This window comes from Candoia aspera, chromosome 1 (assembly GCF_035149785.1).
Source record: "Candoia aspera isolate rCanAsp1 chromosome 1, rCanAsp1.hap2, whole genome shotgun sequence".
In the NCBI taxonomy this organism is placed as follows: domain Eukaryota; kingdom Metazoa; phylum Chordata; class Lepidosauria; order Squamata; family Boidae; genus Candoia; species Candoia aspera.
The window spans coordinates 343392117-343460756 of NC_086153.1; the positions used below are offsets into that span (position 1 = coordinate 343392117).

A 68640-nucleotide genomic window follows, 5' to 3' on the forward strand; every position below is an offset into this window, starting at 1 on the left:
AACCCAGCACCGCTTGTGCCTGGGGACTGGCACCACGCCTGTGTCTGACGCCCGTGCAGAGGCTTGTCCTGGCTGGCTGACCGGCAGCCGTTCAGCCCCTCTCCAGTGCAGGCTTAGTGCCCTCAGGTCTCTGCAGTCCTTTGCAGACCGCAACCTTCTTCACTTGGGCGGCTGGCCCCTGACCCTCCTGGGGTCCCTCCCATCCTCCCCGCCTGACCAGGTGCCGGCTCCTCCGGAGGGGCCCAGGTCCTACCTGCAGGGTGCTGTCCCCAAAAAGCATCAGGAGGGCTCCGTCGGACTTTGCAAAATGCAGGAGAGGCGGGTCCCACCCTGGCCTGCAGGGGCCGGTTTGCCGGGGGCCGCCCTGGCAAAAGAGGCAGTTCGGCAAGGGGCAGAGGCCTGGCCCACAGAAGCACCCACAGAGTTTAGTGCAGCTTCTCCGGCCCTTTCTCCCTGCCGGCCAGCGTTCTGCCCCCCCCTTCTCACCTCCAGCAGCCGCTGCTGCATGTACTGGGCAAAGAAGCGAAGGACGCTCCTCTTCGAGGCCAGGGAGGAGGGCACCTCTCCCCACCCAAAGGACTCAGCCCTATGGACCTCACTGTGGTAGCATAGGCGCCTGCAGGGGAGACCAAAGGGGCACTGCCAAGCGGCAGGGCAGGGGCCCCAAAGGACCCCCCTGGAGCAGCTGCAGCTGCTGAGCAGAGGGACAGGCCGGGACGATTCTCCTAAGCCCCCCGGGTCCCTTCCTCTCCAGGACCATGGCTGGGTCCGTCTTGCTCCCCTGGCCTTGGGCCTCCTCGCCCTCATGCCACTCCAAAGGCAGCAGGGTTGTGCCTGGCTCACAAGGGGGCACTCACTGTCGTTGGGGGCAGAAAGCCAGGTGGGTCCCATCGGGGAGCAGCACTGCGGTTGATCCACTGGAGAGCTGGTAGCCGAACCCATACCTATTGGAGTAGTCCACCCACTTGGTGGCCATCTGGGCAGGACTGGCTCTGCGCAGGCCTTTGGGCAGCTCTTCCACTGCAGGGGGAGATGTCCTGCTCAGCCCAAGTGGCGGTGCGGCGCAGCACCCCCACTCCCCCCCGCCCCGGCCACCATCACATTTCCAGTCCTCCAGGATCTGGTGCACCTCTGCTCTGACGTGAGAAAATAACCATGGAGGTTCTGTGCCAAGAACGGAGCTCCGCACCTGGCAGGGTGCCCAGCCACCCCTTGCTTCATGGGCAGGATTTATTTAATTTATTTACCTGAAAGATTTCTATGGCCACCCTTGTTATATACAATAACCGTGGCGGCTAACAACAGACGAACGTACAGCAGTACCAAAACTTAACATGCTCTCACACCACCCAGCACTCCTAGAAAATCCAGGTCGTAAGGGACTTCTGGACGGCAAGGGGCCTCAGGGCAGGAGGCGGGGGGAGCTGATCCACAAGAGAAGGCGCACCTCCTAAGGCCGCCAGATGACAGCCTTTGGGGAGGGGAGCTGGCACAGGCCCACCTGTCCAACAGTGGGAGGGGAAGAAGTCCTCAGGGGAGGCACCCCGTCTCTGGGTCGCACCAGGCCCCTCGAGCTCAGAGAGAGACCAGCAGCAGCAGAGGGTCTGCGAGGCAGAAGAGGGGCTGAAGCCCCCAGGGAGAAGACAAGGCAGACCAAGAAGCAGACCTGCCCCAGCAACCTCACCCAGGGGGGTGGTCCTCAAGCACTCGCGCAGCCTTTCGTCCACCCTCTCCAGCATGCCTCCAGGGCCCCAGTCAGGACCTGCCAGGGAGGGAGGGAGGAGGGGCTGCAGAAGGACAGAGAGCAAGCAGAACTGGGGGGGGGGGTTGCTGGCCAAGTCCCGCTCTCCGTCCCCAGCCCCCTTTGCCCACACTTGCGTGCCTGCTCCCTGCAGCTCCACTCACCTTCAGACTGCCCGCTGCGCAGGGAGCCCCTCCTGAGCAGTGGGGGAGAAAAGCAGCTGGGCTCCTCCACGGGGTCTGTGCTCCCCTCTTTGACTTCCTTTGGGGGAGCAACGCGAAACCAACCCGTGAGTCCCACAAAGCAGGGACACTGAAGCTGGAAGTCCCCCAACCAACTGTTCCACGGCTGTGAACGTGGCGGCCCCCAACCCTCCAGACCCTCAGGGCAAAGGCCAGGGCCACTGGGGGCCCCGGGGCCCTGCTTGCAGAGCCAGCAGGGCCTTGCAAGGCCCCAGCGAAGCAGCCCTCAAGAGGCAACCTGGGCAAAGGGGGTCCAATAAAAGCCACAATGAAAAGGAAAGGAAAGCGTGTTCCTATTCCCATTTTGCAGATGGGAAGACTGAAGAAAAAAGGCTGCAGCTTAAGGCCACTGACTGTTCCCCACATGGATCACAGAGGAGAGCACCTAGCAGAATGGAGGGGTGGAGAAATTCCAGTCAGTAAATCGAATTAAGAAATGCACAGTCAGAGAAGGAAATGGGGGCAAATGGGACTGAACCAGGATCCCAGGAAGTGCTAGTTAAAACCGGGAAAGGTGCCATCTCTCTCCCTCTCTATCCCCGACAGCCCCAAGATTCCTAGGCTCTTGGATGGAACCCAGACCACTGGAAACACCGGGATGGTGATAGTCACCCGAATAATCACAATCACAGTATCGTAATGGTTGAAGCATTTGCCTTTTAATCAGCTCCACAAAATGCCAGCAACCTCTTAACTGCAAAGTGATGCTTGAGAAGACGGTAATCCAAGCATAATGCTTTCTTACCAAACAGGGAGGCGCAACAAGTCTCACCCCTTGTGGCTGTGATGGCTCCTCCTGTTCTTGGGGTGCAGGACTCACTGGGGGGGGGGCAGCAGTGGAGAGACATGGTTAGATGGTAAGGCTACCTTCTACGGCCTTACAGCTTCTGGGTACGCTGAGGACTAGAAACCCAATTTATTAGCTGCAAGGCCAAATTCATATTCCTCATTGGGAGAAGGACAGGAGGTGTCAAATTAGAAGGCCTGTTTTAGAAAAGGGCCCCCCTCGCCACTGTCCTCTCCTGCTGCCACCACCCACCCCCCGCCATTCCGTCCAAGAGCACTCACCAGTTTGGGGGTCCTGGCAAGGGGAGCCCCGGAAAAGGAACACGGCCATTTTCTGGAAGAATTTTTGAAGCGGGTTCGCAAAAAGGAAAACGGGGGCAGAACGGCAAGTGCGAGAGGAGAGCCTGGCAGGGGTGAAGTGCTGGGGAGAGATGCAAAATGGGGAAAGAAGCAGAATTACCCTGTCCTGGAACCTTAAGGGGCCCCCAGCTGCTCACCCAGGAGAAGATGGTGCCTGGCCTGAGTGTCTCGGTTGGGGAGGGGAGCAGGGCTCCCGAGTCCTTTTGAGGAGGGTGGCCGGGCAGGCGGGCAGGCAAGATCAGGGGCAGCGAACAGGAGGCAGAATCTGGACAATGAGGGAAGGGTGAGGGGGATGGCCATGCCCATCAGGGCTGCAAAAATCAAGAAGTGAATGGCATGACCCAGAACATGCCAACCCTTTGCAGCCTCCTGGAGCTTTGCTGCCCAGAGCTGGCAAGCTTCAGGGGAAAGTGCAGGGAAGGGAGGGGGCAAAAAAACATTCTCCCAGGAAAGGCATCCTGGCCTTTGCATAGGCCTCGGGCGTTTCACAGATCTCCCTGATTGCAACCATGCAGGACAAAGCCCTGGAATGAAGTCAGGCAGACCAGCAGGGAGGGGAACGTTGCTGGCCCAGAGGCCTGTGCTCCCCCCGCCGCCCAATGACCAGGTCAGCCTTCCCAGAGCCTCGGGCCCTGGCATGAAGAGGGGCTCCTTTCTTGCATGTTTGAGTCCATGATGGGCCGTGGGGCTGTGGGGGTTACTGTGGTGGTGACTTGCTCGGCGATCTGGATTCTTCCTGTTTTGTGGACTGGGAGGATGTGGCTGCAGGAGTTTGGCTGCTGTGGGCTGAGAGCATGGGCAGGCGGCCCCATGAGTGTGCTGCACGTCGCTTTCCCCTCTAGAATGGATTATTACCGTATGGCCTACCTGAGGAACCCCCGAAGACTAACTGGGGACTGCAGTTAGGGTTAAGGTAAAGGTAAGAATGCAGCCACTTACTTGCTGGGGGGCATTACGGGCACTGCATTGGTGACTGACAGGCTCCCATAAATCAAGCTACAGGAATTGACCCAGAAAGCCCCCCGGCTACCTGCAGGACCCTCTGCCTTGGCCGAACATTGCACACCCCTCAGCCAGGGACGGGATGCTGCAAGGTCACCTGCCTTGTGTGGTTAGGGGACCAGAAGGCCAGGAACAGACTCTCAGGGGCAGGCCTGGTCTCTGGATCAAGCTTCCCCCAAGCTCCAGCTGCCTGCCATGTTTTCAGGAGAGCAGTTAAGACATGGCTCTTCTGGCGAGCTTTCGGAGCTTGAAATCTATGTGGAATTTTATGTTAGTTCTGTCTTAATTCTGCTGGCTGGCTTGGTTGATTTAAAGTTGCTTTAATATGGGGTTTAGCAATGATTTTACATTTATTATTATTATTATTAACGAGCAAATTCTATGGAGCACCTCGGGCCTTCCTACTTGAGAGGCTCAAGCCTTTGCCAACTCAAGTGTACCCAAAGAAGGAGCAAAGGGGGTCTCTGCTGGGATAGAATTCCTTTCTGCCCCAGGAGCACCCGCCAATCCAGCAGCAGGCCTGCCTCCCAAGTGCCTCCCTGGAGCTTCAGAGCAGCCACGTCCTTTGCAGGGGAGGTGGCTGCAGCTGGGGGCCCACCATTGCCCCCCTTCCTTTGGACCTTAAATCATGGGGCATCCACACAGCCCCTGCTCGAGCCGGCACACACCTGGGTGAAAAAGGGATGCTGGAGCACCTCCTCCAGGCTGGGGCGGGCAGACGGGTCAGGGGCCAGCAGCTTCCCAATCAGACTGTGGGCGGCCAGGGAGAGGTGGCCAGGAAGGGGGTAGTGGCCCTCTTGGATCCTCTCATACAGCTCCTGCTTGCACGTGATCTCAAAGGGGGTGAAGCCGGCGAGGACCGTATACCTGGGGAAGAAGAGGGAGAGGCGCACACCCCGTGACCCACATCCTATTGTCAGTGGACCACGGAGCGTTGCCCATGTCTGGCCTCCTCCCAGAGCTCCAAGGGGGGCAGAGCGAAATGAAATCTCCCCCTTGCTGTGGGAATTACTTACATTATGCAGCCTAATGCCCATATGTCTGATTTGAAGGAGTGCCCCCTCTTAGCAATGACTTCAGGGGCCAGATAATTGGGGGTCCCACAGACCACCCTGTGGAGAGGAAAGTTGAATTCAGCGCTCAGACAAGCACACGTCCCTGCAGGGGCTTCCGGTTCCATAAGAAAGTGCCAACTACATCAAATGCACGAGGGGTGTCGTTGGAGGAGGAGGGAGCGAAGGGGAAAGCGCAGTGGGTCGCACAACCCAGTTCAGGGAAGAGCTCAACTAGTTTGGGGCATGGGAACCCCCATCTGGTGGAAAGCCCCTCTGTCTCCCCTCAGGCATCAAGAGACCACAGGGCTGCTCCTGACTGGAGGGACTCTTTGGCGGGTGTCCCAGGTAGAGTCTGCAGAGTAACCCCCCATTCTGGGACCGGATCCCCTGATAAAGCTGGGCACTGTCGCCAGGTTGAAGGAGGCTGCCCGACTGACTCTGGCCCACTGAGGATGGTCCCAGGCTCCCACCCCACTGGCACCTGGCCTGCTTCATCCATGACATGTCACCCGTGGTGTGGTGACATGCCACCCGTGCCCCATGGCTCCCATGCCTCATCCCTGCCATCTCAGCACTCACCCTCTCCTCCGGCAGGCTTGCTGTTCTTGTGTGGCCAGCCCCAGGTCCCCAATTTTCACCTGCATGCTCTTTGTGATGAAGATGTTACCTGCAAGGGACAGCGCGGGGTGCAAAGCGTCTGGGGGTCTGGTCCTAGCTAGCTAAGCCTGCAAAGATTGTCCTGCCAGCCCAGACCTTCCCTGGCCCTGAGAGATCCTGGATGAGTTTCCAGTGCCCCTCACCCGCAGAGGTGGGCCTCCCGAAAAGAGCCATCTTCCCCCATTGCCCTGCGAAGGCACGCAACCCCAGGCTGCAGGCACAGTTATGTGTCCTGCAATCTGACCTTCACTCCCCCTTCTGTGGGTGTCTTCCTGTCCCAGGAGGAGGGGGAGGGGGAGAAGAATGTGACCATGGCGGGGGCACAACGCTGTTGCCAGAGCTCAGGCCTGGGAACCAGCAGAGAGGGTCCCCTTGCGCACTGGGTGATGGAGCTGCCTGCCTCTTTTGCTAGCACCCAGGAAAGCAAGCTGGCAGCCAGGCCCAACCAGCCTGGGGAAATCAGCCAGGTTCTGCACTGACTCATACCCGGAGAGGGAATTTCTCTTTCCCACATGCCACCCCCTCAAAACTGCTGGGTAGTGGATTTCCCAGCAGCTAAAGAAAGTCCTTCTCCATTCATGACTGCCGCAAGAGGCTCTCAGGACCCTTAGCAGAGAGATTCACCCCATTCATGAGGCAGCAAAGACAATGGCTGCACTGCTGGGGATGATGGGAATGCCAGTCCAGATGATCTGGAGGACTCCCGAGTGAGGAAGGCAGGTCTAACCTCCCATCCAGGAGCCCAGAACAGAGGCAGTGTGCTGCCTTTTCAAGAAGCCATTGCAGGACCCAATAGTTTTGGACCAGTGGTGGCAGCTTCAGAGGGCCTCAGATGAAGAGGATTATCTGGACCCTTTTCAGTTGGGTTTCGGGCCTGGGCATAATATAGAGATGGTGTTGACTGCACCTGTTGGTGCCCTTGGCAGGGCCAGGGCAGGGGCCGTCCATCTGTTCAACATCTATGTGAGGATGAGGTCATCTGTGATATGGGGCCAGGCACTGGTGTTTGACATGGCTGTATATCTTGCCATCTGCTCAACAAGTAAAGTTGGCAAAGTCTTGCCCCGGTGCTTGGAGACTGTGAGGGTCTGGATGGGGAGGGACACGATCAGGCTTAACTCTGACAAGACCAAATGGTTCTGGGTCAGAGACTGCCCATTCCTGGGGATTTTCCTCCATTTGTTCTGAATGGTGCAGCACTCCACCAGATGGAACTGGTGCACAATTTGGGGGTCTTCCTGGACGCACAGCTCCTGCTTTAGGAGAGGTGGCAGCTGTAACACAGGTCTCTGCATAGATCTGTCTTGGGTTCTAGTTACACCCATTCCAAGACAGGAGAAGGCTGCTCACAGTCACTCGTGCCTTAGTCATGCCTGTCTGGATTACTGCAAGACATTCCACATGGGGCTGCCCTTGAAGACTATGCAGAAGCTTCCGCTGGTTCTGAATGTTGTGGCATTAGCAATGATGGGCGTGCCACGGTAGGTAAAGGTAAAGGTAAAGGTTTCCCTTGACGTTAAGTCCAGTCGAGTCCGACTCTAGGGGGCGGTGCTCATCTCCGTTTCAAAGCCTTGGAGCCGGCGTTGTCCGTAAGGACCTGTCCGTGGTCATGTGGCCGGCATGACTCATGGAATGCCGTTACCTTCCCGCCGAAGCGGTACCTATTGATCTACTCACATTGGCATGTTTTCGAACTGCTTGGTGTGCAGGAGCTGGGACTAGCAACGGGAGCTCACCCTGCCCCGCGGATTCGAACCGCCGACCTTTCGATTGGCAAGCTCAGCAGCTCAGCGGTTTAACCCGCAGCGCCACCGTGTCCCTTGCCCTCCTATGCCCTCCTAAACAAGCAAACCTTGATTGCAAGCGGCACCCGATGGCAGTTTCCCGGGGAGAAGCCCACTGGAATCTAGGCAAGATTGTGGGCCACTTGCCTGCATGGGCCCTCCTCCCAACCCCCCTCCCTCCCTCCCCCCCCGGGTCTCTGCCACCTACTCAGTTTGAGGTCACGGTGGATGATGCCCTGCTGGTGGAGGTACTGCAGGCCACTAATCATTTGCTTCAGGTAGAATCGCACCTCTGGCTCTGTGAGCGTCCCCCGGACCTTCAGGATGTGGGCCAAGGACTAGGGAGGAAGAGACGGGGCTGAGCCTGAGCAGCTGTCGGGCTGTGGTGAAGGCTCCCTCCAGGGGATGGGTGGGCATTTTCACAGAAGGGAGGGCACGTCTGCACCCTGGGCTGACTTCTTGGCGTACCCTAAGCTTGGCCAACTCGCTCCTGTTATGGCTGGGCTTTTAGCACACGCAAGGTGTGTTTGCCGCGGCTTCTTCCCCAGGTGCAACTGCAGGAGAACCTGATCTCAGACCATGCTCTGCTTTCAAGCTCCCTGAGTACTTCCTTATCCCTGCGAGGATATAAAACACCACTGGGAAACCCGGTAGGGAAGTTTGAGTACCGCACTGCCCGGGTCGGCAGGCCTGCTCCTCACTGCTTCCTCACGTATGGGAACTTTTGCTTTGCTTAGCGTAGCTTCCACGCTGAATATCCCATTGGGACAGGAAAAAAATGCTTCTTGCTCCAACTCAGCAGCTCCCTCCCTCCCTCCCTCCGTTGCTCACTCTCTCACCTTCCTGCTACAGTATTCGAGCACCATGTAGATGTTCTCCTGGTCAGCAAAATGTCGGTGAAAACCCACAATGTTCCTGTGCTGAAGCTGGCTATGCAGTTCAATCTCACTTAGAACCTGCAAAGAGTTAAGCAAAGTCATGAGACTTTTGGAGAAATTCAAGCACATGTGTGCACGTGAGGCAGAGGGGGAGACCAGGGTCTGGGTGCTGCAATCAGCTGAAACTTGCACACCTGGCGAGGAGACCTACAGAAGAAATCCAAGGTCGGTGCCTGAAGCAGGAAAGGAACCAGGCCACACAGTGCCCGGGAAGAGGGAGGGGATGCAGAGGCCGGCCCCCTGCTTCCGAGCCCCCATCCCCTCTCCCCTGATGCTGCAGATTGCCTGTCTGCCCCAGGGGGAGCAGGGCTTCGCCACCCTCCTAAAGGGGATGGAGGAAGCTGGTGCTGTGGGACCCGCTCTCAGCTTCTCGGCGTAGCTCCTCCGTTGGAGCTGGGGGGCGGCCCTGCCCATCCCTCTATCACAGAGGCTTGCCCCATCCAGGAAAGCATGCTGGGCTGCGTCCCACCTCCGATCTACACCCTCCTCCAGAACTTTTACTACAGTGCTGGTGGGCTTTAATAGGACACGGATGGGTGTGGGAGCATCCATCAGTGAATTGAAGTTCACATCCCTGGAGTGGGTTGTGCCAAGCTGAAGGAGGCTGAAGAGGGTGTGGATTTAGGCTGGCAGGCCTCACCTGCCACTGTGCCATGGGGCAGAAGGCAGTGGGGCAGGCAGGCAGCGCTTAGCCTCTTGGCTGGTCAGCCTTCGGTTCCCAGCTGAGCCCTCCACTTTTGCTGGCCCCCCCTCTGGAGAGAGAGCGCAGCCCACGGAGCTTGCAGCCAGGGGCAGGGAAGGCAGGAGGGGGTCCCTTCTGTGCCATGGGAGCTGATCTCCAGGCAGAGGCATTTGGCAGAAGACCACCGAGCCCTCCCCTCAATCCCACTTACCCTTCCTCGGTTGCCCAGCCTTGAGACTCGCTGTTGAGAGACCACCTTCACGGCATAGACTCTGTTGGCGGAAGTGTCGGTAAACGTGTAGCATTGTCCAAATGCTCCCTGGCCGGTGGTTGGGGAAGGCAGAGAGAAGGGGTGGGGGTCAGTCAGAAGCAACCTGTCTGTTTGAAAGTCTACTTCTCACTTGCTGTCTTAGTTGGATGTGAAGACAAGCCCTTGGCTGCCCTCCTCCCCCAATCGCCAGCTTTTCTCCCATGGCAGTGTTGAATTGGCCTCTCCGTTTTTTTGGAAAGTGTACGTCAGCCTTGCTGGCTGCTTGGAAAGGGAAGGAAAGACATGCAGGCCGGTGACTATTCACCGGTCAGCGGCAGGCTCAGAAGAGTCGCTGTGCCACCCCGCCCCCCGAAGGAGCCCCTCTGCCCCCCTTAGGGAGGCCTGGAGCAAGACCGGGCAAACTTCGAAGGGAAGTGCCTCGCGGCAGGGACCTCGGCCCTCCCGCCTGGCCAAGGCTTCAGGCTCCCTGCTCCGGAGAAGAACCACCGATATTTGCGCAGGCTTTCAGGGGGAAAAAAGATGACAGCGACTGCGGAGCGAGGCAAGCAAACCCCCGGGCTACCGGCGGCGGTGACCTAAAGGCGAGTAGGAAGGCGCACTGGCCGGAGGAACCGGGCGGCTCCGGACTGCCTCCGGCCACTCCTGGTCGCCCGTGGCTCCCGCCTGTGACCTTGACTCGCTCGTCGCCTCGGGACTTGGAAGGGGAGGTCAGCAACCTCTCCTCCCGCGCCGCCAGCCCAGCAGTAGCCCCGTTCCCCGCCGTCCCGGGGCGAAACTTCGGGAGGCTGCGGTACGCTTGGCGGCACCTGGTTGAGCCCCGCTCCGGCAGCTTGCCGGGGTCTCCCTCGCTCCGGCGCGGCCCTCGGGAGAAGCGCGACCGCCCGGCGCCCCGCGCAGCCTTCAAGGGGAAGGCGAGAGCAGGTTACCTGTCCCAAAAGCTGTCCCCGCTTGTAAATCGTCCCGGTACCGGGATCCTCGACGAAGTATTTCAAGGTATCCCCCTCGGCTTTCCTCCGGGCAGCGACAGCGGCGGCCATCCGACCCATCCCGGCCTCCGCCCCGCAGCCTTCGGCCAGCTGGCCGGAGATATGAGCCCTCCCCCTCCCTCCCCCTCCCTCCTTCCCCTCCCCTCCCCTCCCCTTCCACTTCCCGCTCCCTCCAGCTGCTGCCCGAGAGTCTGGCCACTCAGGAGCACGTGCCGGAGCTCTTATAAGCGGCGGGGTGGGGGGCGGCGGGGGAGTCAGGCAAGAAAGGAGACGCCTCTGCCGCCCCGGCCTTTTGCCATTTGGAAAGACTTGTCCCGACGTCCCCGGGGCGTCTGCCCGAAGGAAAGCGCCGCTCTGGGGGTCTTCCGTTGACCTTCTGACGTAGGGGGATTCGAGCTGCAAGGGGACCTTTACTCCGACGTGCAAGTCCTGCCGGGCTGCAGGGGTCTTGCTCCCAAGGAAGCGCCCCTCTCCTGCTCCGCCGAGTTTTGCAAAGGTCAATCGAGTTCGAATCAAAAGCTGCTTTCGGCTCCGCTGCGGGAGGTCCGGCGGCGGCCTGTTCGTTCCCCGCCGGGTGCCCATTAGCCTATTCCGGGCGGACAGCCCCGTGGCTCGCCTTCACGGGGGTGGGGTGGGCAGTGGGCTAGCATGACCCTGCACCATCCCAGGGGAAAAGGAGCTGCCTTCCTGCCCGGGTCTCTGACCAACCAGAGGCTCGGACAGGACCGGTTCTGCTCACAAGGCCGGCGCCGCCGCGGGGTATTGGGAGTGTCGGCCCAGGGCGGAGGCGCCCAGCTGGGCTCCTCAGCCTTAAAACTTTCGGGGAAGCCAGGAACCGGCACTTGCAGCTGGCGGCAACATTTCCTGCAGGTTCGGTGCAGAACAGACGCAACCGCCCTCTTGAGCTTAAATCCCCCAGGAAGGATAGGGTGGGGGGAGCGGGTGCAGCTGCACAGCCCTTGCAGCTTGGAGGTCCACCACCGCACGCCCAGAGGCGGCCGTCCATTTGGGGCGATTTTCTGCTGGGTCTCCACGAGCAGCAGCCCTTCCCTTCGGCTGCCCACGGAGGGGGCCTGCTGCCAGCACCTCCTCCTCGCTTGGGGGAGGGGGGCACTGCTTGCTCTCCAAGCCAGGCCCATCTGCAGCCACCGCTGCCCTCCCCTCCCAATCCTCAGCCTTCCCATTTAGACAGGTGACCCTTTCTGGCAACGGGGGAAAAAAACAAAACAGAAAGGTATCCCCCGTGGCTGCTTGAGCAACCCAATCATTCCTTCTGTGTTGGCTGGGCTTGCCTGGGCAGAAAAGTGGCCACCAAAGGCTTGAAAGCAACAGCAACGACCCACTTGCTCCAGGGCAGGAGAAAAGCAGAATGATTCATCTCAGCCCCCCCACACAACCCCCCCCCCCAGCTATTCCCAGCTCACAATACTTTGTGCACCCCTAGTGTCACCTGCCTAATGGACGGAGGGGTACCAGCCATGTGCCAGAGTGATAGTGGGCTCTGGGCTACAAGCCCATTGTCCACAATTCTCCAGCACATCCAATCTGCCTGAGCGTGGGCGAGCATGAGAAAGCTTCCTGCACCATTCCACAAGAGTCCAGATAAAAATGCAAAACATTTATTTGAGTGTTGTACAAAAGGTTTCCAGTCAAAAAAATGTATTACAAATTGCTGAAAAAGACAGACATTGAGCATGCATATCCATAAGAACACAAAAATGACATTGAAATGCGACCGTCTAGGTCAGTTTCCTCCCAAGGATGTGCCTCTGCCAACATTAAGTGCCCCATCACGCTTGTCTGAAGCTGGGAGGTGCAGATCCTTTCGCGCAAACACAGCTGCTCCCGCTTTTTAGAAACAAAACTTCGAAGTAAAAAAAACCACGCTGCTACAAAAATAGAGTTCTAATAAGGAAATGGGTTTGTACAAAGTCAAAGCTTGTCTCTCTGCTGCACGATGGGTGCCAGAAAGCATTGCTTGCAAAACGTAGTGTAGTTCTGCAGGGCTAGCCAAGCGCTCTCGGTATTCCTTCCTGGGAATATCTTCTGGATTTAGACTGGTGAGAAAAGGACTCCACAAAACGCTTGAACGGAACGCTGGAACAGGTTATTTTCTTCCAGGGTAGAGGTCATCAGGAGGAAGCCAGGGGATAGGCTGAGGAAAGCTGACATGGCTGGGGTGGTCAATGGACAGATGAAATGGAGGGGGCCCTAAATGCCCACCCCACGAATAACCAGTGTTCTGTACTCCAATTGTTCACTGAACTTTGTGGTGTTAAGATTTAGCAATAGTCATGTGTAAACATGGATTTAAAACATACAAGAAATGACATTTTGTCTCAAGTACAAAGCAAGGCATATTTCCAGATCAAAAAAACACTGTCTCACACCACCACCAAATACCAATCAGGCGCTAAATGGCTCTGCCCACTAACCTGGTTGCCCTCCATTTACTCTTGGACACTCAGCGAGAATGGCCTTCCACGGAGCAAAGCAAGACACGGACAGAAAGATCAAGGCAGTCAAAATACTGCCCTAACAAAATTGCACCTCATGTCCAGCATTAGCTCCTACAAACTCTGGGGAAGGGGCCTGTGTGTGTGTGTGTGTGTGAAGAAAGGAAGGTGGGTGGGTGGGTGTCTGAAGGATAGCGCACTTACAACCTGGGAACACCACCGTCCTCCGCTTTCTCCTGCAGACAGAACAGTGGATTCACCTGAAAATCGCTGCAGCCTTTATGCCCCGAGACTTTTGAGGCAGGCACGGTGGAGGTCCTGTTCCCAACAAAGGGCCTGTGTGTGTGAAGAGGGGCGATCTGGCTGGCGGTTTCAGATGCGCAAGAGGAGATGCGTCAGAAGGCCTGAGGGATCCACAGGGGCAGTCCCATGGCAGCCAAGGCACTGGGAGGAGGGCCAACCAAGCCCCGAGCCCAGCTGGCAGCGGAGCAAGGGACTCGGGCTGGGCGGCTTGACTCTCTGTGTGCACCAGAGTGTTGGGAATGCTCCTCGGTGGCCTCCTACCACAAGCAGCAGGCCAGCCTTAACTCCAGAAGCTAAGAGGGAAAAGGCACCGGAGGCCCAGTGGTTCTCCCTCCCCACTGGGGAGTTGCACGGCCTCCGCTCCTGACCCGTCCGTGTTCTGCGATGGCAGGACCCCTCTTCTGCAGGTTCTCCTTGGGAACCTCCTTCTGCAAAGATGCTGCCTGCCGTCAAGACAAATTACCAAACAAGGCTGAGGGGGCGGCAAGCCATCACCTGCTGGTTGTGGCTGAGAAGCAGAAGACCCTGGCAAAGAGGTCTCAGTGCACCTGGAATGACTGGACTAGCAAACCTTCCAGCCTCCTCTGCCCCAGCCCTGGGCCAGCGAAAAACAGAACAGGGTGGCCCCTAGCCATGCAAAAAGCCACGCTTTTGCTATGAAAAAGCGCCAGATGGGTTCCGGAGTGAAGCTGTGATGAACGAGAGCGCAGCTGAAAAGGAGAGCTGCGGCCGCAGCCCCGAGTGGCGCTGCCAGAATCCAGCACAAAGCCTGGACCATGGGGGGGGGGGGGGGGGGGGCTGCGCCAAGGGTCCCTGGCTCAACTGTGGCGGTTTCACCCCCAGGATTCTTCTGCCGAGGCGCCTGCGCACCAGTCACGTCTCTGCTTTCCATGGGGAAGTGGGCACTGGCTGGCCCAGAGAGGCAGCTGCCAGTGAGCCTGGTGAGCAGAGGAGCAGGCAGTGAGGTAGCGTGACTCAGGCAAGCGACCCCCGAGACTGGGCCCTGGGCACCACCCGGGCGCCCTCCAGCCTCCCTCCTTCAAGCCGGGCAGGAGTATTATTGGAGGGGGAGAGCAACTGGTTTAACTCTATCCAGCATCAGGCCCCCTTTTCAGGGTTTACCACTAGTGGATGGATCCATAAAACGTGGATCAGAGCTTCTAAACCTAAAACACGTTCACATTAATTCACATTGGTCGTTAACACACTACGTAGCATTAAAACATCTCTGAAATGTTTGCTCCTTAAGGATTATTTTCATATTAAGTTTGATTTCTCCTTCTCAATTCTGCTACAGCTAAGTGCTCTCTCAGACAGATATCCAACCCATTCCTTTGTTACATATTTTCTGACAGCATGTCTTACTGCTGTCAAAACGTCCACACACCCTTGAGCTAAAGCCACAGAGATGTCATAAAAGTTGCGAGTGGACCCAGGGTCAGAAGTCCTGTTTGCACTGTGTGAATCTGGGGATCTTCCCCGTTTTGGAGACTCCCAAGGCCCTTGCAAGCCCTTCAGACTTCAGAGCGAGCGAGACTTTTGACGGCTGGCCCGCCCGAAGGGGACTGGTTAGGGAGATGTGCATTTCACAGTGTGGTGATCGGAGGCGGCTCTCGCAGGACAGGGCCCGCAAAGGGACACCCGGCCGTTCAGATGCTCAGTGTGGCACAGTCTCAGGTGATGGACTATCTACCAGCCCTCGGGAATGTAGCTCACTGAAATTCTCAAGGATATTTTCATTAAGACGCCAATTTTTTATGCTCTTTTAAAAAAATAAAACAACAAAGAACCAAGGCAGAGTTTCAAGGCTAGCATTTGAAGAGGAAGATCAGATCAGAGCTAAACACAAATGTCACATAACTTTTAGGGTTTCATTTTTGGACAATGAGCGCTAATCTAAGTTGGGACATTCATTTGAGGGCAAACACTTAGTGGTAAGAACTCCAGCTGGAATGCATTTCAAAATACCTTAGAATCCCAAAATACAAAATGTTGACAAGATCAGATTTCTTGGGTATTTCTACAATCTTCCAGCAGATAACTGGCTACCGAAGGCTTCTTTTTTTCACAACACTTAAATAAGGAAGATTATGCCAAGGTACTGACAGAGATGCAGACAGCTGGCGGGTCAGCGTTCTTACGCAGTGCACCCTCCTTATTCAACACTGTCCTGAGAAGCAGCATGGCACGTGTCCCATCTCAACAGGGGTCTCATGTGGTCTCAAATCCCAGCATGTTATTTGCTGCCAACCACGTGACAGACGGAGATACTCTGCTGCCCCACTCACCTTTGTCAAATCCTTTTGCAGTGGCTTCCAAGGGGTGGCCCCGTCCAGCCACAAATCTGATTCACAACAGAGTGCTAACTTTGGTGGGATCTCTTTGTCAGAGACGTTCAAGCAGACTGGCAGACTTCCTGTAACAGAGGGGACGAGTCTAGATAATCCTTGGGTGCCATTTCCAATTCTGTGATTTTTTAGTCTGACCTGAGGCAAGTTCCAAATTCCAGGAAGCCCAAGGGAGCAGAAGAGCACAGAAGCACTCCTCAAGCTGCAACCCCTTCAATTTGGAGTCCAAAGCCCCATTCCAACTCTTACTCCTTGCAAGTAGCAGGAGACTCCCTGCCCTTCAGCTCATGGCTAAAAAGCAACAGTGGGAACGCAGCAGGCAACTGGTGGGGCTCTGGCTGATTCACTTCTTGCTTTTTAAAAGGGCCTGAAAACTCACTTTCACTCAAAGTAAAAATAAGCCATAGAAGACTTAGAAAAATAGTTTTCCATAGACATAGGTAAAAGAAAGAAAAGGGAGGGAGGAAAACATAAAGCCAAGTGGGTTCCTTCCTTTCACATGATGGCGCATCCTCTGGATGTTGTCCTCGGATCCCCCTAGAAGAGGAAAGGGAGCTTTTGAAGTTGGTCCCCCCGATGTCCCTCCCTCCCCCCCCTGCTCTGGGGGACAGCAGAGCGCCAAGGCTCCGCTACAGGCCTGGCACGCAGCCCTGTTAAAGCCGGGCCTTGCTTGGGGACAATTCTGAAGTTCTTTTGCCAAAGGCCCCTGTGGAGTTCTCCTGATTTAAAGGGAAGTCCCACTCCAGGCAAGGGAGGCCACCTCTGTGGGCACCATGATGCCTAGGAAGCGGCTCTTGACTTGCCCCTCCCGCTGCCAAAGGGCAAGGGAAACACGGAGGGAGCCACAGAGCAGCTTTTCTTCTTTTCCCCTTCCAGCCCGACTCCAGAGCCACCCTCCGCGGCTACCTGCTGGTGGAAGAGGTCCTCCTCCCCAAACTCAGCCTCGTCCTCCTCGTCCTCCTCATTCTCCTGCAGCACAGTGGACAGCTGGGTCAGGCTTCTCACAGCCACTTCCTGGGGGGAGAGGAGAAGCACTCCTTGTGCCCGTGCATCCAGAGCTCTGGAGAAGCCTCAGGATGCTTATTTAGCCAAGTGCTCATTAAGCAAACTTGTTTGGCCACCCATATCCCAGAAGGAACTGAGCAGCAAATAAGAATAAATGTACAACGCAATTAGGGCAAAAAAGCTAAAACAAAAAACACCGAGGCCCCAATAAAACTCGCATCCGTAGATCAGCCACCCCCTGTGCCTGATGGAAAAGCCCGGCCTTCGCTGTCTTCCTGAAGGCCAACGGGGCGGGACCGTCTGTATAGCCGGGGAGGCCATTTTGCAAGGCAGGTGCCATGACAGGTCCAGCACTGAGGGGACGCCAAGCAAGAAGGGACATTTTCAGCCAGTCCTTCAAACCCCCCTCCGCTGAGCAGGCCAACCTCCTTCTGCGAGTTCAAAGGGAGTAAGAGAGTTTTACACCGAGGGATTTAAGTTTGCAGTTTCAGAATGAGGACGGTGGATAACCCGAGTCAACCACCACCTGGGACAAAAGCAAGAGGGTGCCTTCTTGGGGACGAGCCCAACGCTTCCCCTCTTGTTCCCCAGGCTGGTACCTGCAAAGTTCTGTGCCTGTCTCTGCTGGCAGGTTGGACACCTTGAGTCAGAAGCCAGAGGGGCCAGCCCTGTGTGCCGGGCAAGGGCTCAAACCGAGGCACCCCAGGCTGAAGGATGCCTTCCGTGTTCTGAAATCCCCACTTCTTTTGCGCAAGCCCATTGTGCTGCTGACCGACGGACACCACGTGAGCCAGCACCGAGTTTGGGACCCGGGAGGACCGAGGCGGCGGCACCACCGCCCTGTGCCTCTGACGTCACGGAGCAGCCTCCCCGTAGAGGTCAGACCGGCTCCCCCTTTCCTGCTCTTCTGGGAGACCAAACGGTTTTGGAGAGCTTTCCCCTGATGTGAATGCTGCCATCTTTGTTTTTATTTATTTGTAATTTATGCTGTATGGTTATTTTTATGGCTTTTGTAGTTGTTTTATCACTATTGTGACTGTTTTAATCTGTATCTGTACTAAATAAACCACCAAAGGTTTATCTTGATTGTGATGGCACAGAAGTAGCTTTTAACAGATAATTTTGAAAGTCTCCTTCCTTCTGCTCCCCCCACCTCAGAGCCCCCTTTCCTATACCCACTCCACGCCCCACTCCAAACACACCTCTCCATCGGCGTTCACCAGGTACGTGTGGATATGGTCTCCAGTGCCCCAGCTGCCCTGGTTCTTCCAGACTAGGACCAAGGGTGGGCTATGTGCCACCCCAGCCTCAGCAGCCCAGATCTAGGAAGACAACCAAGGCTGGTCATGCACAGCTCCCTTGGGCCTGCTTCTCCCAGTCCTGACAAACTGGAGCCCAGCCCGCTGCCCTCCTGCCTGCCCACAGCCCCGGCCCATGCAGAGGCCGGGCACAATGCACCTCCCAGCAGAGGGGGCCATTCTAGGGTAGCAGCAGAACTGCGATCCCGAAAGAGCTGGGGGAAAGGGCCCTGAAGAAAAGAGAACTATGGGGTGCCTTGACCACTGGGGGACGGACATTCCCAACACTCGGACACGGGGGGGGGGGGGGGGGGGGCGCTCCAGGACTTACCGTCACAGTCTGCCCAGCCCGGAGAACGTACTTCGGAGTAAACTTGTATGCAATCTCCTCTCCCTCGCCAACCTTCCTCTTCAGTCTCCAGTTTCCAAGAGACTGATCCTGTTAAGGGAGGTTGATTTTTAGCCCCTGCCTAACTGGCAGAACCACGTGGCACAAAACAGCCCTGTGGGAATCAAACGGGTATGAGAAATGCTCAACAGCTTCTCGGAGTTCAGGTCAGCCTACCTTGTCAGAATGGTTCTTCAGCTGAACAAACTTCCCCTCTGGGTCCACCTCCTCAATGCTGACGCTCCCTTTAGCTGAGGCTTGCTGGCTGGCCTGGAGGCTGCTGGTGCCGGTCCTGCCTCCAACCCCACCAGACACGCTGCCCGGCAGCTCTTCGGCCTCCGCCCGCTTCCGCTTCCCCCGTGAGCAGCGAGTGGCTGAGGCGCCAGAGGAGGTGGCTCGGGAGACAGTGATGCGGGGTGGGGGGCCAGGAGACAGCTTGAGCCTGGCAGGGAAACGAGGGGGAGCCTGGCAATGCCTCGCACGGAGCAGGCACAGGGGCCTGCCCGCAGCAGAAGAGGGAGGCCTTCCCCCGACTCCATTTGGACCCATTCCTTCCTTGCCATTCTGGAACTGCCCCCCAGACGCCCCTATGCCAACGATCGCCTTCTTGGGCACCCCATCGGGTCTCTCCCTGCTGGAGGCGGCCACCGGTCCTCGGGGCTCAGGGAGGGTGGCGTCCAGGGAGCGGCTGCTGGCTTGTTCCCTGAGCCTGCCTGCCAACCAAAGTGGGCCTGGGGCTCCTACCTCTCCTCTTCCCCTTCCAGAAGCTTCCGGTAAGCACTGATCTCCATGTCCAGGGCCAGCTTGACATCCAGGAGCTCCTGGTATTCCATCAGCTGCTGCTGCATCTGCTCCCGCATCTCCATCATTTCCCGCTCTTTGGCATCCAGCATCTTCCGCAGCTTCTCCTGCTCTCCGGCCATCAGCTCCTCCAGGTCCCGCATCCGCTCTTCCGCGGTGCTCACCTGCAAAGGGGAGGGAGGAGCGGTTGGGCCCCCAAGTTTCCTCCGCCCCCTGAAAAAGTCGAATCCGAGGCTCCTTCTCCAGGAAGCCCCGAAGCCGCCCTTTCCGACTCCCTGCAGAGGCCTCTTCCTGGAGTGAGCTCCCTTCTCTGGGTGCCGCGGGCTGGAGCTGAACGGTCAGGGGTCAAGGGTAGCTTACGCCACTGGCTGAGACCAGAGGCGGCTCCATCATCGGTTGGGCCCCCCAAGCATATCTGTTGAGATTGGAGGGGCCGTGGCAGAGAGGCAGGCAGACCCACCCTCAGCAACGTCCCCAGGCTGGATGGAGGTCTGCGAATCTGGGACCAGACGCAGAGGGGCCCCTCACACCTCACCTGCTTTTGCAGTCCGGAGAGCTGATAGCTAAGCGCCTCGATCCGGATGCGGGCCTCGTTCAGTTCTTCCCGAGCGGCGCTGGCCGCCCGTTCATTCTGATCCGAGCAGAGCCTGGCACTCTCCAGCTGGGAAAGAGAGCGTGTTGTTCGGACCGGCCAGGGAGTCTCCAGCCCTGCCCGCTGCGTGGACGGTGTGTGCTCCGAGGCGGGCAAGGAGCCCCATGGGCACAGCCCAGCACGGTGCTTCAAGCCCCCCGCTGACCTCAAGATGCCCCCCAGACCAGGCCACATACCGCCCACTGACCCACCCCTCCAGAAGATGCCGCGACTCACCTTGGCTTGATAGGTCTGCTCCAATTCCAGCTTGTAGAGACGGACCTGGTCGTCGTGCTGCCTCCGCAGCTCCTCCAGGGCGTGGGCAACTCTCGATTTGTACTCCCTCTGGCGACCACTGTCGGTCTCTACCAGGTGGCGCTCATGCCACTTCTGCGTCTCCCTCACCTCCTGGGGGGACCGTTGCGGCTCAGAAGGGGTGGCCTTCCCCGGTCCCCCACACAGGCAGGCAGGCAGGCAGGCCCCATTCCTATGGGGCGCCCCCACCCCCCCTCCAGCCAGAGGCCCTCCAGAAAGAGGCATGACCCCCCTGGCCGAGGGCCGCACACCCACCTCCTCAAAGATGCTCTTCCTGAAGTCGAGCTCCTCCTGGAGGCTCTGGCAGCGGTTCTCCAGGTCCACCCGCAGGAGGGTCTCCTTCTCCAGCTGCCTCTTGGCCACGGCGTGGGCATCCTCTGCCTGCGAAGGGGCCAGACAGGAGTGCTGGAGGGCTGCGCCAGCAGTAGTAGTGATGCTGGCCAGGTCTCTGCGGGTTGCCCCCGCCAGCCTGCCGCCTCGCTCCTTCCTCAAGGGCCGGAACAGCAGCCTTGGATCCCCGGAGCCTTTGGGGCCTCAGGGGACCAGTCCTTGGCAGGCAGGCCAAGCGCCCCAGTCACTCGGTTAAGACCTTCTGCTCAGGCAGGACAGAGACGCCCTCCATGCCTGCCCGCCTTGCCCGGGAGCACTGCCACCCCGTGTGAGAGCCAGTTTGGTTTAGTGGTTAAGGTACTGGGCTAGAAACCAGGAGTCTGTGAGTTGTAGTCCTGCCTTAGGCATGAAAGCCAGCTGGGTGACCTTGGGCCAGTTATTCTCTCTCAGCCCAGCTCACCTCACAGGGTTGCTGTTGTGGGGAAAATAGGATGCGGAAGGAGTATTTGGTATGCTCGCTGCCTTGAGTTATTTATAAAAGTAATAAAGGCGGGATATAAAACAAACAAACAAATAAATGTGGTGCCACTTCCATGGCCTAGCTGCAAACCTGGTGAAGGCCTTCCTTGGCCTGCCCAAACATCACCCCCGTGGCCGACTTTCTCCACGCTAGGCACAATTCAGACCCTTCCCAAGCAGAGCCCAGAGCCCGCCCCATCTTCTTTCCAGCCCCCCAATGGTCTGTCCAGGACAGCTTCTCTGAGGCCACTTAAACTGACTGGGAACATTGGGAAGTGGGCTGGCCTATGGCTGACTGCCACCACTGCCGGGCTCTGTGAGCCCCCCCCCCCAAGGCACAACCCACTGGCTCCCCCACTCCTTAGGAAATCCCCCCCCTGCTATTCAGCAGGCTGAGTAGCAGGAGACCCCTTGGCCAGAGGGGAGGCTGCTGTCCTAACAGTGAGACACACGCTGAGACGAGGAGTACTCCTCTAATGTTTATTACTGCTACTTTAACAGAATCCTAACAAACTGAATAAGCGTGGGAAAACCCCAGAAAGATGAACCCCAATGGCCAAGGTGGGCCTGATCTGTGTCTCTTTGAATGGCTGCTTAATTCCTCAGTACTACGCATGCGCTTTACAGCCTGGATGGGAGCCCCCTGCTCACCATCCTTACTCATGACATCTGCATTATGAACCCCATGCATCACAAACGCCTGTACGCCAAGTGGGGAAACTCAGTCAGTCAGTGCATCCCTGCTGTGGAACGTGAGTTGGGGTGGAGCTCCTCCCGAGGAGAACCAAGGACTTCCCTTGCAATGTTTGAGGGAAAGACGGGCTCCAAAGAGGCCCCCTAGCTGTGCTTCCCCAGGAGTTTGGTGCAGCCCAGGGTTTTGCTTCATAGGCCTCTCCCCTCTGCGCCAGCTCAGTAAACTGGGCAAAAGTGTGAGGCCAACACTGCCAGGAAGCTCCGGGGCCAAAGCTTTTGGATGCCTCCAGACGCCTCCTCCGGACTCATACGAGGGTACCAGTCACTGGGTGAGAGAAAGCCTGCAAATCCTTTAGAACGCCCCTGCAACCCTTCAGTGTCAACACAGCTCCATCCAATCACAGAACCAGAGCTGAAAGGGACCTTCGAGGTTATCTAGCCCAACCCTGCTCCGCACAGAGTCCATTACAGCATCTTTGATGGACAGCCATCCAGCCACTACAAGAAGACCCCTACGGAAGGAAAACTCACCAACCTTCCCCCCCCCCCCCCCTGCCCTGCCTTCCTGGCAACAGAAGATGAGTCCTCTCTTCTGCAGGACAACCCTTCAGGCCTCCCTCGAATCCCCCCCCCGTCCCCACTTCCTCAGAACAAGCGTATCCTGGTCTCTTAACAATTCCAACCCTTCACCCCGACGGTGGCCTTCCTCTGAACTTCCTCCAATCTCTCACCGTGCTTTCTGAACTGCAGCTCCTAGAACTTGCCCAAGGACTCCAAACGGGGTCTGACCAGGGCAGGAGAGGGGAGGCTTCCGGGATCAGGTTCTATTTTCACTTCTGGCTCACGCCTTCCAACCCATCTGTGATGAAGACGCCTAGATCCCTTAGACGTGTACTACTGCCAAGACAGGTTGCCTCCACCCTAGATTTACACCTTTCATTTTTCCTACCAAGATCCAGTTCTTGACATCTCTCCCTATTCGATTCCACGCTACTCCCTTCAGCCCACCAGTCAAACCAGTCTAGGCCTTTTGGGATTAGCTCCCTTTTGTAAAGTGTACGCCGTTGTTTCCAGCTCTGACTCTGCTTTCATCTCGCCTGTCCCAGAATACCACCCCAAAAGCCTACTGGGTTGTCCAGGAACCCTCTGGCAACCTGAGACGGGCAGCAATGAGCCGCTGGGACGTTCCTCGTGGTGGACCCAGGAACCCTGAGACCGGACCACGTGAGAGGGGCCCGCAGATCCTTTGCCATCTCTCTGAGGCTCTCTCTGGCCTCCCAGGGCCCTGCACACCTTGCCTTGGCAGTGAGTTTTCCCTTTGTATCTCCTTTTGGGTAATCCCTGCCCAACTGCATTGATCGAGGCCAAGGCTTTTGGCACAGCTTTACAGCCCTTCTCTCCTCATGAGCTTCGCTAATTTTTTTCCCTGAAGTCCGGAGAGAGCGCTTTCCACAAGGGTTCCTCCAGAGTCAAAGGTCAAGAAAGGCTGTTCTAAAGGCTTCACAAACTTCTCTCACCACTGCCCAGCCTACGCTCAGCACAGGTGGCAGCATCTTTTTCTTGAGGTTACCAAGCGGAAACAAGCAACGTTGTGGAGGCCGTTTCAGCTCCTCCCTCAGCTGCTGGACTGCTACAAGAACTCACTCTGGTTCTCTGCCACATTCTCACCCAGCAGCTGCACTCTGGCCTCCCATCCCTTTACCTTTGCCAGCTGGGCACGCGCATCAGCCACTTCGGCCTCCAGGCTCTGCTTCTCACTCAGAGTGGCAGTGAGCTCTGCTTCGCTTCGATGGAAGAGGACTTCCAACTCCTTGATGCGACCCTGAGATGTGGACCACTCCCCATCCTTCTTTTTGTAGCTGAGGAAAGACGCAAGACGGCTCAGCTCAGGGAGCACCGCCCGCCCCCAAAGGCTGGTTCCCACAGCCGTTTCCAAGCACCCAAAACAGGGACAACCACCTGATGCTTCTTGCCCTTCTGAGATCAAGCAGGCCTGTTTCTATGGGCCGAGCATAGGGAAGACCCGTGTGAAAGATGCTTCATGAGGCAGGCCTTTTGCTATCTAGCTTGCAGAATTCCGGCACCCCCAAAGGGGACCTTCCCAATTTGGAAAACAATCAAATCCTGGAATTGGAAGGGGCCTCCTAATCCAACTCCTGCTTGGGGCAACCCCCCCCCCGGCTGCCTAGCTCCTATGAAGAGAGGGGCCTACCCCCACTTGTGGAAAAAAACCCGGAGTGGTACCGATTGCTAACTGGATGTGATCAGGAGGGGGCAGGTAACAGAAGGAGCTCAAGGAAGCGTCTGCCTCTTAATAACGTTTGCAAGTCGGAAAAGATGCTGCCAGACTCCTGATTTCTTCTGCCACCTTACTAGCACAGCTTTCCTCTTACGACATCTTTAATTGCGTGAGTCCACGTGTTGTGGCAACATAAATAAAGAGAGCTTTAGGCTGTACCAAGAGAAAGACCATTTGCAACAGATGTTTGTGTCTGGTCTTTAGGCACTACTTAGACAATCTAGAACAGCAGGTGAAAAGGATGATCTGGCCAGAAACAGTCCCGTGAAGAGAACTTTGCAAAGAGAGGACAATGACTACGTCTGAAAGACAGCCTGGAGGGAGGACCAGACTTGGTTCCTCTCATTTCAGAGTGCAGGATAGCAAATTGTCAATATAAGTCGCACGAAGACAGATCCCAACTCAATGTCAGCATGCCATTTCTGAGAGTAAGACCACCTTAAGAATGGAAACCATGACTTGGAAAAATATTGGGCTGTCCTTCAAGCATAAACAGGCATTTCCCTGGGATGTTTAATTTGGAAATGCCCATGACCAACTTTCAAGTGGGCGTAAAACATTAAACAATTCAGTTAGAAAATACATAAAAGTGACTTTGTGCAGGATGCACTCATTCTGAGTTGTGAGTTTCAGACCTCGCAAGAATATTTTTATTGTTGTAAGCCGCCCAGAGTCACTCGCTGAGATGGGCGGCTATAAAAATGAGATGAGATGAGATGAGATGAAATAAATTTGCACTATCATTAGAAGCTCTTTGATAAGGCTTGATGATGCAAGAACATGGCAGGGGCCTATCAGGTGAACACTGGAACATGTTAACAGACTATTTTAATCTCCTGAAGTGAAGGGCAGAAAGACGTGTCCTGCCTCAGAAGAGCAGAAGCCTTGTGCATTGAGACCTCTGAGGTCGTTTGCCCTGAAAGAGTCCAACAGCGCCTTCCAAAGTCACCTCTGGGCGTGCCTAAGGGACCCGACTGACCTGCACGGGGGCCTGTGTGGGCTTGCAAAACTTGTCCTTCAGGCTCCTGGCTTTCAGCTGTCTGCAGGGGCAGCGCACTTGCATCCCTGGGATGGCTTTGGTCAAGTGGCCCCTGCATTAGCAGGTGGGCAGGACCTGGGCTCAAAGAACACTGCTGGCAGAGAGCCAGGGCCCAACTCTGCTGTTGCGCCTCCTTCTGAGCTCCCACAGCTCACCTGTCCCCCAGGCTGGAGATGCCAGCCGCAGGGGACTCGGTCCCCAAACAGCAGCTGCTGGCCAAAGAGCCCCTGCCACTGCTGCTGGCGGGCTTCCAGGGCCTTTGCAACAGGGCAGAGAGGGAGGGGAGGGCTGTCTTCGCCTCCAGGAGTGTCCAGAGAATGACCAACACCACGGGACTCGCAAGCCAAAAGGCCCTCACAGCGGTCAGCACAAACAGGCCCATGAGGCCCAAGGCAGGGCTGCCTCTTCCCCTCCGGCTGCCAAAGCAGGGAGCAAGCGGCCTCTGGGTCCCTCAGCCTGTACCCCTTTCCTGGCCACATGGGGGTGGGACAGGGCCAAAGGCTCCCCACCGCCACCCTGCTGAGGTGGGGCTATCCCAGGGGCAACATGGTGCTTTGCAGGAAGAAGAGTTTCTAGAATATAAACATGGGCACAGGGTGGGAGTGAGTTGCGTGGCCGCCGGGGAGACAAAAAGGCAGAACACACAGTGACACTTGTTTGGGAGTGGAATCTGAGCCGGAGCTCCCTGGGGGAGCCCAGAGCCACCGTGCCTGCCCAGCAGAATAAACACAGGCGCAACGCACATTCCCCTCCTCTCCAAAATCTGGCCCAAGTGCGTGCGCACACACACGCACACACACACGCACACCCGTTTCCGTGCAAGGCAGAGGCAAGCAGCTGTCCTGGTTCATTCCAGGCCCAGAGAACTGGTATGCCAAGAATCTAGCCTCCCGTCCAAGAAGGTTTATGCTGACCAGTCCCAGTGCAAATGCTTAACACAAGGGAGCACGAGATGTTCTTGCCCTGGGCTCAAAAACAGATCCGGGAAGGACGTTCCAGGTGTGCCAGGAGTCGGACCTGCCTTTCCAAAGGCTTCACGTCTCGCTCAGTCTGAGAAAGCCCGGCAAAGCTGAATTCCCCAGTGGTGCGGTCACATTCAGCCGGGGCCCCCGGAGGAAGCCGGTCCTCTCAGGGGCAGCGTCGTCCTCCGCGCCAGCTTCCGGCCCTGCTCTTCCCCACGGCTCGGGGACCAAGGAAGCCTTGCCTGGGGCGGGAGCCGGGGGCAGAGGAAGAGCCGCCGTTGCCCCACCCACCCCCGCCCGCCCCGCCCTCTCCCCCCCACTCTGGACCCCGCCGGCGAAGGCCTCGGACGGGCGCCGCCGCAGCCTCCCGGCCTACCTCCTCCGGAGCTCCTCGAACTCGGCCCGCAGCTTCCCGATCTCGATCTGGAGCTTGGCCCGCTCCCTGGCCGTCTCGTCCAGCACCCGCCGGGTGTCGGCCAGCTCGGACTCGTAGAGCGCCTTGATGCCCGTCACCTGCGGGAAGAGAAGCGGAGCCGTGACGCCCGGGCAGCCTCGGCGCGGCTCTGGGGGTCTCGGGGGGTTCCTCGGCCCCGGGGGGCCCGGGCGGAGGGCCCGCGAGGCCACCTAGCCCACCTCGCGCGTGACGACCTCCTCCTTCTCGGAGACGCGCAGCAGCAGCCGGTCGTTCTCCAGCTCGAGGGCGCGCACCCGCTCGATGTAGTGCGCCAGGCGGTCATTCAGCTGCCGCAGCTCCTCCTTCTCCTGCAGCCGCGAGAGCCGCGTGGGCGACAGGGGCGTCGCGAGGCCGGCGGCGGCGCGGGGGGGTGCCCGCGGCGGGCGGCGGCGGCGCTGGGGCGGCAGCGGACATGGCGAGCGGAGGCCGCCGGCGAGCGCCGCTCATTCAATCGCACAAAATGGCGGCGCGCGCCAACGGACGGCGAAAGGCGACGCCCCTCGCTGGGCACCTCGGGAAACGGAGCCTCTGGGCGCGGCGCGCGGCCAATCGGAGGAGGCGCGGCGCGCCCGACGCCTGCCGGGGGATGTAGTGCGGCGCGGGGCGCCATTTTGAACACTTGCGGCCGGCGCCCGTTCTCTACCACCGGACCCGAGAGGCCGCTTCCGAAGGCGGCGCTCCTCTCTGGAACCGCAGTGCTCCCCTGCGTGTGGTGGCCGTGCGCCTCTCTCCGCTGGGAGGCGGGCCGAGGAGGAGACCGAGCGGTGGGCCGAAGAGCCGCTGGGTCGTCGCGTGAAGCGGCTGCGTGGGAGAGGTCTGTCCGGGCGGGTCAGACTGGATGATCTCTGGGGCGAGTCCCGGCCCCTCGGTGCCCGCTTTGCCCGGGGAGGGATGGGCAGCTCCTCAGAGCTGGGTTCCCCGCGACACGGGGAATGGCCGTGTTCCTTTCGGGGCTCCAGCGGAGCCTGTGCGTGTTGTTCCTGCACGTGGGAACGGGCCGTCAGAAACGGCTCGCAGGCGCCTTTCGCGGTTGTTTGCAAACCTTCAGTGGGAGGGAGCGAGCGAGCGAGCGGTGTGTGCAGCGCAGATGAGGAGGAGGATGATGAACAATAAATTGTTCTTACTATTATGAAATGCGAAGTTCTTTTGGGTTTATTACCCCTCACTGGGACGCCCGGAGCCCGAATGAACAGAGAGACTGATTTCAGGTTCTGGTTATCTTTATTAACTTCAGCAAGGAAACAGAGACGTGCTTGGGGGGGCTCCCTCCCTCCCTCCCTCCCGCTGCCCGGCTGGGGCTCGGGGCCCCTTCCGGGGGGGGCTCCCAAAGCGAGGGAGCATGCTCGGCGGTCCCCTGCCCCCTCACCGCAGGACGCCCCCCTTCTTCGAGCCTTTGCCGCCGGCCGCCCCCACCCTCTTGGGTCAAAGGTGACTTCATGGCGCGGGGGAGGGGGCTGGCGGACGCGGGCCAGGGCGAAGTCGCACCGTGGAGGCGCCTCGGGGCAACAGGCTGAGCCGGCAGGGCGGCTCGGGATCGCTCACAGCCCGGAGAGCTTAGCAAGAGCCCCTCTTTCTCGGCCAGCGGTCTTCCTGCACACAGTGCAGCCCGTGCAATGGGTAGCCTGGGTGGGCTCTAGGAGGAGGAGTCCGGCAGAGGGTTTTGCTAATGGTCGAACTGTCAGCCCTTCTTGAGTTCATCTTGGCTTACACGGCCTTCTTTTGTACAACAGTCCTACAAGGTAGGCTTGACTGAGAAGCACCGACTGACCCAAGGCCACCCAGGGAGGTCCCATGGCTGAAAGCAGGTTGGAACTCAGGTCTGACCAGTCCTAGCCCAGCACCTCCACTGGCTGTCGAGCTGGGTTCACACAACACCCTGAGCCAGAAAACTAAGCGACTGATGTAGGCATTGACCCAGCTCCTCGTGCATTGCAGCAGTCCTCCTGAAAGAGACCGGCTGGCTGATTGCAGCTGGGTGCTTCAGAGATGGCACTGCATTCCTAAGATGGCCCCTGGCTTTTCCCTGGCCCCGCAGGATGGAGATTAGCCATCTTGAGCTCTTCCCCATCAGTCTTGGAGCAGGAGGCTGTGGGAGTGGGGGTCGGGGGTGGGGGTAACGGGTGGATAGGGAGAGGGGCAGGGGGAATGGTGGGGAGGGCAGCTAGCAGGATTGCTGGGGAACAAGAAAGCCCCTCCCAGGCAGGGGGCACAGGCTAAGAGCTCTCATTTATGGGCCACCATCAGGACCTGTATGGGGGGAGGGGCTGGCAAGTGCCTTTGGCTGCAAAGGGTGGGAGGCTCGCCTGGCTCAGAGGGACTGGTGAAGCCTTCAGGTGTGGAGCATCCTGGGGCCTGCCCCTTCCTAAATCAGCCCCATTTTGAAGGCAGACTTCCGTGGCTTTGCCTGGATGCACATCTGTTTACATGTGGGAGGGGATCAGCAGGAAGGGGGTCTCCGTTCCTCCCTCTGTGCCATCTCTCCCCCTCCCTGAGTGGGGCACTCCCACCTGCGACCTCCTCCCCTCCCCCATGGCTTCCTCTTGTTCCTCCGCAGTGTGCCAAGCCTCCCTTGGGGAGCCCCATCTGGCCTGGCAGTTGGTGTTCGCCCTGGGAAGCATAAATGCTCAAGGTGGCCCTCCTCAGCTTAGCCCAGCCTCCCCACCCCTCCCTGGAGGGATGCCTGGTCTCCCCTCTGCCTTGTGCCCAGGCCGTGCCTCAGGGCTCCTCTGCAGGGAGGCCCCATGCGGAAAGGGGGAGTCTCCTTGCTCCGACCCTTCCCACGCTTTGCAAGCGGGAGCTGCCAGGGCTGCCAGCCGCAAGGCCGGGCTGCTATTCTGCTCCTGAAGGGCTTTCTTGGCAGCCAGAAGAAAGTGGTGGTGGGGTGGGGGGAGAATCCAGAAGGAAAACGGCCACAGTACAGTTAGGGGACATGGAGACTCACTGGCCACAGACACACACAGGTGCGCGCATACACACATGCTGGACTCAGCATCATGCTAAGCAGTTGTTGCTTTAACTATGGCTTGTTGATTAAGCCTTCACTGGCATGGTTCAGGCATCTTGCTCAGCCAAGACCAAGCACATTGTGGCTAATTGCAATGTGTGAACTGCCCTCAGCTGCAAAGGAGACAGCCGGGGCCCTCGACCCCAAAGGTGTCTGGGGGGGTGGTATGTATGGAGGCCTTGTTCTCTATCCCAGGGAGGCCCTTGGAATCCACATCCAGCCTGGCATGCTCGGCGCCCCTACCCCCACCCGCACCCCGGGCCTGGACCTGGACCTGGACCTGGACCTGGGCAGGGAAGCGGGGCTTTTCATGTGGTGGCAGACCATGGCTCAACAGCGCCCCACTCGGGACACAACGGGAGCCCTGTGCAGCCAGAGAGGCTTTTGGAAAACCTCCCAAATTCTTGTGGTGTGCTGGGACACTTGCTCTTGGTCAGCCCGCTGGGTCCTGGGAGGGGAGAGGGGCTCCATACCCAGGGCTGCAGCTCCCCTCTGACCCTCCCATCAGAAATGCGAGGAAGGGCTTCAAGGTGCTGTGTCTCCCAGCAAAACCTGCCGGTGCCCAGCTTTGCTTGGGTGGGCCGAAGGGGGAAGGAAGGGGCTGCCCCCCAGGCTGCCGTGGCTACCTTGCAGCCCTGCCACCCAGGAAGACGGTGAACACACATATAAAACTGTTTAAAAACGAACCCATCAACTAAACCTGGGTTTTCAAAATTGTTGCTAGAAAAGAGAGACAGATGAGGCTCCTCAGAGCCCAAAAGGAATGCTCTCGGTCCTTGAAAAATGCATAGTTGAGATACAAAGCCCTCGTGTCAGCTGTAACAGGAGGATTTCCTAAACCACAGGTCGGGTCCCCCCCACCGACTATGTGGGGGAAATGATGGAAGCACAGTGATAGCGGACTCTGGGGAGAGCAGCTGATGTTCGTAGCAGGGACAAATGCCCTCCCAGCCAAAGCTGCCCGTAAGAGGCTCTGACTTGGAAGGTTTGCTTGGGCCATCTGCCGCGGGGGCGGGGAGGGCTACGCTTGCTGGATTGGCTACATGCTTGCCAACCGAGCACCCCTGCTGGGCAAGCATCAGGGCCGGCTGCTGTCAGGAGAGCAGCCCAACCCCTTGGCCCCCATCCCAGGCGGTGGAAGTGTGAGAGGCTGCGGCAATGGGTCCTTCTGGAGCTGAGGACTGTGCCTGGCCTGCCGGGAGCTAACTCAGGGAACGTGCCCTGCAGATCACAAGCCCTTGATCCTGGCATTACTGACCCCCTCCCAGCTTGCAGCTGAGCTGACCATAGGCAGGGGAGTGACAGCATCCCTCTCTGGTGCCCATCGACTACTGTTCCCAGGCTCCATTGAAGAGGGAGTGGGCCTTGTACCACCTGCCTTATTGGCAGCAGTGACAGGAGCCCCCTTCCACCACGGACAGAGCTTCACCCGCCAGGTGTTCAAATCATCTTCATGTTGAACTTCCTGGCTCCGCCCTGCCCGGAGGCTGCTGTTGGGCCATCCACCTTGCGGAAGGAGTATTCCCCAGAGAAAGTTATTCTTGTGCTGCCCACGGCCCCGACTCCAAACAAAGAGGAGGAGGAAGCAGAAGAGGACCACGCCCAGGAAGGTGATGCATCCCATGGCCGTGGACACCAGGATGGTCTTGAGGTCTAACGTGAACTTTATGGAGACCTGGGTGTCGTTGTGGGAAGTGCCATTGAACTCGCTGAGAATCAAGGTCCGGTTTGCGTCAAGGACGCTATCAACAGAGTGCCCTTTGACAGTCAGCGTGGCAAAGTAGGTGTCGTTGCCAGCAGCATTGCTAGCGATGCAAATGTAGGTCCCGCTGTCCTGGGCCCGGGCGTAGTAGATCTCCAGCGTTCCACTGGATGAGACGGTGGCCCGACCCGAGCTTTTGGAGGTGATCATCCTATGCTGAGGAGACACCCAGCTGATGGAGGGCACCGGCTCCCCCTCCGCCCCGACACTGGAAGGACACCGCCTGCCCCTCGTAAGCCGTCACGCGCTGGAGGTTGCGGTTCCTGATTTTGGGCTTCTGGCAGGTGAAATACTCAAAGAGGACGGAGTCTGGAAAGTCGCGCAGGGCATTGCCCTGAATTTCGAGCGGCGAGAAGCATGTGGGTGGCTGCCCATCAAAGTTCAATGTCTTTCGGCGCTGCAGGATCCAGAGCAGGCGGCAATCACAGACTAGAGGGTTCTGGTCTACCCGGAGGGTTTCCAGGGTGTTGACAGAGTGAAAGGTGCTTTCTTCCAAAGTGGACAGGAAATTGTTGGAGAAGTTCAGGAGACGGATTTGCCTCAATCCATACAGCGCTTGGGGCTCCACTGAAGCCAGCAGGGCACCCACCATGTGGAGCTCCCTGAGCCTGACGAGGTCCCTGAAGGCGCCCTTCGGCACGGCGCTGATGGGGTTGTAAGACAGGTTCAGGTACACGAGGTGCACCAGGCTCCTCAGGGCTGTCGTTGGCACTGCTGTGATGTTGGTGAACGTGATGAACAGGGAGGTGAGGTTGAGCCCCTGGAAGGCGTGGGGTGAAATATCCTCCAGCGATGGCCAGTTGTCAATTTCCAGAAGCCGCAGATCATAAAGCTTCCTGAAGTTCTGATCTTCGACCAGGGTGATGCTGAGGTGTTTCAGCCGGAGGACCTCCAAGTTTTGCAAGCGAGAGAGGGAATCTGCAGAGAGGTCGGTCAGGTTGCATTTCTCAATGGTCAGCTCCTGGAGGCTGACCAAGCCAGAGAAGGCCTTTCGGGAGATATAAACCAGGTCGTTGTCCCCTACTTCCAGGTGCTTCAGGTTTCTCAGGTCTTGAAACACGTAGTCCAGAAGGACGACGATTTTGTTCTCACTAATATCTAGAAGGGTAAGATTGGTCAGTTTGTGGAAGACGCCTGCTGGGATCAGCTTGAGCTGGTTGCGCCGTAACCGCAGGACCTGGAGGTTGAAGAGGTTGCTGAAGGCCCCCGGCTCCACGTTGGTGATAATGTTCTCGCTGAAGTCCAGCTCTTCCAGCATGGGGAACGAGGACAGCTCCCCCGGGTTCAAGCAGCGGATGCGGTTCTTGGTGAGCTCCAGGACCTTGGTCTCCGTTGGAATGCCCTCCGGGACGGAAGTGAGGCGTTTCCGATGGCAGGTGACAGACCTGAGCTGAGGGACGCACTCACAGCGAGCCGGGCAGGCTGAAATGGGGGCAACACTCAGGAGGGAGCAGCAGGAGGCCAGGAGGAGAAAGCCACCTTGCATTGTGTGGCGCATGGTCCTACAGGTGCCTTACCATCTTCCCAGACACCTGGGGGAGGGAGAGAGAGAGAGAGAGAAACAAGGTTACTCAGGCCTGGGCAGGATGTGTGCCTGTTCCTTCAGGTCTCGCTCCTGAGCCTTGAAGTTGCTCTGAAGGGTTAAGCATCCGCAAGCATCCCTCTTGCCTGGCCAAAGAGCTGAGCCTGTGCCACCCTCCAAAGAGTCCAGGCAGAACTGAAGCTTCAAGGGTGTGTGCGTGCGCCCTTTTGGAGCCCTTCCACCCTCTCGCTACCCCCACCCCCGGAGCACTGTCCCACTACACAGAGCCACGCGGCTTTCTTGTCTCTGCAGATCACAAACACCCTAGGCAGTTTTTTCAGAATCCATCTATTGTAGATTAATCCATCAATAGGTACATTTACAAAATAATGCAAAACTGGCAGAAATAGACATAATTTATCTTTGTTCTTTGTGAAGACAGAAGCTGATTTTGAATGATTTCGTATCCCTTGTCCTCTTTTTCCCATCTGTTTTTACTACTACAGAATCTTTGCAACCTTGGAGGTGGAGGGTGCTGTTGGACTTGTGTACTTTGTGCCTGGACGTGAGACAAGCACAGAAGCCTAGTGCCTCCAGCTTGCTCAGAACCCCTCCCAGGCCAGGGGTGGGGAGCCCTATATATCCCGGGGGCACCTTCACCAGACTGAACCTGGGAAACCCCATGGCTCCTGCCAGCCCAGCTAGGAGGGATGTCCAGAAGGCGGGGAGATCCCGAAAAGGCACTTTTCTGCTCCACACTGATTCTGAAGCAGCCTCTGAAGTAGGTGATCCATTCAAGCACACAGCAGTGTCGGTCAACAGGGCTTTGTATTGAATCAACAATTGGGCTGGGGGAGTGATCTGGGCAAGAGAAAAGAAACAAGGAGGACCCCCCCCCCAACACTGCCAGGGCGAGCTACTGTGTATCTACAGACAGCAAACCCCACCCTCACCAGCACTGATGGTGTTACCAAGTCAGGTAATGAAGCGTCTACAGGCAAACAGCCAAGCTCAGAGACCCTCCGCAGGAGAGAGACAGGAAACAAGAAAGCTCATCTTGCCCCCAGGCGAGGCTTCAGAGCGCTTGTTTCCTAAGCTTTAAAGTGGCCACCGGGCTCTCCCAATGCTCACAGGTTGGTGAAGTTCCTTTAGATGGAGCCATACAGAGGCTAATAATATTTTTCCTTGATTCTGAGTTTATATTGTATAAGGTTTGCATGATTGTTAACAAATTTATCATGCATTATGTTCTGGGTTTGATGATTGTTTGGTCTTAATTGTAACTTCTACTGTCAGCCCCACTAGGTCGACCAGACCAGGGAATCAACTCCACAGGAAGGCTAAAACTACTTTTATTGAAGCTAAAACTGCTACTGAATTATTGAGAGCGGCTACAAAAACGGAAGTTAAGAGATGATTGGGATTCCTTGAATGAGTTTAAATCTCCAGGATGAGATCAAACACATCCAACCACCCTGAGGGAGGTTTTGGATGTCAGGAAGCGAGCCTTCTCAGTCATGGCACCTGCCCTTTGGAATGAGATCCTCCCTGGAAACCCATTCTGTTGGCATTCCATAAAGCCTTGAAGTCGGGCTCTTCTCCCTGGCTGCGGTGGAAGGGCCCAGGAATCCAGGGTTAGCTCCTTCCCCCAGCCCCAAGGCAGGACTCTCCTTGGTTGGTCAGAAGAAGCGCTCCCGTTGACCCAGTTTTCCTGATTTTAGCTGAAAATAAAGCTGTCTTCTCAGTTTAGATCCCCTGCCTAAACTGGCTCAAAACATCCACAAGAACTTTAATGCGGTCAGCAAAAGCTTAAACTCATCAGATTTTCCCTTCTCTCCCATTTCATTTTGGATGCGGCTGAACTCCTGCCAAGCTTATGTTGTGCCTGGGGCAAAACTCTTGAAGTCTGTTGTCTTAATTAACTTGAAGGGTTAAAGTCAAGTTTATGAGAAACACTGAGGCTGCGTCTCACAAAAAACGTGGTCCCCCCAGGTGAAGTTCAGCTCCTGGAGATCATGCCGGTCCGCCTCTTCCGCTTTCCTGGCAACAGCATGGGCATCGTTGGCCACTACTTTCTTCTGGGATAATCAGTCACTGATCGGCCATGATCCTGCCACTGCTGTAATCACAGATCTGACAAATCTGACCCCCGTTGCCAGATCCGTTCATACAATCAGCACGACACAGCAGCTCGGCCTGGACCATTTCATTTCAATTGCCAGATGACATCACCAGTTTCATCACTTGGAGCAGAGAACAACTTTAGTAGGTTGATGAAGATTTCAGCAAAGCGTTCAACAAAATATGCATGAGATTAGCAAAATGTGGGCTGGACCATGCTTTGGCCTTTCCCCCACAGGGGAACTGCGTTCAGATGGAACGTCAACACCACAAGGTAGACCAAACCAGGAAATCAACTCTACAGGAAGAGTAGAACTACTTTTATTGAGAGTGACAACAGAACCTTGCAAGTCTGATTGTGCTGAACCGCCGCCTCCTCTTTGCAGTTCCGTGGCTTAGGGGGGTCTCTGTCTGTTATCTCACTGCTCTGGACTTAACAAACGCTTCAGCCCCTTTTGCCTGGGTGGCGGTTCCTGCATCTCTCCAGCAGAGTCATCGTTCTGACTCTCCACAGCTACGAATGTTGTGAAGGGAGGTGGTTTAAAAATATAGTGAAGAAAGGAAGGAAGGAAGAGCCCCATGGAAAGACTCTATTCCAGTTTCCCCCTGCCTTGTGTTCTTGCGCTGGTTCGTAAGCCCTCAGGCCCCTTCCTGCCCACAGCTGGCAAGGATGGAACTTGTCAGAAGCCCCAGAAAGCAGCTGCCGACTGCCATAGTGCTCCGATTGGGCCCGGCTTGCTCCTGACCTAGTTGAGGCAGCTTCAGGGGAAATATAAGGCAGCCAGCTCCCCCAGGACTTTGCTCACCGAGTGAGGAAATGAGGACAGCAAATAAGGGGGGGTGTCAAGTGGAGGAATGGTTTTGTTCTTGTCTGTTGTTCACCAGCAGAATATGATGATGATGGCGGAAGCGCTCTCATGAACTGCAAGGGATGTGCCATAGGTACCGGCATTACCCATAAAGCCCTACGTGGCATAGGGCTGGCTACTGGCAGGACCGTGGGTCTCCCATAGTATCTGCCTGACTGATTTGATCCTGCAGGGTTGGCAAGCTCCAGGTTCCTTTGGTTAAAGAGTACGTCTATCAGGACCCCGGAAGCGTGCCTCCTCTGTAGCTGCACCTGCCCTTGGGAGTGAGGCTCCCTCCGAGGATCGGACGGCTCCCATTCTGCTGCTGTTCAGAAGAGCGGTGAAGACCCGGCTCCTCCCCAGGCCTTTGGTGGGGGAGCGCGAGGCCCCTCGCTGCATTGCCCCAGCCATCTTTTATTGTGAATTGATTTTACTCTAATTCTTTGTTTGATTGTTGCGAGCCACCCACAGTCTTTGGGAGTCGGGGGGCATACAAGTTGTTGTTGTTGTTATTCCTGGAGACCAGAAGAATTACATGTGCTGTCAGTGCAGGCTGATTGGCCTCTGGGAAGAGAAACAGAAAGGAATTCTTGAATGGATTTAGGAAGTGCTTGTGGGGGGCCAGCAGCACCAGGGTGGGGAGACAGAAGGATACGGCGCAAAGGCCCAGCTCTGCCAAGAAGAGCTCTTATGCTTCGGGGTACAAAACAGGTCCGAAGCCCGCCTGCACCCCCTGCCTCTTGAGGTTTCCAGGTTCCTGGATGAAGAGCAACTGCCACAAACCTGAAAGATGGACAAAGTGGACTCTGCTGAGGGGAGGATTCCTGCCTCTGCCCTGAAGAGGAGGAGGGACAAAAGGGGGTGACTGGGGACTCCCTCTGAGGGACCCCTGCAACCATCCACCTGCTGGACAGCCTGGGGCTCACAGGTGGGATGTGGTGGAAAGACTCCCCAGGCTCTTCATGGCCACTGACAGCTAGGCCTTTCAGCTGGTCCACGTGAGGAGGAAGGACCCAGCCCTGAGGACCCTGCCAAGGACTATGGTAATACTGCTGAGTGAGTTAAAGTCTACAGGAGCAGATGAATTGCAGCCGAGTGCACTGAACGAAGTAGTTTAAAAAAAAATCATTCAATCAGTTCTCAGAGGCTGCCTGGACAAATCCCTGCAGCTTTCTTGGCAAGGTTTTTGAGAAGAGGTTGGCACTGCCTCCTTCCTAGGGCTGAGAGAGGGTGACTGGCCTGAGGTCACCCAGCCGGCTTGGGCCTCAGGTGGGACTCGAGACAGCTCCTAGTCTCCCAGTTGGTAGCCTGGAGCCTTAAGCGCTGCAGGAGCAGATGAATTTTTAAAAATATATTATTTTATCCTGCCTTTATTATTTTTTCTAAATAACTCAAGGCGGGGAACATACCTATTACTCCATCCTCCTCCTATTTTCCTCACAACAACAACCCTGTGAGGTGGGTTGGGCTGAGAGAGAGTGACTGCCCCAAGTCACCCAGCCAGCTTTCATGCCTAAGGCAGGACTAGAACTCACAGACGCCTGGTTTCTAGCTTGAACAAAGTAGCGGGTGGCCCACAAAACCCTTTGCTTGTTGTCCAAAAAACCCTGGCGAAATGATGAGGTGCCAGATGACGGGAGGAGGGCTGTGGTTGTCCCTTTCTTCAGAAAAAAAAAGGGGGGAGATCCTGCAAACTACAGACAAGACATACTGTTTCTAGAGCGGATCATAACAAAATTAGTCTGTAAGAATTTTGAAAGCATGGTGTTGATTACCAGAAGCCAGCATGGACTTAGAATAAGTCTTGGCAAAGTAAGTATATGATCCCAGCAGGGTCACCCAAGGTGTGACAATCATCCCATCTGCCCACTAAAGCCAGTAGGCACCTCTATTGAGTAGCAGCAATAGAGGAAGATGCTGGAGCAGAGTTGTCAATTTATACTGCATGGGAGACAGCAATGGCAAACCACTCCTGTGTTTTTAACCAAGAAAACCACATGCATAGAGAATAGAAAAGATTTGATGATATAGTGCCAGAAGATGGGCCCCTCAGGTGGGATGGCACTCCACATGCTATTGAGGAAGAGCTGAGGATCTTTCAGAATCCCACTGGTGTTTATGACATGGGTAGTTTAAAGCCTTCAGGACATCTAGTTGCTGATGTTGCCATACAGGGAAATAAAATCTGGAGCTGCAAAGATAGAACTATAGTAGGGACATGGAATGCGAGAAGCTTGCCTGCTCTGCCAGGCTGAAACCGGCTAAGAGGCAGGGAGCTGGGGTGAGGAGCAGGCATGCTCAACTGGTGGGGGGAGCAGGTCTGGCAGAAAAAGGTGGCACCCCCCCCCAAAAAAAATTGTCTCTTCCACCAACCTAAGAGACGGCTTTATACATGGGCTTCACCAGATGGACAACACCGAAATCAGACTGACTACATCCTTTGCAGCCAAAGGTGGTGGACATCTATACAGTTGGTAAAAAGACCCAGAGCTGACTGTAGTTCAGATCACGAACTACTTCTTGCACAATTTAGGATCAGACTAAAGAGATTAGGGAAGACCCACAGATCAGCTAGATATGAGCTCACTAATATTCCTAAGGAATATGCAGTGGAGGTGAAGAATCGATTTAAGGGACTGGACTTAGTAGATAGGGTCCCAGAAGAACTATGGACAGAAGTCCACAACGTTGTTCAGGAGGCGGCAACAAAATACATCCCAAAGAAAGAGAGAACCAAGAAGGCAAAATGGCTGTCTGCTGAGACACTTGAAGTAGCTCAAGAAAGAAGGAAAGCAAAAGGCAACAGTGATAGGGGGAGATATGCCCAATTAAAGGCACAATTCCAGAGGTTAGCCAGAAGAGAGAAGGAATTATTTTTAAACAAGCAATGCGCGGAAGTGGAAGAAGACAATAGAATAGGAAGGACAAGAGACCTCTTCCAGAAAATTAGAAACAGATGGCAAGGACCTAAGAGAAGAAGAGATCAAGAAAAGGTGGCAAGAATATACGGAAGATCTGTATAGGAAGGATAATAATACCGGGGATAGCTTTGACAGTGTGAGTTAGAGCCAGACATCCTGAAGAGTGAGGTTGAATGGGCCTTAAGAAGCATCGCTAATAACAAGGCAGCAGGAGATGACGTTATTCCAGCTGTACTGTTCAAAATCTTGTGAGGTAGTGCTGTCAAGGTGATGCATGCCATATGCCAGCAAATTTGGAAAACACAAGAATGGCCATCAGATTGGAAAAAATCAACTTATATCCCTATACCAAAGAAGGGAAACACTACAGAACGTTCAAACTATCGAACAGCGGCACTCATTTCACATGCCAGTAAGGTAATGCTCAAGATCCTGCAAGGTAGACTCCAGCAATTCATGGAGCGAGAACTGCCAGATGTACAAGCTGGGTTTAGAAAAGGCAGAGGAACTAGGGACCAAATTGCCAATATCCGCTGGATAATGGAAAAAGCCAGGGAGTTTCAGAAAAACATCTATTTCTGTTTTATTGACTATTCTAAAGCCTTTGATTGTGTGGACCATAACAAATTGTGGCAAGTTCTTAGCGGTATGGGGATACCAAGTCATCTTGTCTGCCTCCTGAAGAATCTGTATAACGACCAAGTGGCAACAGTAAGAACAGGCCACGGAACAACGGACTGGTTTAAGATTGGGAAAGGAGTACGGCAGGGCTGTATACTCTCACCCTACCTATTCAACTTGTACGCAGAACACATCATGTGACATGCTGGGCTTGAGGAATCCAAGGCTGGAGTTAAAATCGCTGGAAGAAACATTAACAATCTCAGATATGCAGATGATACCACTTTGATGGCTGAAAGCGAAGAGGAACTGAGGAGCCTTATGATGAAGGTGAAAGAAGAAAGTGCAAAAGCTGGCTTGCAGCTAAACCTCAAAAAAACCAAGATTATGGCAACCAGCTTGATTGATAACTGGCAAATAGAAGGAGAAAATGTAGAAGCAGTGAAAGACTTTGTATTCCTAGGTGCAAAGATTACTGCAGATGCTGACTGCAGCCAGGAAATCAGAAGGCGCTTAATCCTTGGGAGAAGAGCAATGACAAATCTCAGTAAAATAGTTAAGAGCAGAAACATCACACTGACAACAAAGGTCCGCATAGTTAAAGCAATGGTGTTCCCTGTAGTAACATATGGCTGCGAGAGCTGGACCATAAGGAAGGCTGAGAGAAGGAAGATCGATGCTTTGGAACTGTGGTGTTGAGGAAAACTCTGAGAGTGCCTTGGACTGCAAGAAGATCAAACCAGTCCATCCTCCAGGAAATAAAGCCAGACTGCTCACTTGAGGGAATGATATTAAAGGCAAAACTGAAATACTTTGGCCACATAATGAGAAGACAGGACACCCTGGAGAAGATGCTGATGCTGGGGAGAGTGGAGGGCAAAAGGAAGAGGGGCCGACCAAGGGCACGATGGATGGATTATATTCTAGAGGTGATGGACTCGTCCTTGGGGGAGCTGGGGGTGGCGATGACTGACAGGAAGCTCTGGCATGGGCTGGTCCATGAAGTCACAAAGAGTCAGAAGCGACTGAATGAATAAACAATCCCCCCGCACCCCGAAGCACCAAGGCTCATATGTGGGAATATATTCTGTGCTGCACTGTTTCTGCCTGGCTGCTTCCAGACATGGGGCTCTGCTCCCCATAACCGGCCCTTTCGAAAAGACTGAACCCAGGAGCATGCAAAAGGGGTAGCAGGGGAGCCACTCGGAGGGGGAGTCTGGAGGCACCCTGAGCTGCTTTGGGCCAAGGGAGAGGGCAGAAGCAATCTGCCCAGAGGGGTGTGTGATGGATGGAGGATCCTCTTAGAAGTCTCCTGGCCACAAAAGCTTCCCAAAATGACTCAGAGCCATTCAGAGAAAGAGAGAGTGTGCTTTGGAAGTTTGCCTGCTGGGCAGGGCCGCAACTGGGGGGGGCAACCGTGGCATGCACCCCGGGCGCCATGCTGGGGGGGCGCCAAAATGAGCGCTCTGGGGGGCACCAAAATGAGTGCTGGGGGGGGCGCCAAAATGGGCGTGGAATCCGTTTGCCCTGGGTGACACAGACCCTAGTTGCGGCCCTGCCACTGGGTGCAGTGGGCAAGCAGTTGGTTACACCCAGGTGATTTTGACCCACTGGTTGCTCTGCGCTCCCAGGTGAGGCTCAGGACCCACTTTAAGAGTTTCCCTGGATGCCAAATGCCTTCAGGGTGCCCGGACAGAAAGGGACACTAAAGGTTTCTCCCCTCAGGGCAGGTGGGGGCTCATTTGCAGCAGTCCAACGGGGAGGAGGGAGCTTAGGTGAAGAATGATTGTCCACCCCCAACTCCCTTCCAAGGGGATTCAGTCCGTGATCCTTCTCATCCAAGAAGAAGCTGTCCAGGGTCAGCTCCTGGCATGGAGGGGGGGTGGAAAGGCTTCCAGGCAGCAAGGAGACTGGGCAGGGGCGGGGGAGGGCATGAACCAATCATGGACATCCTGAGCCTGCCGTCTTGGCATAAGCCAACTGGCACCTGGCACACAGGGGCATAGAATTACGGCTCTTCATCCATTATGCAGGCTGCAGAACTCAGCAGTTGCCAGGAGGGGAGGGCAGGAGGCCAACCCACCGGCCCTAACTGCCCGTTCTTTGTGCGGGAGGGAGCAGGAGGGGGGCCACGATTCCCCGGGGAAGGCTGGGTGGGGAGAAGCTGGGGGGGCGATCCAAGCTGTCCCAGCTCAGAAGGGCTCCTGGCAAGCCGGCCGTTGCCCCTCTGGAAAAAGACTCTCCTGGGGCCTGAGACCGCATTCGAGCTTTCCCGGGCACCCTCGCGACTGCAGAAAACGGGGGCTCTTCGGCCGCCGCTTGTCCTGCGCAGGCAAGGGCAGCCGGGAGGCGGAGGGGGCCGCCTTCTCCCGCCCGAATCTGAATGGCCGTCGCAGGATCCCCGGGGGCTGGCCAGCGCCCTGTTTCCTGGCCTGACGGCTTGGAGGCCCCTCCCGCCCTTCGAGGGACCCCGGCCTCCGTCGTAGGAGGAAGCGAAGGAGGAAGCGGCGGCCCTCTCCACCAGCCCGAAGACCGGCACGAGCCCGGCCTCTCCCATCCGCTTGTCCTCAGCTGCGCCGGCGGCAGACCGGTCGGTACCTCCGGGCGACGGGGCCGGAAGGCCGATCGGCCTGGGGCTCTGTTTCTTTCTGGGAGAAGAGGCTGTCGGCGAGGGCTGCCGTCTTCCCCTTCCTCGGTCGGTGCCTTTGGTTCCGGAGCCAAGGACGGCGAGCGAGCAGCGCGGGGCACCGAAAGCGCTTTAAATGGGGCTCTCTGTCCCGGCATCTTTTCCACGGTAGAGGCGAGGCCCCTTGACGGCTTGCAAAGAGGCCCCCGAGGCCCTTCGCTCTGGATAGCAACGGAGAGATCTGGCACAACTGCTCCCTGGGGCTTCCCGTCCCCCCATTTCTCTCTGCCACAAGGAAAGCCACCCCCACTTCTGGCTGGGAGGCCTATACTAACAGTCATTCATTTTCCCTCGGAAGTTGTGCCTCGCTCTTCCGGCCTTTGGTTCATTACTCAAGGTGGGCAGACCAGGCTAAGGAGACTTCATACAGAAACCCCTCCAATCTTGAGAGCCAACAACTAATCAGAGCTTTGAACGTGCCCCAATCAAGAGCCCCCTTTTGTAGATGCACCCAGGAATGACCCAAAGCAGCCTGCCTGAGACTGGGAACCCCCCTCCCCAGGGTCCCCTCCCATCAGCCATGCAGTGCCCAGCTCTCTGCTACCCCCAGGACGCATGCACTGAGCTCCCTTGAGCCTGAGGCGGCTTGAGAGCCAGGAACAGCAGGGCCCCCCTCCTTTGGCCCTAATGTATGCCTCCAGCTGTGGCTGCCACTGGTGGGGAGGAGGGATTCGGCAGATGCTAAGAGCACTCTTGCTGAACTGGCCCCCAGACCAAAGGACTGGAGTGATTGTTGTGATGCAGACGCACATCCCTCCCACCCACCTTTCAAGGAGGAGAAGAGGAGGAATTCAATTACCTTGGTCATAGTTGCCTAGCAATGGGCCCAGCTCCTGGCAGGTGAGCAAGCCCCGGGTGGGCACCATCTGCATGGGAAAAGGCCGCTGCTGGCTTTGCAGGTGTGGAAGGGCCGGGATCACGTTGCCCAGCTGTCAGTTGCTTCTGGGGAGAAGGGCGGTCAGCATGGCTTAGGACCTGCACCACACTGCTCTGCCGTGGTCTGACGCAGAAATGCCTCACCCCAATCTGGACAAAATCCAGACACTGCTGCTGCTGCTCCCTTCCGCCCCCCCACCCCCCCAGGATTAAGCTTCATTTCGGCTCCCAGCCTCACATTCCACCGGCCGGAGGAGGCCCAGCTCCTGCCCAGTCAGAACAAGATCCAGGTCAGCCCAGCGTTTCCACAGCAGAAGCAGCAACACAGAGGGTGCCAGTTTTTACTGCCAACATGCTGGCAACTATCCAAAGACATAAATTGCAGAAAAAATGCCACAGGACACACAGCAGTTGGACAGCCACAAAGACAGCAGATTTGGTGGGGAGAAGCTTGGAATTTCTTGGCTCTGGGCCCTAATGGAGAAATGGCTGGGCCAGGGAGACTGTGGTGGCTGCTGCTCCTCAATTTTAGAGGCATCATCCGAACCTTGCCACGAGATGCGGTGCCAGCTACCGGTATGGCTGGCTTCAAACTCATGGAAGTTTTGGGGATTGAGGGCTATCCGACTCGGTGGCACCAATACTGCCTTTGGAGGCCATCGGCTGGGGGACTGGTGGGCTTCCTTGGGCAGCTGGCGGGCCACTGGGAGGATGGACGGCTGGTTAGACAGGCCGGGGCTCTGTCGAGCAGGGCCTGGCCTCTGTGCTGGTGTTCTCAATCCTCGGGGAAGCATACAGGCCAGGCTGTGGCTCTGGAAGAGAATGTAGCTTTGAAGATGCAAGGCGGAGCTGGGGACCCCAATCCTTCCTCCCCCTGCCTGCCTCTGGACCTGCCTTCCTCCACGGGTTGGGCTCCTGCCGGTGGAGTGGGGCAAAAGAGTGGGCCGCTCCGGAGTGCCTCTCTGTGCAGACGCCTGGTGAGCATCTGAGAACTGAGTTTCCCCTGGACTCTTTTGCTCCAGAAAATGGGGCACAAGGAGGGTTTCTGCACCTTCAGACGTGTTGTGTCTTTGCTAACCTAAAGATGTTCTCTCCCAGGCAGGGGGTGGGTGGGTGGCGGGGCGTTCCTTGTAGTTGCAGAGAAATCACAGGCAGAGCCACATCTTCCCTTCCCCGGGAGAAGAAAGAGAAGCTGCCTGGCTGGCAGACAGTGGCCAGTGACCTGCTGTGACTGCCACCTTGAAGCCCAGCCAGGCAGGGATTTTTGGCTCCAGTTACATTGGTGGCATGGCAGCAGAGCTTGACTGCCTCCGGGAATGCCTTCAGCAGCGCAGCGGTGCTGAAGGGAAAGGAGGACGCTGCCCCCCCCGCCCCCAGAGCTTTGCCCACCCGGGCAGGGATGGTCCTGGGCTGCTGGCCCCCTCCTGGACACATGGAGGACGCCAGCTGCAGCTTCTGCCCTGGAGACGCAGGATCCTGGCTGCAGGAGCCCCCAAGTCCCAGGCCTCTCAGAGTGGCCTCCCAAGCAGGCCTTTGGGCACTGTGTATGCTTGGTTGGAAGGAAGGCTTTTTGTTGGGTGAAAGGGCCCTGAGCCACCATATTTAATTTCTTTTGTATGGCATGTAACTGTTTTAATTGTTTTTATGACTGTTCACTGCCCAGAGTCACTGGTTGATATGGGTGGCTATACAAATTGAATAAATAAATAAACAAATAAGTAAAATAAACGGGCATTGGACCAAGAAGAGGAAGACGGTGGGACCAGCAACTTGGTGAACTGGCAACAATTAAGTGAAGTGGTCACTAAGTGACTGTGGTTATCTGACTTCAGTTTTCCTTTGCTTTACAGACCTGCGAAGGTTGTAATGGTAAGTTCTTAGTAGTATGGGGATACCAAGTCATCTTGTCTGCCTCCTGAGGAATCTCTATAACGACCAAGTAGCAACAGTAAGAACAGACCACAGAACAACGGACTGGTTTAAGATTGGGAAAGGAGTACGGCAGGGCTGTATCCTCTCACCCTACCTATTCAACTTGTACGCAGAACACATCATGCGACATGCTGGGCTTGAGGAATCCAAGGCTGGAGTTAAAATAGCTGGAAGAAACATTAACAATCTCAGATATGCAGATGATACCACTTTGATGGCTGAAAGCGAAGAGGAACTGAGGAGCCTTATGATGAAGGTGAAAGAAGAAAGTGCAAAAGCTGGCTTGCAGCTAAACCTCAAAAAAACCAAGATTATGGCAACCAGCTTGATTGATAACTGGCAAATAGAGGGAGAAAACACAGAGGCAGTGAAAGACTGTATTTCTAGGTGCAAAGATTACTGCAGATGCTGACTGCAGTCAGGAAATCAGAAGACGTTTAATCCTTGGGAGGAGAGCAATGACAAATCTCAATAAAATAGTCAAGAGCAGAGACATCACACTGACAACAAAGGCCCGCATAGTTAAAGCAATAGTGTTCCCCAGAGTAACATATGGCTGCGAGAGCTGGACCACAGGGAAGGCTGAGCGAAGGAAGACAGATGCCTTGGAACTGTGGTGTTGGAGGAAAATTCTGAGAGTGCCTTGGACTGCAAGAAGATCAAACCAGTCCATCCTCCAGGAAATAAAGCCAGACTGCTCACTTGAGGGAACGATATTAAAGGCAAAACTGAAATACTTTGGCCACATAATGAGAAGACAGGACACCCTGGAGAAGATGCTGATGCTGGGGAGAGTGGAAGGCAAAAGGAAGAGGGGCCGACAAGGGCAAGATGGATGGATGACATTCTAGAGGTGACGGACTCGTCGCTGGGGGAGCTGGGGGTGTTGACGACCGACAGGAAGGTCTGGCGTGAGCTGGTCCATGAAGTCACGAAGAGTCAGAAGCGGCTGAACGAATGAACAACAACAATGAAGTTTGTAAATGTAAGGATTGGTCACAAAGTTATTTTTTCATCATTGTAACTGTGAACTGTCGCTGTATGAGGCAGTCGCTAAAGAAGGACTACCTGTAGAATCCCAGGAGGGTTGGGCCACAGGGGATAGAGTGGCGCATGCTGCTTCTGAAAATGTTGCCAAGAAAACAGCAGGGACTTGTCCACGTGGCTGCCAGGAGTGAAGATTGACTTGAAGGCATGCGTGTGCATATATGCGTACACACAAAGTTATAATTTGTGGACTTTTCACTGGTATACTTTTTGTTGATTGTATATTGTTTCTTATATATCCTATCTGTAAACTGAAAGATCTTAGGGATTTGCTGGTCTATGAAAGTCATCGTCGTCATCACCATTATCATCCAACTCTATTTCTTATGTCCTCTAGAGAATACTAGAGCCTTTGCTTTAGAATAATTTATAATTAAATGCTCCTGAAGACAACAGATGGAACTCTCCTTCATCACCCTTTGTAAACCCCTCTTTAGTTCACAATAGCAGTCTGGCATCACCTGCATATAAATACAGTAATATGGGAATCTCCTTCCTGGCCCATTTCAGGAGGTGATAATCCCAGGAATATCAATTAAAGGCCGTGTCATTTACATGCAGGCTGAACAACTGGGTTCGGCACACACCCCTGTATTAGACAGTTGCCTTCTGGACTACAATGCAGCTTCAAGCTGGTAGCTGTAGAGATGCGCCTGATGAGGAAAAACAATTTCTACTTATGGATGTTGCCAGTTTTTCCCTTAAAGGATGTGTCAGGATGACACTGAAAGCAGACTGAAGTTCTTAAACAAGACATAGAGCTTCCCTTTTAAAGATCTGGAATACTTCTCCACCAGATGATGTAAATTTAACTATTCTCTGGTCCAGATCTGAGCAACCAGTTGTTCTCTTCCATCAACTCATTTTCAGATGCATGCCATACAGTTACCAATTAAGGAAAGAAGACTTAGAGTAATTTGCCAATGTCCCTTCCAACCCTGTGTTTCCATGATTTTACAGATTGGTTTTATGACCTTTCTTAGAACAGTTGTTGATTCAGACCACCTGCCGCCGGTTAGACCAGATTGGTCTATAGTGTCCCCATCCTTCAGTATTTGGCATCACTAATTCTGCTGGCATAAAATCTGGCCAGCTTTCCCATTTCTTAAAGTCTTTACAAATGAGGCTTGATTGATTATGATTGTGCCATCAACTTGTTTTTGACTCCTAGTGACCGTGTAGGTAGATTTCCTCCGTGACAATCTCCGCCTAACCAGGCCCTTCAGGTCTCCCGCGGGTGCCCCCGTCGCCCCTTAGCTGAGTTCACCGCCCGACTGCCGGTCGTCCTCCCCTCCCCTTTCCTTCCACCGTTCCCAGCGTCAGCCTCCTCCAGAGAGCCGGGTCTTCATGCCAAGTGTCCAAAGTGGGATCGTTTGAGCTTGGCTGTTGGTGCCTCCGGGAGAGCTCTGGGTTGGTTGGTTCCGTGATCCACCGGTCTGTTTGCTTGGCTGTCCATGGTATCCTCAGGAGTCTCCTCCAGCACTGGAGTTGGAGTTAACGGTTTATTACCTCTTATTCTTTGTGGATATTCTGAATGTCCTGCTCTGTTGCCCCAACTTCTGCCTTAGTTGTGCCCTCACAGGGAGTGCTGGAGTGGGACTTGCATCTGGCACGGTGATTCAGTAGATGTTAATTCTGCTCACGATCCTGAGGGTTCTGGGTCCGGCTCCCCAGGAAGTGTCTCTGCTTTAGGACATGACAGAGTTTTCTTTACCCCTAAAACTCTTCTTCCTGCGCAGACAGCCTACACCTATGGAGAAGCAGCCTTTTCTTTGACAGAGGCAAAAAACCCACTCACAAGAGGATTTCAAAAAGTAAGATACAAAATCACACAGCAGGAGACAGCTGACCCAAAGGCCAGTGCTCTCTTGGGATACACCGACCGAAGCCCAGAGTCCATAGCATGAGAGCCAACCATTCCTCGCTGTTCTGCCCTAGTCAGGCCCCCACTCGAAGTCCTTTGTCCACTTCTGGGCACTTTAGTTCAAAAAGGACCGTGACAAGTGGGACTGAGTTCCAAGGACGGCTATCAAGACGGTGGGGAGTCTGGGAATAAAGACCTGGGAACGTTCAGCCTGCAGGGGAGAAGGCAGCGGGGAGAAAGGACAGCGCCCCTCTGAGTTCTGAAGGGCTGCCCCCCGGAGAGGGAGGGGGCTTGTTTCTCTTGCCCCAGAGGGCAGGACTAGAGCAAGGGGTCAACAGTACGAGGAAACAGGATCAGGCTAGGCCGCAGGAGCCTCTTCCTGGCTGCATCAGCTGTTAGCCAGTGGAGCAGGCTGCCACAGGAATGGTGAGTTCTGCTTCAAGCGGAGGCTGGATGATCTGCCAGCATTTATGCCATTGTTGGATTGAGTGGCATTCTGCAGTCAATAAATAATAGCTAAATTGATTCTCCATTACAGGGGTTTTTAAACGTTTCCAGGCAGGCAGTGGCACCTTTTCTGGAACCCTTGACAGCCTTCTAGTCTCTGTGTTTTCAGCATAGATTTGCCCTCCTGTCTGCCAGTTGGGAGAAAAGTTTTAAAGGGTTGCCATGTAAAAGTTATTCTAACAAATAGAAACTCATGTGGAAAGCAAGATGGACCTTTCCTCCCTATTGTTGCACCCTCTTCAAAAATAGTCAGCACTGATTTATTTCAAGCTGTCCGAGGCCAGGGGTGGCCGGCGGGAGGCAAAGGGGCCAAGCTCTTGTTTTCTGTCAGCTGCTGATCAGGGGGGTGCTTTCCATCTTCCACTTTGAGGGAAAATGTGTTTGTAGATGACTTGTTAGATGCACAGAAACCTTCAATTTGCAGCAGCCTGATAAAGGCAGTGCAGGAGGATTGTGACCATCAAAAGTCTACCTGTAGAGGAATCTGGCATGAGCAGCTAATGGAGCATGACTTCATGACTTCACTCTTTCTGCAATTCTTCCGCTGAGTAAAACAGCTGCCAGCCTTTAAGTGGAGGCTGCTCTGTTTATGTTACCAAGGCCAGAGCTATTTTTAAAAATCCTAGTTTCAGTGAAGTCCTGCCCGGCCATGAGCATGCAGGGATGTCCAGGCAGCTTTTGAAAGGGTGAGGGAGGAAGTAGCCGGCAGCTTTCCTCTCCCCTCTTTGTGCCATGCTGCTGATGGAGGCCGATGGGAAGAAAAGACCTCGGAAAGGAGGCTGGAATAAGGGATTGTCTTTCTGTCTTCCGTGGCCCACGTGCTGGGGGAGGGGGGGTCACCGAGCCCTGCAAGGACCCCTGGGTCTTGCTGCCTTCGAGACAGCCATTGGCCTGTGTGCCGTGGGATGGGGTGGCAGGTGCTCGGCAAGCGAGAGGAGGAAGGACGCTGGTGTGGCCAAGGAGCGGGAGGAGCAGCTGGAGATGGAGGGGCTGGAAGCAGGGACTGCTCTCTGGCCAACCGATGCTGGAGGCCCGGGCTGGTGCTTCTGGGCGGCTCAGCAGGGCCTGGGTGGCCGGCCAACAGGCAGGCGCTCCCTCCCAGGCTCTGAGACCATCTGGCTGGAAACCTCGGGGATCCTCCTTGCTGCCGCGGACGAGGCCCTTTGGGCTCACAGGCACAAAGAGATCCGCGTGGGTTTCGACACCTCTCGCCACCATCGACGTCCTGGGCTGGGTCTCTCTTCCGCTGCCATCTCAGCATAAGGACCCTTGCCTGATGTTGTGTGCACAGGGCTGGCCACAGCTGGGTTGGGTCTCCTCTGCCAGCCGCAGTGGTTCACAAACAGGCCTCCGCAAACTGGCCGGTAATCAAGCAAGCCCCAGCAGACGCTCAGCAGGCGTACAAAAAATGTGCTGATAGAAAATATCAGCCACAGTGGAACATGCAGGCTGGGGAAAAAGTCTCTTTCCACTAAGTTCCTAAAATCCCAACAACCCTCGAAGAAGCTGGCTCCAAAATCCATTGGACCTTTTTCAGTCATCAACATTATCAATGCAGTGACTGTCCAACTCGATTTACCTCCTCATCCCAAATGCATTCACCGTCTTTCATTGCAGCTTGCTGAAACCTGCAGCTGAATCACCCCAATGGCATCCTGTTTCTGTCCCCCCCCCCCCCCATTGTGACTGATGGGGAACAACACTTCGGAATCGAAGGAATTCTGGACTCTCGCCGGCATCACAGATCTTTGCAATATCTAGTCAAATGGAAACATTTTCCTGACCCTGAATGGGTTTATAGCCGCCACGTCCTGGCACCTGCAGTGACTTGTAAATTTCTTGCTAAATGCCCTGACAAACCTTCCCCTGACTAACATGTCCACCCTCTTTCCTCTTGAAGGTTTTGTAGTTCATTTGTGATTCCTAATAGCTGCCAAGTGCTTTTTTCCCAGGGGGGCAGTATGTCACACGCACCGATCAAACGTTCCCCAGAACACCCTACCGGAAGCGCATCCATCTTCTGAAGAGCCGCGTCAGCCTGCAAGTTGCCAGGCGGGAGGGGGGAATGGACTGGAGTGTGAATTGTATTGTTTGGGCCGGAGGATCGTTGCCACAAGGTCATCAAAAGAGAAACCGTTCCCGCCACCTGTTGGCACGGAAGGAGGAGGGGTGCATTCCTAGGTGGGCAATGCGGGCGGGGGGAGATGGGAAACTGGCAATTTTAAACTGTAGAATGCGCGGGAACCGCCATTCGCAACTTCTACCTTGTACTGGACGCTTTGCTCATTAAACGGATTTATATGTAACCTTTATGAGTCGTAACTGAATGCCGCTCGAGTGGCCAGTCACTGACACCCCTAGATCAGGACAAGACAGATGGGGGTGCAACAGCCGTCTGCATGGTTGAATCTCATTTTCACCCCTTTGTGAAACTCCCCAGTTGCTCCTCTGCCCCCCAATCCGGTATGGGTACACGGCAGCCTTCTCCAGTCCGATGGTCGCTGCCACCTTCATTCCCAGGCCCCCAGGCCCATGTTAACTGAGGATGAAAGGGCTACCATCCTGGAGAGCATCAGGTTGGAGAAAGTGGGCCCCCACCCCTCTGGAACATGGAGCCCCCCTTAAGCTGTCGGGGGAAGCCCTTTTGCCATCCTTCCTCTCTGCAATGGGCCGATCTCCTCTGATGTCAAGAGTACCCTGCCTCAATCAGACCCACTGCACAGGTGGCCTCCTCTCTCCCCAAATGCCAGGATTTGTCTGGGAGACTTTTGAGCCTGTGCCTGCCCCGTTACAAGGAATAAAAATGTTGAGAGATGTAGATGGAGTGGAACGACCCAAATTCGACCCTGGAGAAAAATTCAGGAGTGAGCAAGCAGGAGGGGCCTTGAAGTCAACTCTGAAACCAGGCCAGAAGGCCGAGGAAGCGACCAGAGATGATGATGATGGATGGCCATGCAGCAAGCCATGTTGGGCCCGGCGACCTAACAGGTCAATCAAAGGATGGCCGAGGTAGCGTGTGATGGCGTGCTGGCAGAATGCGGCTGTGAGGATGAAACACAGGCAGGCCTCCGTCAGTAGACTCCCATCTGGGCATGGCGTCATGGACATCTGCCAAGGGCTCCTGCCTTCCCCCATCCCCACGCATCACAGGCCAGTTTGAGGGCACATATGCGTGCAATGCTTAAACCGCTGCCACTCGTACAGTTTCCACAGAACACATCCACGCCCTCTTCCCTGGGACAGCTGTTCAAGCATTTGTGTTTGTGGGGGGGGTGGGGACAGGCAAGCGGCTCCAGGCCTTGTGGGTAGCCATCAGAAGGGAGAGCCAGGAACGGAGAGCCTCAGGCAATCCAGCAGAGCAAAGAGGGCTGGAGGGAGCAAATGCTTCTGCAGTAGAAATGAGGGGCCTCTAGGGAGCACACGCACATGCACACCCCTTGCATGGCGGCATTCAGAGGTAGACTGGCTCTGTCACTGGAGGTTCAGCATGAGACCTTTCCTCCATTTCCCCTGAATTTGCCTTTCTCTCCTTAAAAGCTGCGACTGCATCCTGTAGCCGTGTGTTTGGTAAGCTCCTCCTCAGGAGGGAAGCTTCTGGGCCCTTCTGCCACTCCCAAATAGCCCTCAAAATGGGGCCCTGTGATGGGACCCGGCCTTCCTCCCTCGCACTCTGCCTCAGCGCCCCCACGACCTTCCTTGTCCTCAGCCAGGATTTAAGCAGCCTCAGACCGATCCCATCCTTTGAAAACTCCAGTGAGTGGGTCCAGAACAAAGGCTTGGGAGACCCTGGTGCTGCAATGGAAGGTGGAGGGGGGTTCCTCAGGACGTGGCCAGCCCTTGAGCAGGTCAGCTGGAGAAGCCCTCCCTGAGCCAGTCGCTGGGTTCTGCCCAGCCACCCTCCGACTTCGACCTGCAGCCCGTGGACCCAGAGTCCTTCAGGCCAGCACTGCCCAGCCCAGCAAGCCCACCAGGAAAAGGGGTCGGATTGGCAGCCCAAGATGCTTTGTTGGGAAATTCTCTTCCCAAAGGGTCTGTTTTCCTGTGGGTAGCGTACAAGGGAATCCTTTCCAAAAGCCTCTTGCAGAGCTCAGGCCAGGATGCTCCCCCCCGCAAAACAGATCTTCTCTGGCCAGCCAGCCTGTCCTCCGAATCTGCTCAGGCAGCTCCCTCCCCAGCTGCCGGCTCCCTGCTCCAGCCAGGCAACCTGGCGCTTTAGGCGGGAATTTGTAGGACGAGCAGGTTGGTCCTGCTAGATCAGAACCGGCCCTCCCTGTGCCCTCCGTTTGTCCCCGTTCAGGACTGGGAAGACAGCGAGCCGAAGGAATAAAGTGCTCAGTTCCGTCTGAGAAAGATTCCGGGCCACGCTGCGTGGGATTTCCTCCCCCACAGTCTTCCTTCAAGGCAGAGCCCTCAAGAGAGTGCATCATGCAAGCTGCAGTTACCGTTTGAGGGCTGAAGCTTGGCTGATTTGGAAAAGCAATTCCTGGGGTGGGGTGGGGGTCGGGGGACACAGGGACCAGGTGTCGCATGGAACCACTTCCATATTTAAGGCTGGCATTCCTCAAGTCCAAGGGGCTGAGCAAAGAATGCCAGCGTGGTCTTTCTGCCCTGCATCCTGCTCAAGCAGCAGTTCACCCCCCCCCCCCCAATCCTCTGGCCAGGCTCTATAGCTCCCTCCTGTTCCAGATAAGAGGCAGCAACGCTTGTGGGGCCTGCATCTGTGGGACAGAGCCACATGCCAAAGAGGAGACATTATTTATTTATTTATCCAATTTGTCCCCTTCGGGGGACTCTGGGTGGTTTACAGTAATCAATTAAAACAATGATCATAAAATCCACAGTATAAAATTACAATAAAAAATAATATAAATAAGAGTAAAAAATAAAAAAGTCCAAGTGGCAAAAGAATCTAAAGCAGTCCAAGTGTGGGAGGAGTGGTCTATAGCCGCCATCCCCATGTAGATCTATTCCCCTTTTATCAAAAGACAGAAAGGGAATGTGAAGGGTGTGGAAGCCAAGACTGGCAGTGGCTGTGCTGTCAGCTGCCCCCTAAGGCTGGGGGCCTCCAGACGTTCTCTTAAGCAGTGCATGCCAGAGGTGCAAAGGCACCTGATCCTCACCTCCCATTACCTTAAAGGCCAAGCCCCACTTGATCGAGACAGGCTGGTGCTCTGCATCACCAGTTTTCCCACTAAAAAGGCAGACCGCAGGACTATCACAGCACAGAGGGAAAGGCGGCCGAGAGAAAGAAATGGACTCAGCAGCAGGGAGAGGCTAAAGCACTGAATAGCATGGGGAGAATCCCCAGACCGGAACCATCTCGGGGGTTGGCCCCCTGTGGGAGTGCCCCGGGGTCAAGCAGAAGGGGGATCCCCTGCGTCATGCCGGGTTCTCTCAGGGCCAGAGAGAGGCAACTTGACTGCTCTGCATTCAGATCACCCCAGCCCTTCTGAAGCAGTTTTGGACAATTTCCACTTGGATGGCAGCAATGGGCCCCAGGCAGGAGGGTTTAACCTTTTCCATCTCCAGCTGAAATCACTCTGGCTGGGCTTGGATCAATGCGCAGAGTATCAATCAGGGGAAACTGGGGGTGGGGGGTGGGGCGGGGAGGTGTAAGCACCCCTCTCAGTCCCACTGCCCTGGCAAACGTGGGACTGCCTTGCCACTGCAAGTGGTGCAGAGGGACTGACTGAGAGAGCAGGACACAGATCCTTTCAGAAGAGGGTCCGGTGCAAACACATGGGCCAAATCAGACCTTCCCAGAACTGCTCTGAGCCATTGGACATGACTGGACATGCAGCAGAAGCGCCAGAAGGCAGATCTGGGTTGTGACCGGCTCCTTAGAACCAAAGTGGGCTGAGTCAGTGCCAAATCAACCTGCAAAGATGGCAGCTTGTCAAAGGAGAGAGGAAGCCAACAGATCATGCCAGAAAAGGCCCCTGGAAATGATTTGCACCCAGGATTGCTGGACTTGGAAAAAAGAGCACAAGGAAACAGCCAGCTAGGGCACCCCAGGATGCCTTCCTCAGGGTGGAAGCTGTCATTCACTGAAGCTGCAGTCCTAGCCATGTACCCCGGTAACACTTCCTGGAAACAGCACCTCATATTCACACCAAATGCACCAGGTACCTCTTTGCAATGTGAGCAATTTGAAAACTGGGAGAGGAGGGGAGGCTGGGGGTTTGAGGCAGAGGTTTTGTGCCAAAACTCTTTGGATGGGAAACCCAGGGCTGCAACTGGGGGGGGGGGGCAAGCGGGGCATGTGCCCCAGGCGCTGTGCTGGGGAGGCACCAAAATGAGCGCTGGGGGGGCACCAAAATGAGCACGGGGGGGGGGCGCTAAAATGGGTGCGTAATCAATGTTTGCCCCGGGTGACACTCACCCTCATTGTGGGCCTGGGGAAACTGCCAGCGGAGGCCTGAAATCCACATGGCGAGGAGGCATTGCCTTCCTCTTCCTCCAGAGCCCAGAGGTTCCACCTCTCACAAGCTACCTGTGGACCAGGCTGCTCTGAGATAGAAGGACTGCCCTCTGGGCACAGAGGGGAAACGAGGGGTGGTGGCAGCCAGAGTTTGGAGGGGGGAGAGTGGGAGGAACCGGAGAGAGCCAGTTTGGTCTAGTGGTTAAGGCAACGGGAGACGGAGAGTTCCAGTCCTGCCTCAGGCGCGAAAGCCGGCTGGGTGACCTCGGGCCAGTCGCTCTCTCTCTGCCCAGCCCACTTCACAGGGTTGTTGTTGTGGGGAAAAGAGGAGGAGGAAGGAGTATTAGTTACGTTGGCTGCCTTGAGTTATTTATAAAAATAATAAAGGTGGGATAAAAATAAATTAACTAAATAAATAACAGTGCAAAGCTAAGTGCTTTTGACAGCCAATTGTCTTCAGAGAAACAAACCTCACTGGTTGCAGTGGCATTTCCAGCTGGGGCTGGGGATAATGGGAATCAGAGGAACAGCCCCACTGGCAGAAGTCCTGCCTCCAAGCCTGCAGCCAGCACAGATCTCCTGGCCTCACCCCCTATGCCTCACCTTAACCCCATTTCTAGGGGTCTGTCTCACCTGCTGTGCCCCATCCTCTTACGGTCCATTGTTCGCTTTAAAAAGGCAAAGTCCCCTGAGTGGCTTTGCCATGGCTTTAGGACTGGCCCAGAAAAGACACTGGTTTGCCTTACGCAGGAGGCTGGCCAGTGGAGCCAGATGTTCCCAAACCCCATTTGCAGGGGAACAGCCCCGGGGAGGGCTGGGGCTCCCCCACCCCCTGAGTACCAGGAGATCAGGGAGGGCTGCTGTGGGGTTCCCTCTGATGCGAGGCCCCTTGCAGATCGGGTCCTTTGGCTCCGGCAGGGGCTGCGTAGGGTGCCAGAGACTCTCCCAGAAGAGCAAAGAGCAAGGAGGGCCAAACGCAGCGCAGCTGCAAGCCGGGCAGCAGCAAGCAAAGAGTCCAGATTTCCGACGCACAACAGCGTTCTGCTTTCTAAAGGCAGAAAGAAAGTCTTCGCTGGCTCCAAAGCCTCTCCTCAGACAAGCCTCTGGGGAGCCGGGTACCAACGGGGGTCAACGCCAAGAACCTCCCCCCTGCCCCTGCTGCCCCTTGCTTGGGAAGCAACAAGGCCCGCCCGGGGCGGGGACAGGTAAGGCGTCCTCGCGCCTGAGGGCTGGGAGCAGAAGCCCAGCCTCCCGGGCCACCCAGCTGCCCGCCCGGCTACTTGGCAGTCCAGGCCGCTCGGCCCTCACCCCTGCAGGATCACCGCCGACCAGCAGCCCGCGTCCGTTTCCAAAAGGCCTGACCGAGAGCCCCCTCCTCGACAGCCCTTCACTCCCCGAAACAGCTCGGCCCGCGGGCCAGGCGGGGGTTTGACGCCCCCGCCGCAAGAGTCACTTCCCGAGGAGCGGCCTCCGTCCTCTTCCTCGCCCGCGGACCCGCAGGAGGAGGCAGACCAGAAACGCCTCCCGGCGCGCCGCCTCCACCGCCGCGACCGAGAAGCCGCCCTTCCGAGCCCAAAGTGCCGGGGAGCTGCGGCAGGAAACCAGCTTGTTGCGGTCGGCGGCGGACGAACGAAGCCACTGCCGCCGCCGCCGCCGCCGCCGCCGCATCGGCCGCCGCCCCCCACCTGCCTTCCCACCCCGGCCGGTCGGGGTCCCCGGCGAGTCGGGTCATTGGCGCCGTCTCCTGCCGAGAGCCGCGGTTCCGTGTCCTGCCCTGCCCTGCCCTGCCCGCTCCCTCTTTCCCGCAGGGACTTCCTCCGAAGCGGCGCCGATACCTACCGGGCAGGGCGAGGAGCTGCGCTCCGGCGGTGGAAAGGAGCCGGCGCGAGAAGCTGCTTGGCGGCCGGCGGGGCGGGACAGCAGCCGCTCAGGAGCAACGCTGCGCACCAGGATAAAGAGCGGCGGCGGCTCTGGCCTCGACGAGCGGCGGGGTGACCTGTGCCTACCGCCCTCTTGCCCGGCGCGGCTGCGTGGCGCATCGGTGGCGGCGACCTCCGCCCGCCCGCCCGCTCGCCCGGCTGGCGCTCTCCTCCACGCTGGCCGGCTGCAGTGTGGGCTCGGGCGGGGCGCACGGCGCGCTTGGGATGCTGCTCTGCCCGGCGAGCGCCGCTGGGGCTGGCGACCCCCCCGCTGCCCACCTGCTCGCTCCCGCTGCCGCGTCGTGCGTGGGCCCGCTTCGCGTCCGAGAGGGCTCCCTCCTGGACAGACCGGGCTGCGGGGAAGAATCCTGCCAAAGGCGGGCGGATTGAAGGAGGCGTTCTGCGCGGCGCGCTCCGTTCCGGGCCCGGCGGCAGGGTTCGAGCGCCGGCGGAGCAGGCGCGCCCCGACTCGGAGCAAAGGGGGTGGCGCGCGGCCTGGTGTCCCGCTTGACTGGCACCGGCCCTGAGGCAAACCGTTGCAGGGGCCGAGGGACCGGCCGGCCCGCCCCTCCCTCCGCTGGGCCGCCCTGGTGGCCCTCGCTTGCGCCAAGCCGAAAGCGCCGAGCCCCCCGTTCCCAGGAATGAACGAAGGGCCACTCCAAGGGCCAAAGCGCCGCGCTCGGTTCTCAAGCGTCCGGGGGGCTTCAACTACGCGGGGACGGGGGTCAGCGGGGAGCCACAGCCGCAGCTCGCTTGCCCTCTGGGGCTGAGACTGGAGCAACCTCCGCCCGCTGTCGGGGCCAGCTCGGCCCAGCCCAGCCCAGCCCAGCCAGCCCGGCCCTTCCATCGCCCGAGCCCTAGGAGGGCCCCCTAGGCTGCGGAGGCTGAGGCAGAGGCGCGGGTGGCCCCTGGCCTCTCGCGCTGCGGGATGGCGGAGGATGGGTCCCCGTCTCAGGTAGCAGCCGAGCGCCTCCGCTCTCCTGGATGGTCCTGAGGCAGCCGCCTGGTGCGGCGATCCTCGGCCCCCTGGCCATCAGTCCGGGTGCACTCTTCCTCGCCGGAGGGAAGCGCAGAAGCGGCACAGGGTCAGGCTTTCTCCGGCCGGACTCGGGAGCTTTTGAGCGGCAGGTTGCCGGGTGACCGGTTTGCCTCGAGGCCGCTGCCAGTTACCCGCGGGTAGCCGCATGGAGGGGGAAATGGGGCCACGGTGGATGGAGAGCAGCCGCTTGCTTGAGGCTAAACTTGCCCGGCTCCTTCCATTTCTCTTCCAGCGCCTGGCGGCCCTCGTTGCCCTTCTCTGTTCCCAGATCCCTGAATCCTTCCCAGAGGGTGGTGGCCCACTTTGTGTATGCCGCCGCGCTCTTCTGCCACCCCAGATCCACACGGCAGCGAAGGGCCCTCCCAAGGTGACCTGGCCAGGCGCCTCCCATCCTCTGCCTCGCCTCCAGTTTCTGTTTCCGGACTGGGGGCTCTGCGCCTTTCAGCCCACTTCCTAGCCTCTCCAGATTGCTTTGGCGTTGCTTTCTGTCTTCTAGGATATTAGCCATCTGCGTCATCTGTGCTAGCTGTATTTCAGGAATATTTTAGAATCCATCTTTTTTTACTTTCAAATTGTGCTTTCTTCCTCTCAAAGGCAAAATGACAAAACAGTAGAATCTGTTTGTCAAATATATGCTGTGGGTGCCAAAGAAGAGAGTATTTACTCATCAGCTGAATACATGAGCACGTTCTCCCTTCTGCTCCACCTGCACTGCTCTTGACAAGGCTGCCCTCAAGGGACCTTCCCAGGGCTGAGACAGATGGCTTCTCTCTCTGCGTGTGTGCGTGTGTGTGTGTGGGGGGAGGGTGTTTCCTTCAGACGCTGCACCTCAGGAACGGAAGCTGTGGAAACCATGCTGGGACATGGCACCTTTTTGCAGCCTGCCAGCCTCATACATTCAAATTTTACAAAAGTATGAAGCAAAATGAAGTGTGTGTAAGCAGGAGATGAGGAGTGGCAGAGAGCTCAGCTAGCCAGAGCAGACCGGGGAGTTTCGGGAAGACAGAGCTGGGGAGCACAAGGGTCCCTCGTGGCTTAGAGGCACATTTCTTCCCCAATGTCAACTAAGAAAACTGACTAGGAGGGCTGTTAAAACCGAACGGTTGTGGAAAACTTGGTGCAACTCCACCACCTTGGCTAATGGGGTGGGGGGGGGGGTGAGCAGAAGCTGACCCTGGAGGGGTGGGCTAGGAAAAAGTTCTGCAGGGAGACAAGCTGGAAGCAAAAAGGGTTTAAAGGGTGCTGCCAGAGGGCTAGCTGAATTGGGGAGAAATGCTTCAATGCTAATAGTGGCCAATGATGGGAAACCATTTAAATGGGGGGTTGCTTACAGCCCCCAGACCCATTACTGTGAGCCTAAATTGTGGTGATACACTATGGAAAAAGAGCAGCTGTGAATTCCTGTGTGTTTTGGCCCATGTGAGGAGGCCATTTTCGTATTTATCTTAGAGCATAACTGTGTATTGTGCCCAGTCACAGGACTCCCGGAGGTGCCAGTAACAGCATTCACAGCAAGCAGAAAGCCAACCAGGTCCTTCTAGTCCTCCGCACGAATCCTACCACCAATTAACCTGAAGCACAATTCACTGTCAGAATCAGAAAACTGACACCACAGAGCGAAAAGACAGTCCAACTCCACCTCACCTGCCCCACAGCCCATTTTCTTTGGGGCTTTAGAAAGAATGGAAGTTGGGGGGGGGGGGAAGGCAAAGCCAGGAGTGCTTGCAGGGAGAGGTTAGGGTCCTCCTCCAGGCCTCCTTTCCTGAACCATCCCAGCCATCTGCTCCCACAATTCTTGCACAGGATAGGTGGGATCTGGTCTGAAGAAAGGGTCCCCAAAATAGCCAAAAGCCAAGCTGTGTGATGCTTTCAGGGCTGATCCCAAGGCTTTGACTTGTGTCCAGAAGTTTATTGTCAGCCAACGCAGCAACCGTAGCACTGATGGTCTGATGCTAAAATGGCTCTCACCGCTCAGCTGCTGACCTGCCATTCTGAGCCAACTGCAGCTTCTAGGTAGTGTTCAAAGGCAGCCCCGAATAAAGCACGTGCGGTAGTTTAGCTGTGGTAGCAATGCCGTGAGTCACTGTAGTAAGACTTTTCCAAGAAGGGCCTTCACTGAGCAAAGGCTCACTCAGCCTTGGCCTCTACCTACAACTTGAGCAGGAGTTGGAAATCCAGGGGGACCTCCAAATCATGGGCCTGCTCCTTCAGTGGCAGCGTGACATTCTTTGGAGCCAACTGCGGAACACAACAGAGCCCGACTGTTTATGTGCAAACAGTATTGCTGTCATTTTGGATTTCAGTCTAGGATTGTTTTGTTCCATCTAATCTGTCACAGCCTCCAACACTGAGAAAGCAAAGCATCTCCACCATACCTGGGCCTACGGTACCCTGCACTCAGCCACTCCTCCCCCAGGATTACCAAGTGGAGCTGCCCATTCAGGAAGGAGACCCACCATGAAACAGGGCTTCCAGCCCCCAATCTTCACAGATGTTCCTGAAGATACCTGGGCCAACAGTACTGGATGCACATTGACATCTAGGAGGACCAGGAGAAGTACACCCAGTCCCTCTAGGTCCTGTCACAGGTCATCCACCAGAGTGACCAAGGTAGTGTCATGATCGCCGTTGTGTCATCGCAACGGCTCGCATGACAATGCAGGGATACGGGTCCTGAGCTGATAAGGCAAGGGCAATAGAAAAACACAAAAAGAAGTAAGGGGCTTAAGGAAACTATGTAACGACCGAGTCCGGCAGCCCAGGAAGCAACAATAAAAGGAAACTGACATGAAATTGAATAACAACCGAACAGGTGAGGTTCGGAAGGGCGCGCCCGGGCTTTCGAGGAATTAGAAGCCTGATTGCCCGGCAACGGATCGTCAACGCACAGGAAGGCGATCGAGGCGACGCCCGGGCGCAGGGGGCTGGACGACCTCTCACCTGGCAAGGACGAACTGTTGGGACTCGTGGGGCGCACCTGGGGCGAGGTGGGGTGGAGCGCTGACCGGCGCGGGCTATTTCAATCCCATTCTGGCGCGCTCCCCTCACTCTCAGCTTTCTAAGGGCGTGGAGTCTATTCCCAAATAAAACCAGAACCTAAGTCTACTCTAGCGTCTGTGTTTTTATTGGGTCTCAGGCAGAGCCTGACAGGTAGTTTTCCACACTCAGGTCTGAACTTACTGGAAGAGATCCAGATAATCTTCTTCATCTGGGATCTTCCATAAACTCAGAGAACCTATCTACTTCCTCAGATTTCACAAATTCAAAAAAAAGAAATTCAGCTGACTTTGCAGAACATTGCCCCATTCATCTTGCTAGACTCTGGCCAAGTGGTGTCTATCCAGAGTGAATGTGAGTGATTTCATCTGCAAGAAATCCTGCAAACATGTCACAGCAGCATGTCTACTACTTGTCAGAATTGTCAAATACTGTACCTTTTTCCCCAAAAGGGTGCAGATAATCTTGAACAGAAGGGACGCGGTGGCGCTGCGGGTTATACCGCTGAGCTGCTGAGCTTGCCAATCGGAAGGTCAGCGGTTTGAATCCGCGTGACGAGGTAAGCTCCCGTCGCTAGTCCCAGCTCCTGCCAGCCTAGCAGTTCGAAAACATGCAAATGTGAGTAGATTAATAGGTACCGCTTCGGTGGGCAGGTAACGGCGTTCCGTGTAGTCATGCTGGCCACATGACCAATGGCGTTCCGTGTAGTCATGCTGGCCACATGACCATGGAAGTGTCTATGGACAAACGCCGGCTCTTCAGCTTTGAAACGGAGATGAGCACCGCCCCCTAGAGTCAGACGCGGCTGGACTTAATGTCAAGGGAATCCTTTACCTTTACTAATCTTGAACAGAGCTGCTGGATGATAAATTGCAGATGCAAGAAGTGCACGAAATACAACTGTTTTGGTGCATTCTTGCACCACGTGAGCCTCAATGTGGCCTTGTGTTTGGTCACATTCACTCCTCTCCCACCACCATCCTGCTAGGTATCTTTTCTGCTGCTTCATCATTTGATACTCCTTGGAACACCAGAGTCTCCTGGGACTGGCAACCCTGAGGGGAGCAAACTCATCCAACGCCACCTCTGAATTCCAGAGCTTGGTAAGGTGCATGGCAGAACTGCCTGCCAGTATTTTGGGAAAACACCCAAGGGCCCTCTTAGGCGCACCATCCTAACCAGTTCACCAGCTCTGCAGAGGTCAAAGGGACAACAATCTTCATGTTGAGCACAGCAAAGGGGTGATCATAATATCCTTTATCTTCAAATCATATGCTGTTTGCTCTGAAGGGAACATGAGATCTAACAGATGCCCACCAATATGCACTGGGACTGAGATCACATGAGACAAGACCATGGTTCCCATGGAATCTTGCCCGGATCCTGCACATGGAGCACAGGAATCAAACTCCCCCAGCAATAACAGCCTGGGGGAACCAGCAGCTGTCTGTCTGGCAGGGAGATCCGGGAGCTCAGATAGGGCTATTGGGCAGTAGGTGGTCTGTCCAACAGCAGCACCCCCAACAAATTTATGTCTTGGCAATCACACCAGTCAGCTGTGGAGCGGGGCATCTGGTCATGGCTCAGACCCCTTGGGTGACTGCTACCTTTCCTCCCCAGCCCCAACACAAGGGCTGCTGAAATGCCTGAACTCCAGGAGAGCAAACCTTGCAGAAGGCTACAGACCTGCCCTTGCCCAACCATGTTCAAGTGATGGATGCCAGGTTGACAGCAGGACATCTACCACAAGATTGTGATGGATGATTGTGGGTTTGTGCTCAGTGCAATGAGCTCCTGGTTCTCAGGGAACAAGTCCGTCCCCTTGAAGCGGAGATGGAAACTGGAGAGCCTTACTCAGCCCGGGGGATGTGCTGAGTCATAGTTTCATCCCACTCCCACAATGACAATTTTTGTCCTATCAGACAAAATGGAAGTCTTAGGGAAGGAGAACCTCATTTCGAAGACAAGGGAGATAGTCTTGTAGGAGGGACCTACATCTTCTCCTACCAAGGATGGTCCTCAAAGGGGTGGAGACTTTTAGTTGAGGATCATTCAACCAGTAGAAAGAGGGAGAGGTGGGCTCGTAACCGGAGTGTAGATCACATGCGGACTTGCCTTGTGAAGCTGCTAGACCGTGCTGGGGAGCAGTCAGTAGTCAAGAACCACACTGAATTACTGTCATTAGAAAATCTCATCTGCTGGTCCTGGAAGCCACATCTCGGCTACAGAGTGACAGATGGAAGCCCAGGACTGCCGAAGTAGCACTTTCATAAACGCTTCGAGTTCAGTGCATGGGGCTAGCTAGACAGCCATTTTATCAAGACCAAGTCACATCAATCCAACCTGATCTCCTTTTTCAATAGAGAGATCAGTTTAGTCGGCCGTGGAATACTGTGAAAATAGCATAGCTGGACTTTAGCAATGTACTCAACAGTGAGATTGTATGGCAAAATGTGGGATGGTCCTAGATGGATATAGGTCTGGTTAAACAATTGTGCCCCACTCGTGTGACCGACAGGAAGCTCTGGCATGGGCTGGTCCATGAAGTCACGGAGTCGGAAGCGACTAAACGAATAAACAACAAAAAGTGTGCATTGATCACTCCATGTCAAGCAGGAGAAGGTTGAAGGTTAGAAATTATAATAATAATTATTATTATTATTAAATTTGCAGATGACATAAAGATGGAGGGATTGCAACATCCTGAAAGATCAAGGAGGATTTTGAAAAGTTAAAACAATCAGCAAAATCCAGCAAGAGACATTTCAAGGGGGACAGATGCAAAGCCCTTCAGTTTTGGTGAGAGAAATCACAGGCATTAACACAGTGTGGGGAGGCCAAACTGAGCAGCAGTACAGCTGAAGGGATCTGGGTTTCCACGCAGGCCCTGCATCACTTTGGATGTTCCAGTTTGCCAGTATCCTTCAGTGCCATGCCAGGAGCTGGGTGGAACATTAAAGTGGGACCTAGTCTGGCAATAGTACACGTGAAAAGGCTCTGAGCATTCTTATGGACCACGAGCTGAACACGAGAAAGGAAGGGATGGGGAAAAGCAAGAGCGGGCAGGCAGAGGAAGTCTCTTAAGGTCCTCCTAGGGTAGGATGATGTGAGGTTCTCACCACCTGCTGCAAAGTGCTGTGACGGTCGTTCAAAGGCACGATTGGGTGGAGAAAGGGGGCTGGGGAAAATGGGCACCAAGGGGTTGGCTTGTCCTGAGACACAGTGCTTGGACCGATCTTCCTTTTGCTTCACGTGTATCTCCCTCTTTAAAACCTAGGACGTGACACCACATCTCTGCATCCCTCAGCCCATTCCTCACTGGTTCTTTACTAACCCCCTACATGAGAAAAGTGACCTTTTTTCTTTCAAACTCCATCTTCTTCTACTTACACAAGTCCTTTCTCCTAGCAACAGTTTATGGTCAGCTACTTGTTTCTTCTTCAGCAAAGGATCGTTACCTTGTCATGGTGCTGGAGCTTGAGCACCTCCATGATGCCATGACCTAAACCATGAAGGGCACCCAAGACAGGAAGGTCATGACAGAGAGGTCAGACTAAATGCGATCCCTGGGGAAGGTGATGGCAACCCACCCCAGTATTCTTGCCGTGAAAACTAAATGGATCAGCACAACCAGAGATATGTCGGTATACCATTGGAAGATGAGACCCCCAGGTCGGAAGATGGTCAAAATGCTACTGGGGAGGAACAGAGGATGAGTTCAACTAGCCCCAGACGTGATGACGCAGCTAGCTCAAAGCCGAAAGGACGGTTAGCGGCCGACGGTGCTGGTGGTGAACGGCGAATCCGATGTTCTAAGGATCAACACGCCATTGGAACCTGGAATGTAAGATCTATGAGCCAGGGCAAATTGGATGTGGTTATTGGTGAGATGTCAAGATTAAAGATAGACATTCTGGGCGTCAGTGAACTGAAATGGACTGGAATGGGCCACTTCACATCAAATGACCACCAGATCTACTACTGTGGACAAGAGGACCACAGAAGAAATGAAGTAGCCTTCATAATTAATAGTAAAGTGGCTAAAGCAGTGCTTGGATACAACCCAAAAAATGATAGAATGACCTCAATTCGAATTCAGGGCAAGCCATCTAACATCACAGTGATCCAAATATACGCCCCAACCACAGATGCTGAAGAAGCTGAAGTAGAGCAGTTCTATGAGGATCTGCAGCACCTACTGGACAACACGCCTAAAAGAGATGTTATTTTCATCACAGGAGACTGGAATGCTAAGGTGGGCAGTCAAATGACACCTGGAATTACAGGTAAGCATGGCCTGGGAGAACAAAACGAAGCAGGACATAGGCTGATAGAATTTTGCCAAGACAACTCACTCTGCATAACAAACACTCTCTTCCAACAACCGAAGAGATGGCTTTATACGTGGACTTCACCAGATGGACAACACCAAAATCAGATTGACTACATCCTTTGCAGCCAAAGGTGGCGGACATCTATACAGTTGGTAAAAACAAGACCTGGAGCTGACTGTGTTCAGATCACGAACTTCTTCTTGCACAATTTAGGATCAGACTAAAGAGATTAGGGAAGACCCACAGATCAGCTAGACATGAGCTCACTAATATTCCTAAGGAATATGCAGTGGAGGTGAAGAATCGATTTAAGGGACTGGACTTAGCAGATAGGGTCCCGGAAGAACTCTGGACAGAAGTTCGCAGCATTGTTCAGGAGGCAGCAACAAAATACATCCCAAAGAAAGAAAACCAAGAAGGCAAAGTGGCTGTCTGCTGAGACACTAGAAGTAGCCCAAGAAAGAAGGAAAGCAAAAGGCAACAGTGATAGGGGGAGATATGCCCAACTAAATGCAAAATTCCAGAGGTTAGCCAGAAGAGATAAGGAATTATTTTTAAACAAGCAATGCACGGAAGTGGAAGAAGACAATAGAATAGGAAGGACAAGAGACCTCTTCCAGAAAATTAGAAACACTGGAGGTAAATTCCAGGCAAAAATGGGTATGATCAAAAACAAAGATGGCAAGGACCTAACAGAAGAAGAAGAGATCAAGAAAAGGTGGCAAGAATATACAGAAGACCTGTATAGGAAGGATAGCAATATCGGGGATAGCTTTGACGGTGTGGTCAGTGAGCTAGAGCCAGACATCCTGAAGAGTGAGGTTGAGTGGGCCTTGAGAAGCATTGCTAATAACAAGGCAGCAGGAGACGACGGCATCCCAGCTGAACTGTTCAAAATCTTGCAAGATGATTGTCATGCGCTGCCTACTACTGAGTGAAACACAGACACTGATTCAAGGAAGAGCAGGTTCAGGTTTATTTCAGCATAGTGCCTAGCTAGAAAAAAGCTGAGAGTGAAGGGAGCGCGCCGGTGCGGGGTTTAAATAGCCCGCGCCGGTCAGCGCCCCCCCCCTTTGGGTTGTGTCATCCCCCCGAGTCCTGCATGCTTCCTTGCCGGTAGGTGAGGGGTCGCGGGGCCCCTGCTGGTGCCCCGGGCTTCGCTCATGATCGCTTTCTTTCTCCGGCCGGTGATTGCTGTCAGCTGGGCGATATCCGTTGCGCTCTGCTGACAGCTTCAGGTGTGCCTCATGATCCGCCCTGTCTTTGTCTTTCTTCCTTCCTCCTTTGTGTTCTGATGGCTGGTTCATCCGGCCGGGGTCGTTCCCCTCTCCTCGGGGTCTGTGTCTGTTGTTGTGCGTGCTTTGCTTATCTTTAAATCCTTTCCTCTGCTTCCTAGGTATTGTCATGTGTGCCGTTGTGCTGATGCCTTCAGCTCAACGGTACTCATGACATACTGCCCCCCGTTCGAATAGTAGCCCCCCCCCCCGGCATTCCGGTTTTTCCCGGGAGAGCTGTCAAAATTTTTTTTTTCTTTTTCTTTTTCTTTTTCCCCCTGCCGGAGTGCTTTTGCCCCTCCCCTTGCTCCGCCCTCTACCTCGTGTCCATCTTTTGGGTGTGTTCCGAGTGCGCATGCCTCGACCACACCCTGCTTGTTCTTGCTCAGTTCGTCGCGGGTGGAGGCGTGGCTGGTCGGGTGCTTTTCAGCTCCAGGTACGATCCTTATCTTTTTGTTTTGTTGATGTTCGTTTTGTCATGTGTGCATCCTGGGTGTTTGCCCCCTGGCAATGCACTTATGACCAATCGTCTCTCCCCAGTGGGCCCGGGGGGGCAGGGGGAGGGTGAGTCCCAGGGGGGAGGAGGTCTACTCAAGTCGCAGGCTTGGGGGGCCCCTTCCCCTGGGGGCGCGGCGGGTGGGGGGGGAGGCCCGAGGGGGGAAGAGTGTTCTAGGGGCCGGTTCGGCTTGGCGCCCCTTTGGTTTGTCGGGGTATGTCGTGTGGAATGCCCGGGTCAGGTCTGGCGCCTTGACATGTTGAGCCACCACCCATTCTGGGTGGGGGAAGTGTTTCCACTTCACTAGGTAGTGTAGTGTTCCCCGTTGATGGCGGGAATCGAGTATTTCTTTTACGTCAAAATGTTGTTGGCCATCGATCATCACTGGGGAGGGCAGAGGTGTGCTTGGGTGCCATCGGGAGGTGGTTGCTGGTTTCAGGAGGCTGCTGTGGAATACCGGGTGGAGTCTCCTTAGATTGTGCGGCAGGTCCAGGCGTACTGCCACCTGGTTCACTATCTGTGTTACTAGAAGCGGCCCGATATACTTAGGCCCCAGTTTCTTCGAGGGTTGAGATGATTTCATGAATTTGGTGGATAGGTAGACCATATCCCCTGCCTGGAACGTCGGTTGCTGGCGCCGGTGCTTGTCGGCCTGTTCTTTGTAGGCCACCTGTGCTTCCTTCAGCGCTGCCATGATTATTGGCCATGATTCCGCTATCTTCCATCCCCAGTCACTAGCACCCACTTGGGGTCCCAGGGGTTGCGGTAGCTCCGGTATGGGTACGAACTCGCACCCGGAGACTACTTCGAACGGGGTTTTCCCTGTGCTTGTGTGAACGGCGTTATTGTATGCGACTTCTGCGAACGGAAGCAGGTCGACCCAGTCGTCTTGGTGGTAGTTGGTATATGAGCGTATGAATTGTTCTAGGGTGGCATTGAGGATCTCTGTGGCTCCGTCTGTCTGGGGATGCCAGGCCGTGGATAGGGCTTGTTGGGTCCCGATCAGTTTTAGGAAGGCCCGCCAGAATTTCGAGGTGAATTGTGTGCCCCTGTCAGTCACCACGCGTACGGGACATCCGTGTAACCTGTACACGTGTATAAGGAAGAGTTTAGCCAGTTGCTGGGCGGACGGGACCGATGAGCAGGGGATGAAGTGGGCCTGTTTCGAAAAGTAGTCTTTCACCACCCAAATGGTCGTTTTCTTCTGGCTGGGTGGTAGATCTACTATAAAATCCATTGAGATTTCCTCCCATGGGCGGGAGGGCTCTGCCACCGTTTGTAGGAGTCCCGGGGGCTTACCTGGTGCCCGTTTGGCCATGGCGCATATCGGGCAGGATGCTACGTAGGCCTTCACGTCCCGTCTCAGCGCGGGCCACCAGAATTGTCGTCGTGTTAGATGCAGGGTCTTTAGAAACCCGAAGTGTCCCGCTTGTTTGCTGTTGTGTGATCTGCGCAAGATCGCCTGGCGCTGCGAGTCCGGGACATATATTCTGCCTTCACCCCATGCTAAGTCCTGTGCCATTGTCACCTTGTCGGGGTTTGCTAGTAGCCAGGGGTCGGTTTTGAGGGCGGCGGTGATGTCCGCGCGTATTCCTCCTGGCAGTCGCGGGTGGCGCCGTCTGGTCGCTGGTTGGCCTGCCGTCGGTTGCGACGTGGGGTTGGGCTGTTTCTGAGCGCCGCTCCGGGTGGTCACAACCATCCCCAGCTGGGAGGCGGATAGGACCGTCCCGATCATATCTGGGACGGGCTCTTCACCTTGGGGCAGTCAGGAGAGGGTGTCAGCCAGGAAGTTCTTTTTGCCCGGCATGAACTTCAGTTGAAAGTTAAAGCGGTTGAAGAATTGGGCCCATCTGACCTGTTTCGGGCTGAGGCGTCTGGGCGTCCGGAGGGCCTCGAGGTTCCGGTGGTCTGTCCAGACCTCGAATGGTTGGGTGGCTCCTTCCAGTAGATGCCTCCATGTTTCTAGCACCGATTTTACTGCGAACGCTTCCTTCTCCCATACGTGCCAGCGCCTTTCCGTCTCCGAGAATTTCCTCGACAGGTAGGCGCATGGCTTCAGGATTCCTGTAGGGTCCTTTTGGAGCAGTATGGCCCCCAGGGAGAA

General features: G+C 55.6%; 3 protein-coding genes and 1 long non-coding RNA gene across 4 annotated transcripts; all 4 read right to left on the reverse strand.

Annotated features, from left to right (window-relative positions):
• Positions 1 to 848: 848 nt before the first annotated feature.
• LOC134491008 (uncharacterized) lies at positions 849 to 1997 on the reverse strand. The gene is made up of 3 exons (XR_010067269.1): positions 1906 to 1997; positions 1685 to 1762; positions 849 to 1020 (listed from the first exon to the last, which is right to left on the reverse strand). It is a non-coding gene; the product is annotated as an uncharacterized LOC134491008 (long non-coding RNA).
• Positions 1998 to 2323: 326 nt separating this feature from the next.
• On the reverse strand, positions 2324 to 10569 carry LOC134487742 (inactive serine/threonine-protein kinase PLK5-like). The gene is made up of 10 exons (XM_063289751.1): positions 10445 to 10569; positions 9459 to 9566; positions 8467 to 8583; positions 7836 to 7965; positions 5766 to 5853; positions 5148 to 5243; positions 4800 to 4998; positions 3052 to 3190; positions 2729 to 2802; positions 2324 to 2368 (listed from the first exon to the last, which is right to left on the reverse strand). The coding sequence occupies exons 1-10, from the start codon at positions 10562 to 10564 to the stop codon at positions 2324 to 2326; spliced, it is 1116 nt and encodes a 371-aa protein (XP_063145821.1). The 5' UTR covers positions 10565 to 10569.
• Positions 10570 to 12107: 1538 nt separating this feature from the next.
• LMNB2 (lamin B2) lies at positions 12108 to 28928 on the reverse strand. Its single transcript, XM_063289764.1, has 15 exons — positions 28853 to 28928; positions 27712 to 27935; positions 26989 to 27325; positions 26525 to 26787; positions 26268 to 26404; positions 23294 to 23450; positions 20305 to 20430; positions 19972 to 20142; positions 19634 to 19764; positions 19047 to 19262; positions 18480 to 18744; positions 18246 to 18353; positions 17819 to 17938; positions 16518 to 16625; positions 12108 to 16148 (listed from the first exon to the last, which is right to left on the reverse strand). Exons 1-15 carry the CDS (start codon positions 28926 to 28928, stop codon positions 16107 to 16109), a joined length of 2481 nt encoding a protein of 826 aa, XP_063145834.1. The 3' UTR covers positions 12108 to 16106.
• Positions 28929 to 30715: 1787 nt separating this feature from the next.
• LINGO3 (leucine rich repeat and Ig domain containing 3) lies at positions 30716 to 32641 on the reverse strand. The gene is given in 3 exon segments (XM_063291029.1): positions 30716 to 30882; positions 30884 to 31312; positions 31314 to 32641. Coding segments are annotated over 3 exon segments (1818 nt in total). The 5' UTR covers positions 32610 to 32641; the 3' UTR covers positions 30716 to 30789.
• Positions 32642 to 68640: the final 35999 nt, after the last annotated feature.

Coding starts and splice junctions, on each gene's coding strand:
- LOC134487742 (XM_063289751.1), bottom strand. CDS start 10,564: ATGGGTCGGATGGCCGCCGCTGTCGCTGCCCGGAGGAAAGCCGAGGGG. Junction 8,584..9,458: donor GGCTGGGCAACCGAGGAAGG/GTAAGTGGGATT, acceptor AACTCTTTGCAG/GTTCTAAGTGAGATTGAACT. Junction 7,966..8,466: donor TCGAATACTGTAGCAGGAAG/GTGAGAGAGTGA, acceptor CTTCCTCCCTAG/TCCTTGGCCCACATCCTGAA.
- LMNB2 (XM_063289764.1), bottom strand. CDS start 28,928: ATGGGGCTCCCCAAGGGAGGCTTGGCACACTGCGGAGGAACAAGAGGA. Junction 27,936..28,852: donor GGGAGGGGAGGAGGTCGCAG/GTGGGAGTGCCC, acceptor CACTGTGTGCAG/GAAGACCGCTGGCCGAGAAA. Junction 20,143..20,304: donor GGAAGAGCATCTTTGAGGAG/GTGGGTGTGCGG, acceptor CGGTCCCCCCAG/GAGGTGAGGGAGACGCAGAA.